We start from the raw sequence: 72089 nt of genomic DNA on the forward strand, positions 1-72089 counted from the left end.
CGAATCTATTTAATGTATTACGATTCCCCTCAAACTAAGTCTCATCTATATATATAAAAATCTCGTGTCACGATGTTTGTTCGGGGTAAACTCCGAAACTACTCCACCGATTTTTCTCAAATTTCATATCTACGTGTCATTTGGTCCAACTTAAAAGATAGGATAGTTTTTATAATTTTTTATTGCAAATTTCATATTAATTATGCAATAATAGTGTGAATTAATTGTTTAGTTCTAAAAATTCTTAATAGATGGCGGTGTAAGTTAATTAATCGATATAACTCTAACATCGTATGACTTACTGGTAAAAACACCATGATAAAAAAACTCAGAAATGTTGCTTAGAATTTCCATATAACGTTTCGGGATATTACAGGTTATTATTCACTTCCTGAGAAAATCAACTATATTTTTCAAAACGTTTCCTTGAATTGCTACAAATTGCAGATTTCACACCGTTGTGAAAAGTATTTTTCTCCACCAGTATCAAGATTAACTAAACGTATTTAATAGGTGTATCGGTTTCGGAGTGATTGCGTTTTGTCCAGATTGACTCAACACCCAATGCGTGCGAAAAGTTATCTGGATCACGAAGCTTTGCAAGAGTTGCAGAGGAACTACATTCGAGCTACTTGCTTGAGAGTCTGTCTTCGCGTTGGCAATGCGTGTATTAATGCTTTGAGAGCTTTCTTAGAAAAGCAGGAAGGTTCCAGGCTATTATATTAATCCTGCGTTAGGCTTCTCAGCAGGTGCCAGAATCATAACTGCCTTTTTAACCAAGAAGACTACTGAATTCTTCAAAAATATTCCAGGTTTATTTCTGGAAAGTTAATGAATTTAAGCGGAAAACAATTATTTTCTTTATTTTGTTCCCCAGGAAATTTTTAATATCATTAATTCTTGCAAAGATACATTCGCAACAGAAAATTGCAGTGACAATTCCATCGTCAGGCATTGCTGCTACTTTTTTTAGATGGTACACGAACAGCGCATTCAGCTTTAAAGTTGCCTATTAGATATTCATAACAAACAAAACGCAATGTGTAAAATAAAGAAAAAAAAGACGTGGTATGGCTGTAGTGTTCAAGAGAGTGAAATTATAATTTGGGATAAGTGTACTATGGCTCATGAGTAAAAGCATTCATTCGAAGCACATCATAGAATTATGCAAGATTTGAATGGCAACGATAAACTTTTTGGCGAAATTGTCTGAATACTGTCTGGGGACTTCCGGCAGACATTACCAGTTATTCCGTTGAAATCAACGCATGTTTAAAAAAAACGTTTTTTATAGCGTAATGACGAGATATTGCGATTGGCCATGAACATGCGAGTATAAACGCAAAATAATCTAATCGCATAAGTACTTTCTAAGCAATTGCTGAGTATTGGAAATGGTGAAATTGAACTGTATCAAAATATACAGTACAAAAAATAGCCAGACAATTTCTGCACTGCCGTTGAGACGAAAAGTGAACTAATTGAGAGTCTATTTCCAGATAAATTTAATTTTTTAAAAAATCATAATTGCCTCTGTAATCGCGCTGGTTTTGTAGCAGTTTTGTTTTTGGAAAACATTCCCGAACAGACAGGAATATTTGTGGATCGTCAATTGTCGACTGTCAAATACATATCCTGATGCATGTCGCAAATTGTATTTATTGGTAGCACAAAGTCATTGGGAGTTGACACTTTCTAATGCAGGTTTGACATAAGGAGAAATAGTATTCGTCAACTGTTTAAAACAATTTTGACGACATACTATCCAACACAATCATTATTTTTTAAGGAGAAACTATATTACTTTCACGTTTGAAGACGTATTTTATAAAGTTTAACAAACACACAAGAGTCCAAATCCAGATTTTACACCAGAGATGAATATGAAGCTTTAGTTTTAACTGAAGGTTTTTGCGTTTCAATTTCAAATTTGCCACTTAGTTATTATGATATGCCGTCACTTGATAGTTGGGCCACCGACTTAGTTAACACTGATTTGCAACGTATTACAACAGAGCAACGACTCTGTCTTAGCTACAATTATAGCGAATAATGAGCCATTACTGACGGCTTTAAAAAAAAGCTCCCCATTGATGCTGAACAAGCCTATACAGTTGTCGATGAAAACAAAGCAGTAAACACTCCAAATGAATTTTTAAATTCCTTGGATACACCAGGAATGCGTCTACACGATTTCCGGTTTAAACAACAATTTATTCTTTTTCGCGTTTTAAACCCACCTAAATTACGCAACGGTACACGTTTCTACATTAAAAGTCAACAATATTTGTCGGAAAAGTTTAAAGGAGAAATGTTTGTGTTGCCACGTAATCCATTATTAGCGTCATAATTTTCAAACACATTTGAAAGGCTTCAGTTTTTGATTCGTTTAGCTTTTGCAAAGACCATAAATAGATTTAAAGAACAAAAAATGTCTTCTTTCGGTTTGTACTTGAAACATAAATATTTCTCTTACGGGCAACGAAATATTGCCTACTCACACGTGGAAAGTTATCATACTTTTCGTATTAGCAAAAGACTGGTTGATCAAGAATCTGGTAGTTACATACAAGCTAATGTGGTAGTTACATACTCACCACTGCATTTTAAAACGTATGAGGCTTATATAAATGTCGAGTTTTAATCCGTTGCCGACTGTGTTAAAGCCGTTATTTGGGGTCCTGATTTGGTCGCATTTGAGGTACGAGATAGGGACAAAATTTATGGAAAAAACGCGGTGAGTAAATATTAGGACAATTACGCTCCGTCTACATTGACTAAGCTCGCAATGAGAGTGAATAAGCTTCTGGATTCCGTTGCTTTGCAGAAGTCGCAGGGGAGCTGGACTCACGGTACTTGCTTGCAAGTCTGTCTTACCCTCCGCAATCCTTGCAGTAATACTTTTGGAGCTTTCTTGGGAAAGTAGAAAGGTGTTAAGCTTTGTATTTAAATTACTTAAGTTTTCTCTGAAGGGGGGGGGGGGACCGGAGGACACAACTGGCTTTTAGCCAGGGATATTACTGAACTCTTCAAGTGGATTCCAGGACAATTTCAGGAAGGAGAATGAATTTCAGTAATGAATTGACTTAACTACCTTTGTCGTGGCCCGTCTAGACCTGACGTAACTCCGAATGGGAGCAAGTGAGTCTCTGGATGTCGTTATTTTCCAAGATTAACGAGCAAGTAGAATTCTTTGTGCATGCTTGAAAGTCTTTCTTAATAGTGGCTGCGGTTGCGATAATGTTTTTGGTACTTTCTTGGTAAGTCGAAAAATGTGCCAAGCTATTACTTTTAATCTTACTTCGGTTCTCTCTAAAGCTTTCAGAGAAATGATTGTTTCGAATCGGAAAGGTTTCGAAATTCTTCAGAAAGACTTCAGGATAATTTTAGGAAGGTTTCTGTTTTTAAGTGGGATACGTTCCTACTTTTTTGCAAGATATGTTACGGCAGATATTGGGCCTGTTAGCTATCCATTATTGTTCAGGACGTTTCTTAATTGTTTTTACAGTGTTGAATAAAATCAAAAATATTATGGAAGCCACGCAAACAAAGAACGCAACATTCATCAATCTCGGGCATAATTAAAAATTAAAGCCAAGACATTTGGACCAAAACTCCATCCAAAACAAAACTGTGCATCCAAAACAAAGTGAATGTTGTTTTTGCATTTGTTTTCGTTAAACATTCCCGAAAAGACGGGAATATTTGCGGACCGTTACTAATCGAGGATTTAATACATATCACGATGCATTTCGTTAACTGTAATTATTGGTAGCAGACAATCATTGGGAGTTACATTTTCTAATGCAGTATTCGTCAACTGTTTAGGTGTAATTTTGATGTCATAATATCCAACACAATCATCATTTCTGTGGGGAAACTATATAAATTTTATGCTTGAAGATGTAGTCCATAGAGTTAAACAAACACACCGATGTCCAAATCTAGATTTTACACCAAATATATATGATGAAGCTTTAGTGTTGATTTAAGATTTATGCATTCCAATTTCAGTTTTGTTGTTTAGTCATTATGGTATGATATTTCCTGATCGATTGGTCACCTGTTTGTTAACACTGATTTACAATGAGAAAAAACAGTGCAGTGATGTTGTCTTAGCTACAATTATTGTAAATAATGAGCCATTACTGACAGCTGAAAAAAATCAAAATTATACTGTGCTGAACATTGATCCTGAACAAGGCTATACAGTTGTCGATGAAAACAAAGCCCTTAACATTCCAATTGAATTTTTAAATTCTCTGGATACACAAGGAATGCCACTTGACGATTTCCGGTTGAAAATTGGTTCACCAATTATTCTTTTTGACAGTTTAAACCCACCCAGATTATGCAACGGCACACGTTTTTTCATCAAAATTTAAACGATTTTGACGGAAAGGTTTAAAGGAGAACTTTCGTGTTCCCACGCAATCTATTAATAGCGTCATAATTTTCATACACATTTGGATGGCTTCAATTCCGATTTGTTTAGATTTTGAAAAGACCATAAATAGATCTTAAAACCAAACAATGTCTACTTTCAGTTTCATCGTAAAAAAATTTCGAAACGTTACTGGTTAATTTCGTTTAACGTTTCGTGATTTCAGAGGTTTTCATACCTATTCGAGTTAGCAATAGAGAAGTTAAACAATAATATCGTGCACAAATAAGTACTGAGATAATTTTCAGTTTTCAAATAATAGAAACAATAGATCGGAGTCAATGTTACCTACTTCATTTATAAAATTAAATTTTTAAGTGTTTTTAATTATTTAATGTATTTTTTAAAGAAGTTATTGATTACAAACTATAGAGAAATCTGAGATGAATATGAATAAAGCGTAGTGTACATTCTAAAAGTTTATGTTGGTTTACGCTTAATTTCTACTTTCCGATATTTAACAATCAGTTTCGATATTTACTATCACTTTCAAGTTATTCTGCTTTTATTTTTGGCCGAATTTGCACTTGCAAAATTTACTAACTGTAAGTATAGTGCTTTTGGCATTGACAATTTAGTTAGTACTTACTAATATCAATAAGTACTTAATTCAGTCTAACACGCCCATTATCAATCTCATATATTTTAAAATTTGCTAGACTATTTTAAGCTTTACTAAAATATTAATTAGATTCTATCAAAATATAGAGCAAAAGAATATTTTAATCCATCTACTTCGCCACAGCAACGCGTGGCTGGGTCAGCTAGTATATAAGAAAAGCTGACTTACTTGCCAATGTGGTTCTAAAATTGTTGGGCGAAAAAAATAGTATTTGTACAAAAGTCTCATTGCAGAAAACTGGTGCCCAAGCTTCAGATGTGTTGCCTGATTGATGTTTGATTATATTTTATTCTGTAGATTCAGCCGACTTAATTAATACAAATTAAACACAAATAAGGTGTGACAATAAGGTTTATTACAGTAAACATTTCCTGATACATTTTTGTTAAATTGGTGAACTAAGTTATTTTTCTAGATTCACCTTAAAAGTGACATTTTACTCAACATTTCATCATTTTTTACGACATAGCAACCAACGAATATTATAAATTATTTATAAGTACTAGAAGCGAGGAATGGATCCAATTTTGTCTTGGAACTAAAATGTCGGATATGTAAGACTATCCTTTTCAAGGGACTCTATTTCAAACTACCGTGGGACATGCCAAGGTCGACGGCAGCACCCATCATATTATGATGCGTAAGTGTTAATCAGCTCATGGTGTATCCCGATCTATGTCCGTGGAGGTGATGATGATTTACCTTTTATGCTTTGGCCAGTCCCAAACCAAACCCCATGTGATTTTTTATGGATTTTTGTTAAATACAGTGCTTATGCTCCACCATTGCCTACAACAGTCTAAAAACTGAAAAATCGCATACGTGTAGCATTACAAAAAATTGACTGTGAAACACCCTAAAATGTATAGAACGAACTAGAATACAGGTTAGATGTGTTTCGCATTATATGAAAGTACACACATCGAATATTTGTAAGCTAAAAGAAACTTGGAATGTTTACCTTTATTTTTAAGTATCAGTTATAGTGCTAAGTGTAAAATAGTTTATGATATATAAGTTTTTGAAACCGGAATATTCTTGTATGCAAGCCCTGTATTTAAAATAAAAAAAATCAGACTAATACTTGTCTGTAACATTAAAAACATGAAAATACTGAACCCCTCCGAAAACCCGCTTTGCCCAACGGGGTAGAGACAAAGCGGGTAGGGGATCTGGTCAAAGCGGATTGTTAAATTAAATTAAATTAAATTGGTAAATTAATTAAATTAAAATTTCAAATTGAAGAAACTTAAACGGTAACGCAGCTGACAGCATCCAAGTCAGTGAAAACATGTTGAACTCTAGGAAGTTGAATATTTTCAAGTTGCTTCACATTCAGCTACCATCAACTCAAAGCTTAATAGGGTAGGTGAACCAGTTGTGACCAGTTTCACTTTCAAACCAGAAATACTAACAATATTGACCACTGTAACTAATCTTGAAGCTTGTTTTATAATCTGAGTAGCTATTCTCAAAACTTCCGCTGTGAGAGGTTCAGAACTTTTGATCTCTATAGGTACAGGATGCACTTGTGTGAGGATTAGTGTATTTGTTACTGCTCATTGTTAAGAAGGTGGTTTTTCTTAATCTACTTACAACAGCAATATTTTTGCATATTTTTAGCAATTGTAAAGTGTTTTCTATCAAGCTAAGATCAAGTTTTAATATGATTTCCTTACTTTTCTCTATTTTGTAAGTTACTTGCATGAAATAGTCTGTCACGAATTGGATCACGAATCCGTATATTTTGCTACTTGTAGAAATAGTTATAGCCCCAACTAGATTACATACTGTTCCAGTTGTGGCCATGCAGAATATTTTGAGTATACTGCGAAAATCTATTACAACGTTATTCATTAACTCACAACACTTAAATCACACACTATATTATAAAAGTTTACAATATAGCCAAGTGACATTATAAACGATCATTATTTCTGCTTATGGGTAAATGAAGGAACAGAAGTTTTTTGACGTTGTAGCACAGTGGTCACTTAAACCAAATTTACTGTAGTGATATAGGGAAATTCGTACTGCATCTACATCTATGCTTTTTTTTTTCTTTTTAGGTCAAATGTCTGAGCACTTTAAAATGGATATTTTTTACAAATTACACATTTTTGTTTTGATAAATTTATCAGATTAATCTTTTTTTTAGCTTTACCGAACCGATAATTATTTGTATACGTTCTTTTAGAAACATAGATATTGTCTTTTGTATAAGCATAATATGTTGTAATAATATGAAAGTTTACAAGCAAAATGAATTTTTTTGAAATGTTTTTTTATGCGAGCTTTCTACATAGAAAACTCAAAATACTATCATTCTTTTTGTATACCACCTTTGTATGTGCATACTATATCGTAAGAAATAGAAGGTTTAAACTAAAGATGTTTTTTTTCGAAATGAGTTTCTATGAGAACCGACGGCTTTAAAATCTCCTATTTATGTAAGAGTTCGCAGCCTTTGACTTTATACTGGTTGCTAAGAGATATACCAAAATTTTAATAATAATGGCAATGTTTCATTAGTTTATAGTGAACTCTTACAATATGTGTAGTAAATTGTCCAATAACATGGCAGAAGCTGCTTCTATGAGCTTTATAATTTTTTTTTTTTTCAACATAGTTTCAAAATGTTTAACACATTCATTAAGTGAAAATCAATAAGGTTATTTTATTGGGTCTCAATTATAATAAGATAAACTAATTATTTTACAGCAATTTCGTAGTTTTTGGAAATTTCAAGTTCCACAAATAATTGCATTTATTTATAAACGTTTCTGGAAGCGTTTTTAAAAAATGCCAATTAATTATTTTTCCACAAATTATATGAAAAAATGCAATAACAATGCTTATAAACATAGTTTTCTATAAAAGAGCATTGGACATATTCAGATTTCGTTATTGTTCAAACTTAAGAAAAAAATAAAGAAAAGAAAGAAAGAAAGAAACAACTCTAGAGAGATTGACCACCTTAAGAAACATTTTGTTTAATACTTGTTGCAAACAATGGTTTCCAGAAAAGTAAGAACATTTTTCTTTAACAGAAAAAATGTTTCACGCTTTATTTCCACTGAAGTTGAAAATGCCGTAGAGGCTGTAAGAAATAGTTCAATTTTTGCATTGCATGCTAGTATCACCTTTAAGATACCAAAGAGAAGTATAAGAAGGACACTATTAGATAATCTTAATTTTAAAGACTAGCCCTGTACCCGAACTGAAAAACTAAGAGTTAAAGAATGGAGAACTAGTTCATATTTTACGGAGGAAGTTTAATATTAGGCGAAAAATTTTAAATCAAAAGCAATTAAGAAATAAAGAATAATAAAATTAATTCTAGAATAGGACACAGAAGACTAGAAGCTGCTTAAACTCGTGATTTAATTTAATCAGCTGCGACAGTATCGCTAAACTCACTTCAATCGGTGAATATGTTATAGTTTATTATTAAAGTAGTTTTTTTTTGTGTAAAAGTTACTGAAAGAAACGTTTATAATCATGATGTGAGAGCTGTGATGAAAAAGGGCCCCTTAAGGTGAAAATGGTAAAGAAAAGGTGATTTATTGTGGGGAACTGCAGATGATATCATGCAGTTGCAGACCATCATACAACCTAAAGCTACAAAGACACGTTGCACAGGATTTTTTGTTTTCGTATTATTGCTAAATGTTTATTTAGCGTTTATTATTCTATTAATGTTACTGATTCATATCCATTAAAACTAATAAACATCCAAAAATATTGCTTTTCTTTATTACACATTTTCTCTTAATTGTAAGTTAAATAATGGACTTAGATTTTAATTCTTTGGTAAAAATTTTGCATTGGCCAACCCTGGAACATTAGGTGGCCACAATGAGCTCATAGGTGGTCACAACTGTTGAAAACTACCTTTTTTCAGTTGAATTGACTTACGCTCATTTTGTTTTTCAATTGTTTATGAATTTATATGTATGTTGAAGAGTCTTAAATTCTGGGAAAACTGACATAAATTTTATTGTTATAGTGCGTCAAAAAGCCCAACTTGGTCCCGTAGAACTTTCTCTTGGCCCTTAAAGTGGCCACAATTTATGCACCTACCCTACTACCAGTATAATTCATAATTGAAATTAAATATATAACTGAAACCTCCTTTGTCGGGTATATTTGTCTTGATAGAAATTTCCTCTAGGTCGCTCGCTTTAAACTTTCAGAGCGAGTGATGCATTCAAAAAGATCGTTGTATAGAAGCTACTTACGCAGCTGGTGCGCTAACCTTAATTGAAAAAGAAGTATATCTTTACTTTAAGTACTTTTTCGGCATTCATAATTTTCTGTAATTATCGTTGTTTACATCCAAAAGAACAAATTTAGGCTTAAACTTCTTTTTAATGTAAAAATCATAAAAACCTGAACCCTTCAGAAAACCAGCTTTGCCCGTGGGGGCAGGCCAAAATAGGTAGGGGATCTGGGCACAGCGGGTTGGGAATCTGGTCAAAGTAGGTTGTCAAAATATTTGAATTATTTAATCAAATTAATTAAATTTGGACGGTAACGTAGCTTAGAGCATTGATAGCCAATACTATCGAAATCCGCGAATCCATGGTCAATGGTAGGAAACTCGGTTTTTCTGTTACTGCTCAAGATCAGTTACCAACTGTTCAAAGCGGAAAGCTTATATTATTTGTGGCAGACTTAGCGACATGTAATAGGAATCTCACGACGCGAGATTTGTTATCTTTTGTAATTACTGATCACTTACAAAAGAAGCTGAACTAATAAACGTTTAGCTAGTTTGCACAAACAAAGACTAATAGAGGTCAATAGGCACAAACAAAAACTACTAACAGAGAGCAAATTCAAAGGCAATCACCCTCTAAGTTGTATTTCACAAACGTCTAAAATTTTTTTGACGCACTCTTGCAAGTTTCCTTTTTCTGGCTGACGCTGACAAAGGGGACGATTCCTCATAATCAGTTTGCCCCTCATTTTCATATTGACGTTGCACTTCTTTAAAATTTACTGACAACAGTTTTGCAGGAAACTTGGTTTTTTTCCCATTTTTGCAAAAATACAGGGGAAAAGCTAGAATGTAATTTAAAGTATGCATGAACTCGTGTAAAACTCAATGTACAAGTTTCTCGGTAACAGCTCCAAAGTGATTTTTTTTATTCCACATGATTGCTGTAAAAAGCAGACAAGAGTGAGAGTTAAGTAACATGAATATACATTTAAATGACCTGGATTAAGCTTGTAGGTTTCAAAGAGAAAATACATTTGTGTTTGTGTAATTTATTTGAATGCCAAATACTTAAAGTTATAAATAATCTTTGTCCACATGAGAATTTCATTGCTCTATAACAGGCAGATAGTCATCTAAAGAGGTGAGCTTTGAGACGTTAGTTGCCTTAAAATGATTCAGGTTTAACCTGCTCCTACACTATAAAAATGATTCAGAAACGTTCCTGGAAAACAATAGGCAGCTGGTGTGCCCAAGTTGTGCCAGATATTTTGCAAAAACCTGGAACATTTTCTGCCAGTCAGTAACTCTTCTTTTAAATTATCCCTGAAACTTCTTGAAGAGAATTGGGAAAACTCCTCTATTAAAGCCAGTCATGTCTCGGACACTTACTACAATAAGTCACAAGCTCAATGTATTCGTTTACAAATTTTCTGATTTTCCAAGAAAGCTCCGAAAGTGTTTTCGCAACCACAGTAAATCTGCGCGAGAATTGCAAGTAAGAACCAAACATTTTCCTTGCCTGCAATTGGTACTTTGCAAAGCTACGGCTATCGAGTGACTTATTTGGTCCAACCTAGAGCCCCTTGAATAGGCCAGGCTGACTTATCCGACATTTTGGTTCCAAGACAAAATTGGATCCAACCTCGTTTCTAGTGTTTCTAAATACGTTATAATATTCGCTGGTTGATATGTCGTAAAACAATTGAAATTGAGTTGAGTAAAACGTCACTTAAGGTGAATCTAGAAACATAACTTAGTTCAAAAATTCAACAAAAAAGGATCGGAAAATGTTTACTGTAATAAACTTTATTTTCACACCTTATTTGTTTTTAATTTGTATTAATTAAATAGCCTTCATCTACAGAATAAAATAATCAAGCATACATCAGGGAACACATCGAAAGCTAGGACACCAGTTTTCTGCAATGAGGCTTTTGTACAAATACTATTTTTTTCGCCCAACAATTTTGGAACCAAAATGTCGGATAAGTCAGCTCCCCTTATATAGGAGCCTTAGTCCAACCGAGGGCATAGTCAACCTAGACGGACCATTGTTCAGCTTCAGCCGTTGCACTTAATAAACACGCTTATACAATCTTTAAACTGGTAGCTAAAACTATTTTTCCCCAACAGAGTGAGAAGTCTGCATTCGTGTATTTTTTTAACAATTCAGGAACATTTTTTTGCGAATATACTTAATTTTACGGAGAAATAGATGAAAACATTTGAAATCCCGAAACGTTCCACGGAAATAACCAGTAGCGTTTCGGATTTTTTTACAGTGTAATTTCACTTGAACTGCAACTAGAGGGTTTATGTTTTTTACCGGAATGAAATTTTACATTGTTTTCTTAGGCCTGGCAGACGATTTAAGGAATGTCCCAGTGATTACTGCCCCTAAGCCAAGGCTAAGGCTTAGGCCAGGGCTAAGGCTAGTAAGTTGTCACTACATACACCTTACCAGACACCCCGGCTATCAGATCCGGAGAGTAGTTTCGATCTTATTAGAACTCATCAGTTTGGATAAGTGACGGTACATTGCATATAATTCTGTTTTAGGGGTTAAGGGGGATAGCTCACTTCTAAATACCCAAGCTTTTCCATCCAATTCACGAGTCGAACCGCACCATGCTGCTGAAACTCGCTGGTGAGGTAGATTTACTTTTTCCACTAGTTTGTTGGCACTTTCAGCTTCAACGAAATGACATTTGCCTCCACAGCTTTTTTATTCACTAATCCAGACTGATGAAATCAATTAAGAACGAAATTGGGTGAGCTAACCGGAATGTCTGGTATATTACATGGTTTGCGGGGGGAATGTCAGGAAATTTTTATTTGTAGTATTTAATAGCTTTGAAAAGATTTCTTTTCATCAATTTATAGAGTCACTAGCTGACCCAATCACGCGTTGTTGTGGCTCAGTAGTTGAATTAAAAGGATATTTTACTCATTATTTTGATACAATCACATTAATATTTTTAATAAAGTTTAAAACTGTTTATCAGATTTTTAAAACAGATGAGGTTGATAATGGGCATATAAAGCTGAAGTTAGTACTTACTATACTTACGCTGCGTAAATTTTGTAAGTACGACTTTGGCCAAACATACACAATAATTGGAAATTGATAGTAAATATCAAAACTGATTGGAAAATATCGGAACATAGAAATTAAGCATAAACCAACGTACAGTTTTAGAATGTATACTACTTTTCATCCATCTAAGCTTTCTCTATAGTTTGTAATCAATGATTTCTCTACAAAATACATTAAGTTAAAAACATATAAAAATTACAAATGAGGTACCTAGATAAAATTGATTTCGAACTATTGTTCCTATTATTTGAAAACTGAGAACTATCTAAGCACTAAGTTGTGCTCAATATTCTTGCTTAACCTGAATTTTGCTAACACGATTAGGTAGGATAAATTTCCCACTCGTGAATAGGAGATAGATTGTTTTCCCATGAGAGAAACATGTATATTTCAAGTCCAAACCGCTAATAGACATGGTTTTGTCTTAAGATCTATTTAGGGTCATTGAAAAAGCTGAACGAATTGGAAATTGAAGCCTTCTAAATGTGCTTGAAAATTATGACAATATTAATAAAAGTACGTGGCAATACGAAAAATTCTCTTTAAAACTTTCCTGTCAAAATTGTTGACTTTTAATGAATAAACGTGTACCGTTGCATACTCTAGGTGGGTTTAAATTGTGAAAAAAAATAATAGTTAGTGAACCAATTTTTAACCAGAATTCATATATTGGCATTCCTGGTATATACAGAGAATTTAAAAATTCAGTTGGAATGCATACCATTTCTTTTCAACTGTACAACTGTATTGCCTTGATCAGAATTAACGGTCAGTATAGTCTGATTATGAATATTTTTTATTCAGCTGTTAGTAATGACTCATTTTTTGCAATAATTGTAGCTAAGACAACGTTTTTGCACTTTTCTCGTTGTAAAGAAGTGTTAACTAAGTCGGTGGGCAATCGATCAGGTGATAGCACACCATAATGGCTAAATAACAAATTTGAAATTGAAAGGCATTAATCTTCAATCAGCATTAAAGTTTCACTATACAACTCTGATGTAAAATCTAGATTTGGACATCGTTGTGTTTGTTTAACTCTATGGAGTACGTCTTCCTACGTAAAATTTTTATAGTTTCCCCACAGAAATGATGCTTGTATTGGATATTATGTCGTCAAAATAACTTGAAACACTTGACGAATACTGTTTGCCGTCAAAACTACATCAGAAAGTGTCAACTACCAATAATTGTGTGCCACTAATAATTACAATTCGCGACATACATCGTGATTTGTATTAAACACTCGACAATTAACAGTCCAAAAATATTCCTGACTGCCTGGGAATGTTTACCAAAAATAAAGGAAAAAAAAAACATATTTTGTTTTGGATGCAGTTTTGTTTTGGATATGGTTTTGGTCCCATTATCTTGCCCCTAATTATGCCTGGTATAGTTGAATGTTGTGTTCTTTGTTTACGTGGCTTCCATGAATTCCTAATATTATTCAACACTGTAAAAACAATTAAGTAACACCCTAAAAAATAATGGAGAGATAATACGCCCAATGTCTGGCCCGTAACATGTCTTGCAAAAAATAGGAACGTTTTCCACTGAAAGTCAGTAACCTTCCTAAAATTATTCTTAAGTCTTTCTGAAAAATTTGGAAACCTCTCCAATTAGAAACAATTCTTTCACTGAAACCAACCAGGTTTTACCAACTGAGTTAATGGATAATATAGTAACAAAATAAACTGGAATCTATATCTCTATTTTATTAAAATAATTTTTAAATATTTTACTATAATTTTATCACGCATAAATTAATGTTTTGTATCCTGATTTTAACGACATAAGAACTGTTCTCTTCAAAACACTGCAATAAGTTTATATTATATACTAGCTGTAACCGACGCGCGTTGCTACGCCAACAAAAAAATACATCATTATGCTGATTTTCATGACAATCGGTTGAACGGGGCAGAAGTTGCTACTCTGCAGTGCCACCTGGTGGCGAGTGGCTTCAATGAGCATATTATGCATCTTCTCCGTGGAAAAATACATATATATAGCAACTTTCATAATAATCGGTCCAGTTATCAAGTGAAGCCGTGACTATAATCAAATTTTGTACTCACGCAGTTTGCAAGATCAATCAATCGCTAAAATATCAAACAGAAAAAGTTTTAAATCCCCCCGTTGCATGAAAAGCAATAAAACAATAAAGAAAGAATTTATTTGTTCAAACTCAAGAAAAATGGCTACAGCTAACTTCTTATCAATGATATCTTTCACGCGAATTAATTTCTGCAGCCGATAATTTTATTCGTATTTATCCAATGGATTGTGACTTAAATTGGAACAAAAAAGGAACTATCGATCGGATTTTTTTCGAACTGGTCTATAAACATTCCCAGTACCAGAAATAACAAACGGTGAAAGTTTCAGCCAAATCTGCCGGGTAGTTTTTGAGTTCATGGATGACATACAGACAAGCATTCATTTTTATATATATAGATTCAATAATTTAGGATTAGAAATTTGCTGAAGAAAATGAGGTATTAATAGATTTTTTTGGCCCATTTGGTTTTAACTCACGATCTTTGCATTATTTTCACGACGTTTCAAGCAACTATCCCAATAGAACTTAAGTTCAGAGTGCTATTCATTAAAGCGGTGCGTAAAAAAATCATAATAAAGTCAGCTCTCGACAACTCGAGGTCGTAAGGGACCCGCTAAAACGTTCGATAGTCTCAAGAGTCTGGCATCTGATGAAAACTTCGAGATAAAGGAATATTTGAATGATCGAGATTTGACTGTAAATTGTTTTTTAGTCAAAACAGCAAAATTGTGAACCATTTTTATTTTCTTCCGAAAGCGACCAAAAATGTTTTTAACATGATGTTTCACTTATGATTTTTTTTTTTTGAAACTGAGAAAGTTACGGCGCGGTAACACAAGAAAAAAATAATAATAATAATAAATAAATAAAAATAAATAAATAAAAAATAAAACATTTGAAAAATAATATACACTATTGATGAATGATTCACCGTTGTATTATTTTTACTTGTTATCTAAGCTTGTTTTCTTGAGTTTTCTAAAGGTCAAATGCGTATTTTCCAGCACATGAAAAGCTATTTATAGCTTATAAAGAAACATATCATTTTATTTCTTCTGTTGTGTTCGCAAATACCACACTACTACCAGAGACGCTAAACTTTTCATTAGGCATTAAAAGTAATTCAAAAAATATGTTTTTTAAAATCGTTAATGCAGTTAAACAGTAAAATTCATTTTGAGTTCCATAATAGAACTTTTCTACATTCAAAAAAAAAAAAAAAAAAAAAATGTGGATGCATTTCATTTACTCATTCAAAAGTTGTGTCTTCATGAACTTCCAAATAAAAGATTTTTAATTAAAGTAATTTATTTTCGTTTTGGCCACGCAGTAAATTTTCCTGGTACTCTTCTTATGAAAATAGCAGCTTAATTTTTCGTTTAGTTAAATTTTCCTGCTAAATAACTCTCTTATCAAGCTACAAAATATTAACAAACTGCAATATGAAACATTAATAACTTCAAAAATATTTAGCGTCGATAAACATTTACGAATCTACTTATACCAAAAGCTATTCATTACTATGTAAAGATTATTTAGCTGTCAAATGTGAAAAGTGTATTTTTACTTTAGAGAACGTGAAATGATGTTGGTTTAAAATTTAAACGATACTGATGGGAAAAACTGAGAAATGAAAATACTCGCCTGAAACTTCATAGTTCTAACTAATAGCCGGTGGACATGTTCAGTTAATAAAAGCCGTTTATATGATTTGTCTGCAGGTAATATGTATTACATTTTTGCTCGACAACATTTTGAAACTTTAATGAAATCATCAACTTCGTTATTACTCTTACTAATGAGAATATATGAGACCCAATAATTTACTCAAAAAGGAAATATTCTATGTTACGAGTAGTGCGTAACATAAACTAATTAATAAATCATGACTTATAGTGAAACTAATATACTTTCATGGTGTTTGATGAGTAAATAATGTACGTTTTCAAGTATTTTGAATTCATAACTCAACACTTAGATATTAGTAAAATGAAAAACAAGATACGAGTAATTATTATGACTCCAGTTTTCCTTATGTTTAAAAAAGTTTGTTCTGGTAAAATCTATATTAAACTTACTAAATATTGGGCTATAGGAGTTGAGGTTCGAAACACTGTAAAAAAGTCGAAACGTCACTGTATATTTCCGTGTAACGGTTCAAGATTTCATACTATTCTTCTTACTGTTGTGAAAAAAAGTTTTAACTACCAGTTTAAATATTAACTGAACAAATTTATTTAGTGTATAGGCTGTAGTTTACCTTTGGCTTGTCCCGATTGACTAAGCTCGAAGGGGGCGTTAATAAGTGTCTGGTTGTCGCAGTTTTGTGAGCAAGGGAGATACTCGGCTCGTAACTGCATTTATGTGGTAGCATTGACCATGGTTGCAGTAATGCATGTGAATCTTTCTTGGTTGATGCGGAAGACACCAAGCTATAGCTTAGTACCAATTTAAGTTTTCTCTGAAGGTTCGAGAAATCTAACTGTATTTAACTGGATAGATTTCAGTATTATTAAGACAGATTCAAGTATAATTTCAGAAAAGTTACTGAGTTTTAGAGGAAAACAATCCGGTTTTTGGCAAAATATGTTACTGACAGAAATTAGACACATTAACTGCTCATAATTTTCCAGTAACATTTCTGAATTGGTTTTGCAGTGAAAAAAATAAGTTCAAATATTTTTTTTTTTTTTTTTTTTTGTAAGGAGATATATTTTATTGACTCTGCAAAATATAGTTATATTTTGTACTTACATGAAATTCCACATTAGATAACCTAGTTTTCGATATTTCTTATTGATAAAATTTCTTACTCTGTGTCTCTCCAATTAAAAAAAATGGAATTAAAAAATTCTTTAATTAGATTCCGTAATTTCATCAGGAAAGTTTACAACAATAAATTCTTATTTAGATGTCTATGCTTTCTTTTCCATGCGTGAAATATCATTTCAAAATACTTCAGGGCATGAAGGAAAAAAAAACAGTGGCTGAAGCATAATGTTTCTTAGCTTTAATAGAAAAAACTACTTCAAATTTAATAATAAGTTGCTGTTCGTATCATATTAAATACATGTGTTGTTTTCTTTTTATTGGTTTTGCTTACTAAATTTTATTCGATTTTATCTGAAAAATACTTTAAAAAAGAAATAATTTTTCTTAAAAGGCGTTGTTGAAACTTGAGTAAGAAGCCGTAATTCACCTTTCATTCAATTGCAACGTAGCATGGTTTTATAATGTCATAATGGGGACAGAAAAGTTCGTTAAATTTCGAAAAATCACTCATATCGTTTTAAACTGTAAAAGTTAGGTATATCAGTCCTGAAACGTGCCCCACACTGTGAGTTCTAAGCTCACATTTGGGACAAGCACTTTCTAAAAAAAAGTGCTCAAGGACGACAAAAATGTGTTCCGAATAAGATTTGTTGTGACGAAATTATACTGAATTATTTTTCGAATCTGTTCTACTATTAGTGGAAGTATACCGATAGTTTTCTCCTTGAAGTATTCGTTTAAATTTTTTTGAACAATTTAAATTTGTGAACACGTTTGAGAAGAGATTCGAAACATATTTTCAAACATACGGATAAACATTTAAAAACAGATTGCACAACATCAAGGCATATCCTTGTGAAATCATTGCTTTCTTTGTCACAACTGGGTCGGTTTGAGGGTAGCCTCGAGATGGAAAAATGTTACGTATTTTATTAAATTTTCAAATACCGATATCAACATAAGTACAAATGCATTCATAATTTCCATAGTTAAAATAGACTGTACAATCAAGTATTCATATCTTTACAGTTCCCATTTTTTTAAATTGAAGTTACAGCAGGATTTATTATTTATTATTATTTTTACTGACTATCTGTTTCAAAAAAAAAGAAAGAATAAAAGCTCCTTATACTAAGCGCGCAAAATAAGAAAAACAAAATAAACGTTTTTTTTTTTTCTTTTTCAACTAGCAACTAATAGAATTATTTAATATGCAACTAATTGAAATCATTTACTCGCTGTGAATCTGCGTCACGTGTCCTCTTATGAAGGATGACTATCATTGGTCTATATACATCTGTGCTCTACTACTGAAAGTAGTCGCATCACTGTAAAAAATATCCGATACGTCACGGATTCCTTCCAGGTAACGTATCGGCATTTCAAGGGTTTTCACAAGTTTAGTGAGTAAACCAAGTTTTATTGCGATGAAATCTTCTGAATCGCAACAAGTTTAATGAATGTAAATTTCATACTGTGATGCAGAATATGTTTAGCAACCAGTATAAACATATGTTAGGCTCCTTTATTATTCCCTTCACTACATACGTCCTTACCGGATTGCTTGAGGTCTAATCAATGGCGTATTGAAGTTTCCGGATGCTGTAGCTCCGGCTTAGCAGCGGTCGTATCTGTCACAGTAGGTCATTTATTAAATTAGGAAGATGCCATAGTATTAAACATATAAGCAAGTTTTCACAGAAGATTCCTAAATTAGTCCAGAAACCTGACTGGGAATGTTTCTCAAATTTTCAGAACGATTCCAGGCTAATTTCCAGAAGGTTACTAACTTTTAACGTGAATCTGTTTTTTGCAAGAAATGTTACTAGCAAAAAATGGACACATTAGCTGCCCATTATTTTACAGTAACTTTTCTCAATTGTTTTTAATGCATTTGCAAAGTAAGGCTGTTTGAGCACAAAGAGTAAAAACTATTTTAAAAAACAAAGTGTTATTAAAATGTTAAGTATTCCATAAATTGTCTCCCCTCTCCCTGTCAAAAAAAAAATCTTTAACAAAGGGATATGATAAAAGTTGAAAAAACCAGTGCTAAAAAAAAATGCTTTCAAGCGTCAAAATTTGTGTCAAACTAATTATAATTATTTTGAAAACAAGTTTTCTTTAATAAGTAATTTGTGTACAGCCTCAAAATGCGTCTTAAAAGTTGCAGTGCGACTATAAAATTTATAAAATGTTTAAATTTTCCCCTGATGAAAAATCTGAGCAAAATGGTTAAGTTTGATCAAATTCTCTATTTTGACTGACATCTGTTTAAAAATAAAAGTTAAAAAAATAAATATTGCTTGATAACTCTGAAAAGGAATTTTTTTAAAAGGGCAATACAAATATTGATTTGAAAGCTTTTTAGTTTTTTACATTAATCTTCTTATACATTTACTAAAACATTATCAATCATCATATATACAAATCATAATGTTCAAAATATACTGTACAAGGTCGTTGTTAAAGTGAAATATCGTTTATAAAAGAAGAAACACTTGTTGGTGACATTTTTACCTAACTTAAATGCATGATGTCATTCTCTTTCCGTCCATTTGTATTTACTAAATGCAACCTTTAAATTATTTCCTTTTTTAAAATAGAAGCATTGAAAAATAAAAGTTTATAAAGTTTAGACATTCTGAACGAGTTGTTCCAGATTAGAGACCCAGATGTTAAGTGCGTCAAGAATTGGAAGAACCAAAAAATTCTCAGCTTCGGAATTATGAATAATTCATTTATCAATGCATCAGAACTGCTGGAGCGTAAAATTTATTTCCAAATCCCGGTTGAGGACCACAATCCACGAAAGTCGGGAAAAGGAAGAAAGTTTTCGGGTAATTTATTTCCTCTCGCTGCCGCAAATTTCAAATTTAAGTTTTCCTCTCATTTAAAATTCAGTAATTAATGCTTGAGAGAAGACTTTCAAATTTCGAGTATTACAAATGGAAACTATGATTAAAATTTTATTAAAAATGCTTTAAGTAGGTTGCAATATTCAGAAAACTAGATCATCGTAAGGTGCATTGTTAAAAATAAACTTCAAATGAATTTAACTAAAAGTAAATGCTATGTCCAATTAACATTAAATTTTACACTTCTTAGCTTTCTACTGTCTTGCAAAAACGCAAACTTGATTTACAGGAATGTACCTTAGTTGTTAAAGATTTTTTTTTTACATAAAGTCTCATAGTTTTTTTTTTTTTTTTTTTGCTGCTCTAGGCCTATGGTAAGAATTCTTTGAAAAAAGCAATTTTCTTTAAGGGGGTCCGGGACACAAAAATCCTCAAATTTTGCAATTTTTTTTTATAATTTGAAAAATTGCTCCGTTTTTTTCTGCTTAAGAGGACGTTCGAATCTTGTTTCTACCTTAAATAGAACGAAAGTTATAGTTATTTTTGTTGCATGCATCTAACGAATGTGTACATAACTTTAAAACATTAAACGCGTTTTTCTCCATGATGCAATTTTTCCCGATTTCTTGCATTCAAACTCTTATAAGTCAGGAACTGATAGAGATAAAGTAATGAAACTTAGAGCATATCTTTTTCAAGCAATTTACTTTAATTTTTATTCGGCGAATTTGAAAAAAACGTTTACTGCAAAAATTATGATTTTTTAAAACAAAAGTATCTTCGAATTTTTCGAAATTTTTCTTCAAATATTTTTTATTTTTTATTGAATCAATATTTTTAAAATCGCCGAATAAAAATTAAAGCTTAGATATTTGTGCAGACTTTTATGAAAAAAATTGAAAATTGACCAACAATATTTTGACTTATAGCAATTTAAAGCAACCCCATTTTTTTGAAAAAAACTAATTAAATTTAAATAAAAAAATAATTTGTTTTCATATTTATGTTATGATTTTGCTTATTAAATAAATGATGAATCAGTTCAAAAAATTTCAAAACTCTGAAGTACATAATAAAAAATTTTTCAAAATGTGTCCCGGACCCCCTTAAATTTATATACAGATATGTAGAGTTAATATATATTTTTACCTAGATTTATGTGCCGAGTTGCAGTTCGTTTCCTCTAAGTTAAGTTTCCTCTTCACAATTCTTGTATCACGCAGCAGAAAAGAAATGTTCAAAAGCATTTACCTCAAAAAATAATTCTTTAAGAGCCTTTTGTTAGCTTTAACTACTACGACAGCGATATAGTGAGTGAAGAAATTGTAGGGCCACCAACAAATTCCTGCATTTCTCAAGATGATACATGCAAATCAAGTGCAACTGAAAAAAAAAATGAATTCGATGAAATATTTTTAAAACAACAGTAGAAACAAATTGTTTGTACTGTAACTGTAAAAACGATTCAGAAACGTTCCTGGAAAATAATAGACAGCTGATGTGCCCAATTTCTGCCAGTAACATATCTCGTAAAAACCAGAAACGTTTTCCGATAAAATTCAGTTACCTTCTTGAAAATCCAGAAATCTTCTCATTTAAAGCAGTCCTGTCGCCGGAACTTTAGAGTAATCTTAGCTAGTGATAATATAACAGCTTGGCACCTTCTTGATTAATCAAACCAGTTGCAAAAGCAGTATTGCAAAAACGGCCAAAGCTAAGCCAGAATTGCAAGTATTAAGCATCTCGCTTGATTGCACTTCTTGCAAAGCTACGTAGTCCATACTTATTTGCTCCTTTTAGGAGTTTAATCAGCATGGACGAGCCATTATCGAAAGGAAGCCGATACACTTTATAAATACTCTTAGTTAATCTTTTAACTGGAAGCTAAAAATATTTTTTACAACACAGAGAAGTCTGCATTTGGACAACTTGCAGCAATTCAGGAAACTTTTTGACAATGATACTTGATATTTCTAGGAAGTGGATAAAAACCATTGAAATGCCGTAACGTTACACGGAAACACTCAAGAACGTTTCGGAATTTTTTTACGGTGCACTGTAAAAACGATTCAGAAACGTTCCTGGGAAATAATGGGCAGCTGATGTACCCAATATCTGCCAGTAACACATCTTGCAAATTCCAGGAACTTTTTCCGCTAAAATTCAGTAACCTTCTTGATATTATCCCGGAAGCCTCCTGAAAAATTCAGAAATCTTCCCGTTTAAAACCACTCGTGTCTGTGGAAATAATATCTTGACATCATTCTGATTTATCGAGGAAGTTAAAAGAGCATTATTTCAAACACGGCCAAAGCTATGCCAGAATTGCAGATAAGTAACGAGAATTGTACTTGCCTGCAAATCTTGCAAAGCAATGCAGTCCTCACTTTTTCACTCCTTTTGGGAGCTTAATTAGCATGGACGTGCCGTAGTTGACATAGAGTCGATACACTTTATAAATACGCTCAGTTAATCTTTAAACTGGGAGTTAAAAATATTTTTCACAACAGTAAAAATTCTGCATTCTTGCGACTTGTAGCAATTCAGGAAACTTTGTGCCAAGAATACTTAATTTTTCCAGGAAGTGGATAAAAACCATTAAAATCCCGAAACGTGACATGGAAATACCCAGTAACGTTTCGGAATTTTTTTACAGTGTGTACATTGTTTTCAAAACACTGTGAAAGCAATTCAGAAATGTTCCTGCAAAATAATGGGCAGCTGATGTGCCCGATTATTGCCAGTAATATATCTTTCAAAAAACGCGATTCCTACTTTGATGCCAGTAAAGTCTCTCAAATTATCCCTAAAATTTTATAAGTAATTTGGAAATATCCCAGGTTAAAGCCAGCCATGTCTAAATCCTTCATGAAGAATCTAGTAGGTTAATTGTAATTTTTTAGAACCTTCCTGATTTACCAAGAAAGTTTCCGAAACAGTAATGCGACCATGACAAACGTAAAGACAGAATTGCAAGTGTGAACCACACATCTTTCTTGCCTGCACATTCTTCCCATGAAAATTGCGGCCATCCAGCGACTTATTCGCTCCCTTTGGGAGTTATTTGCTTTCTTTGGGAGTTCAATCGATCTGAACCTTCCGTAGTCGACCTAAAGTCATATACACTTAACAAACACGTTCAGTCAATCTTTAAACGAGTGGCTAAAAATATTTTTTAGCCCAGTGAATAGTCTACATTAGTGCAACTTGTGGCAATCCAGGAAAATTTTTTGCAAAGATACTTGATTTTATTGGGAAATAGATACAAACCTGTGAAGTCCCGAAACGTTCCACGGAATGTTTCGGGATTTTTTTACAGTACGCTGGTAAAAAACGATTCCTGCTCTAGGACCAGCGTTAAATTTCACATAATAGTTCCGTTGTACGGTGTTGTTCAAGTGACACATGTTAGACAATTAGGCTTTAGTTTTTAGACCTCTGTTTTTTTTAATATCAAAATTTTAGTCATTGTTGTTTTCGGTGTAAACAATCCGTTTCAGGAACTTTCTGGCGGAAAGAAAAAGTTTAGTCCCCCATAAGAGGGGCGAAAAATTCCCTATGTGAATTCCTAAGCCTTCAAGGCAATATGAGGTTTTCAGATAAGTAAAAATTTGTCAAACAAACGGTTTTTCATTTATTATATTTTTAAAAAATCTAGACCTTTATCTGAATTGTTAAAAAAAATGAATCGGTGGAAAACTTGTGAAGTTATGGCAATTTTTGTGGCAGCCACGCTCCTTTGTTCACTGTAAAAACTATTCAGAAACGTTCCTGGAAAATAATGGGCAGCTGATGTGCCCAATTTCTGCCAGTAACATATCTTGCAAAACCCAAGAACGTTTTCTGCTAATATTCAGTAACCTTCCTGAAATTATCTCGGAAACCTCCTTAAAAATTCAGAAATCTTCCCGTTTGAAGCCAGTCGTGTCTTTAGAGCAAACTTTAGTAGGTATAATATAATAGCTTGGTACAGTCATAGAAAAAAAAACGAAACACTTTAAATTATTCGACCATTATACATGCTAGAAAGGAAATAAAGGTGTCATCCGACTTGGTTTAAAGTCTTCCTTAAAACTACGTAGGTAAAATTTTGATAAGGGACCATATACAAAGCAAAACGAGCAACAACTCTTGATGTTCAAATGGGAACCCCTATTTTTTGCTACATAATTATGTTTAGACCGCAAAATACAGCCAGGATACGAAATTTCACTGCATTCCGTGCAGTAGAACAGGAGTTATTAACAAAAAACGTTTTAGGGACCGTCACCACATTGAAAACGCTTCTTTCAAGGTCATGGCTTATCAAGTAACGGAATGTAAATAATGAAAAGATCGAGATTATCTAGTTCAATTCATGATTTTTTGAAATTCTCTCTTTTTTCCGTAATTCGATACTTTTTGGGCCGATAATGTTGCGCCAAAAAGCGTTTTACGGTCGAAAACTTTTTTTTTTTTGAAAAAAAAGTTAAAATATTTACAGATTTTTGTCTATCAGGATTAAGAATGACGGACCGGGTTTGATTGGTCCATCGTATAGATCGTTGTTCAGTAAATCGAATAAATACAAATTAAAATTAATGGAACTTTTTGCCTTTTCTAATATGAACCTATTGGATTGCTTATATAATCATTCAGCAAATTAGCCTGAAAGAAATGTAAATATCAAACCTTATACCCCTAGAATCATGATGTGAATATGTTTGATAAATGTATTGCAATTATGTTACAGGTTTATTTTGGAATGAATAGAAAGTCTTTTGATGTCAAATGGAATTGCGCGTTTTTAATTTCGCAGAACATCGGCAGAAGTTTGGGCCATTGCACGCAAAAATACAAAAAATATACCGCACAACGTGGGAAGACGCAGCATTAAATAGATTGGAGACACGAGCGAAGCAAGGTTTATTTATTCCATGAAAATTTGCTCTATATACATAAAATGAACGAAGTATCAATCTGAAAAATAAAACAGAAACAGGAGAATATAAATACCCATTAATGAGCAAACAGTTCATACTCGAACTTTATTTGGTAAAAATTTGGTTATATGAATTAACACAGTGGACAAACACGGTAATTGTTCTAGCGACTTTTTTGTAATCAAGAAAAAAAAAAGAGAATTTGTTTCAAATTCAAATTTGATGCGGAAGATCATAATGCGTGGTAATATTAAAAAAACATAACACAACTAGCGGTTTTAGTTAGACATGTGATGACTCTTAAAAGCAATTTTGGAAAGTAATTTCCCAATGCTATTTCTAGCAACGAGATTCGAGATGGTCCAACCCGTAATTTAAAAGGACAAAAGTTATTTTATCTTGAACCAAGGTGAACCGAAATCAGACTTCTTGTCATTTCTCCAATTTTGTAACTTAGCACATGCAAACAAAGCTTAGTATTATTTGATTTTGTTTCGCGTACAATATACATGCAAATGAACATTTCCTATAGCGTGAGGCTACAAGCTAGCGCACCTATAGCAATACTACACGAAGCATACCCGACAGATGAGTTTTATCTATTCAGAGTCTCCAATTTCGTCCTTGCTACGGATTTCGCAGACTGGAATCGAAACTAATCGTACAGGATGCAGAAGTCACCTCATTTAAGGTAAGAGTGCGAATAAACTGGTAGGTAAAGTAAATTTATTTGCTGTATGTTTACGGCATCTCACTAGTGAAATAAATTTTCTTCATCCACCAGTTTTTAGGCACTCTCGGTTTCAATGACATGACACCTGCTACATTGCTCGGTGAAACCAGTTGTTCGGTGCAGGGCTGCTGTGCTCATTATTAGGACCCACTGCAGCCATTGAATGGGTTAATCAAACAGCAATGGAGACGCGGGCCACATTCAGCCCTTCGCAGCTGGTCCATGTGGCCCATTGTTTGCTTAAAGAATGGGACCAGAAAGGTGAATTAGAGTGCCAGTGTCAAAAAGGTGGAGCCGAATATTCAGATATTGGATTCTGAAAAACATGCATGTAATAAGATAGGCATCTAGTAGTTGATAACAATAATTTTTTTACAACTCTTTTTTTTTTGTCGATATTTTTCCACGTTATTAAAAAAAAAATGGAATTTTATCTTTGTCTTGCGAGAATAGTTTTAATGTGCAATGCACGGACAATGACCGAGAAAATAAATAGAAAAAAAAATATTTAAATTATAATAAAGAATAGACAAAAACTCAACTTAATCTAACACGCAAATTAATGTTTTGTTAAATTTTTGACGAAGTCAAAAAAAAAAAAAAAATCTTCACAATTAGCTACAACTACCACTTTCGTGCAGAATGAGGCTCAAAGCACGCGGCCCTCTACTGCTACTAAAATGTCCTCTCCTACCACATTGAAAATTATTCAAACACTTTACAAAAAAAAAAAATAATAATAATTCCTAAAAACCTGTAAACTTATCTAAGAGCAAATATTACCTATTGACCCATCTGGATACTGTTAAAGGCGAAACTTCACACTGTCGGCTATTTTTCGAGTGCTTTTTCCCAAATTAAGACAAGGCAATAATTTTTCCTTTTAGCAAATTATTACCGGGAAGAGCCATTAATTCTACACTGTCTATTGCAAAAAAAAAAAAAAAAAAAAAAAAAAACAGAAGTATTTTCAGTGTAGCTTTTAATTAAACAAGTTCTATAAAATATTCTTTTATTAAACGATGAAGTAGTGTTTCGCATCATTTACACATTGACGTTTGAATGATATCCACAAAAAACTGACGGTTGCAATATGTGTTGTTTTTCTGCAGAGACAGCGAATAAATTTATGCATTTAAAAAATTCATAGACGTAACTCTTATGTAGAAAAACTACGTTATAATTGGTTTGCTTATTTTGTTGAACATTTTTTTTTTTTCTTTTTTTACGAAGAAACCAACTTTCATAATTTCTGTTTTAAAAAAGTATACGGTCCCCTAAAGTGAGAAAAAATGAAGTTTTAAGCATAGTGCAAAAACTACTGAATATTTTCAGCTCAAATTTTGGATTCCCGCATAAAAGCTCTTCTAGATTGTTTTTCTGTTAAAATTTAATATGGTTTCAGATCATATTTTTTTCAAAAAATATTAAAATAATTCATAAAAAAAAAATTAAAATTACATTTTAGGTGTTGTAAAGGGCGTTTTTATTATTGGGTCGATTCATATTTTGATATAAAAAAACAATCTTTGCCGTGCCTAATCTATTTTTTGTGTTATGATCAAAAATATCAAAATACGTTTTAACATTACGAGAGGAATTTTTCAAAACTCGATTCTGAAGTAACGGCTGGATCGAATTAAACAAAACTTTGCATACAAAGTTAAAAAAGGATGCTGATCACAAATATGTGATAAAAAAAGGGGGTTCTCATTGAAAAAGTTGAAGTTGATGCTCGTTTTAATATGAAGACGACCCCTTAACAACAATTTTTTAACATAATTATGTAGAACTTTTTATTCCTGAAACAATGACACCTCACACGTGTCTCTAGTGTCAATAGTCTTTGAATACGATCGAGTGTTTCGTTTTTTTTTTCTATGACTGTACCTTCCTGATTTAAGAAAGCTCAATTGCAAACATGGGCACAGCTAAGCCAGAGTAGCAAGCAGGTATCGAGAATTTTACTCGCTTGCAAAGCAGCGTAGTCCATACTCACTCGCTCCCTCTGGGAGCTCAATCAGCATATGGAGAATTTTACTCACTCACTCCCTCTGGGAGCTCAATCAGCATGGACGGGCCGTAAGTTGCCAGCAACCGATTCACTTTATAAATGCGCAAAGTTAATTTTTAAACTGGGAGCTAAAAATATTTTTTTACACCAGTGAGAAGTGTGCATTCGTGCAACTTGTAGCAATTCAGGAAACTTTTTGACAATGATACTTGATTTTTTCAGGAAGTGAATCAAAACCATTGAAATCCCGACACGTTACACGGAGATACTCAGTAACGTTTCGGAATTTTTTTACAGTGTTTTACTAAAAAATGCATATAAGAAATGCGTATAAAATGCATGAGTAAAAAATGCATATAATGTTTTAATTTTTAATACTAATACCATTTCAAATGAATCATAAGACCTTATTTGTGGTGAATGTGTATTAAACATTAAATTGTTTATTCAATAATGAAATTTACAACAGTAAAACAGAAAATGTTGATTTTCTAAAAACCTAATTTTTAACATAGTTACAAAATTCAAACCGTTCCAGGAAAAATAATTGATATTTAAATTTACTAAAAATTTTTTTACAAGTATTTAAGAGATTTGTTAACATTTTATTGGGAAACATTTTTCTGTTTATTTAGTTTTGGGGAACATGGTTGCTATTTTTTTTTTTTTTTTTTTGAAATATGGACATATTTTCCGAAAACGTTTGGTTTTCGGCTTTTTTTCCCATTATTTATCTTTACCAAACAAATTTGAAAAAGTAATTCCAACGTTCTATTTTCGGTTGTTTTACGTATTATATTTACTCAGTATTTTTAATTCTGATGAAATTTCACATGCTAGGAGCAATATGAAAAAAGCGTTAAAAATCAAAAGTAAAATTCAAGAAAAAAATAAGTTTTTATAATTAAATGAAACTTCATATTTGAGTTGTTATTAGCATCATGTAACTATGCTAAAAATTTCAAAGAAATTCATTGAAAATTATTTTTCAAAAAATTGAAACCCCCTTATCGCATTTAGGACCTTAGTGCGAAATTTTCCAAGATCCTACATGAACTTTGGTTTTGTATAATAAACATACGCACACACACATACAGCGACGGGCCGGTGCGACCTGCCGCCTTCGTGCCCTTACTCCCTCGAATATGTGCGACTTCAGTCCTTTTTCCTGCGCCCTCGATCCTCTTTTACGCCCTGGAACATGTGTGCTTTTTCTTTCTTTTTTTTGTGCCTTAGATCCAGCGCTTTTTTGTTTTATTTTTTTTTAATTTATTTTTATTTAAAAAAAATGCGCCCACGAAAATATGTGCCCTTTGGGAGTCAAAATTGGTGCCCTCTTGAGGGACCAAGTCGCCCCAGCACACACAGCCATTTTTGTTTTATATATATAGACTAGCTGACCCAGCCACGCGTTGCTGTGGCTGATAATGGAAAATCAATTTTTACTCATTATTTTTATACGATCAAATCAATATTTTTAACAACGCTGGAAAATGTTCAGTCGATTTTAAATCACAGGGAATTGAGAATGGTCGTGTTTGGCCGAAGTAGGACTACTAAATTACTAACAAACTAATTATTACTAAAGTACTAACTAAATTTTCTACTGTAAAAGCATTACTTTCTATACTTACGTTTATTAAATTCAGTAAGTGTCAGTGTTAAAACGATTCAGAATTGTTCCTGGAAAATAATGGGCAGCTGATGTGACAAATTTCTACCAGTAAGATACTTTACAAAAATCAGAAACGTTTTCCGATAAAAATCAGTAACATTTCTGAAATTCTCCTTGAAGCCTCCAGAAAAATTCAGAAATCTTCCCGCTAGTAGCCAGTCGTGTTTCCCGAACATTAGATAAAACTTAAGTAGGTACAACATAACAGCTTGGCACTTTTCTGATTTAATTAGAAAATTCCATAAGATGTATTGCAAACATGGCCTTAAGAGTAAACTTAGGTAGGTATCATATAATAGTTCCGCACCTTCATGATTTATTAAGAAAACTCCATAAGCAGCTTCGAACACATTGCCAAAGCAAACCTAGAATTGCAAATATGTATCACGAATTTTACGCGCTTGCAAAGCAAGTAGTTCATACTCATTCGCTCTCTATGGGAGCTGATTAGCATGGACAAATACACATTCCGTATTCGAACGGAAGTCGATACACTTTATTAATACGTTCAGTCAATCTTTGAACTGGTAGCTAAAAATATTTTTCACAACAGTGAGAAACTGCATTCGCGCAATGTGTAGCAATTCAGAGAACGTTTTGACGATGTTACTTGATTTTTCCGTTAAGTTGATAAAAACCACTGAAATCCTGAAAAGTTACACGGAAATACTCAGAAACGTTTCGGAAATCTTTCGCTGTGTACTTACTTCGTCCAATGGTGCAAAATAACTTGAAAGTGGTAGGTAAAGTATCATAATGTTGAAATTAAGCATTAACCAATATACAGTTTTTGTATGCACATTTTATTCATCTCAGCTTTACCTATAGTTTTTAATCAATGACTTCTCACAAAATATACTACATACATTGATAAGCTATTATAAAGTGGAATTTTATGAATAAGTTAGATAACATTGATTTCAAACTATTGTTTCGATTATTTTAAATTATTAATATTTAAAATTATCTTTGTACTAATTTGTTCACGTTACTTATGGTTAATCTGTCTTTTGCTAACACGAACAGATTTGATGGTTTTTCCACACCTGAAGAGGTTACATGTAATTACCCATAGGAGAAACACCTACTTTCCTTGTCCAAATCGACATTATTGTTTGACCTTGAGATCTAGTAATGGTTATCGCGAAGGCAAGGCGAAGCGGAATATGAAGCCTTCTAAGTTGTATTGGATTTCTGATGATATTAATGGAATGCATGGCAGCAGGATGATTCCTCCTTTAAACTTTCCCGTCAAAATTGCTGCTTCAAGAGCATTTCCGGTGACCCTTTTGGTAACTATACGTGTATATTTGTGAAAACCTGGGTGGGTTTAAATTGTGGAGAAGATTAATTGGTGAATAAATTTTCAACTTGAGATTGTGTAGTGTCATTCCTGGTATATACAGAGAATTTAAAATTTAGTTGGAAACTTCAATGATTTGTTCTAATCAGCAATTGTATCGATTTAATTAAAGTTTTTCAAATTACCGGGCAACAACTGTTGCATTTAAAAGTTTATTGCTTCTGCATCAACGTTTTTTGTTGCCAAAATAACGCGATTCCAGAGGCAATCACAATAAAACAAATTAAATTTATTCGGGAATACACTCTTAATTAATTAATTTTTTGTCTCAATTGCAGTCCAGAAATTGTCGGGTTAATTGATGTACTGTGTATTTTGATACATTTCAGTTTCACCGTTTGCAATACCCAGCAATTGCTTAGAAAATACTTGTGCGAATACATCATTTTGCGTTTGTACTCGCATGTTCGTGGTCAATCGCATCATCTCGACATTACGCTATCAAAACGATTGTTTTAAACATCCGTTGATTTCATCGGAATAACTGGTATTGTCTGCCGGAAGTCCCTAGACAGTATTCAGACAATACCACCTAAAAGTTGATCGTTGCCTTTCAAATCTTGCATAATCCTATGATGTGCTTCGAATGAATGCTTTTACTTATGAACCATATTACACTTATCCCAAATTATAATACAATCTCTTTTGCAACACTACAGCAATTCCGCGTTTTTTCTTTAATGTTACACATTGCGTTTGGTTTGTTATGAATATCTAATAGGCAACTTTTAAGCTGAATGTGCTGTTCGTCTACCATCTAAAAAAGGTAGCAGCAACTGCAATTTTCTGTTGCGAACGTATTTTTGCAAGAATTAATGATATTAAAATTCTCTTGGGGGGGGGGAGAAAGAAAATAAATGTTTTCCGCTTAAATTTGGTAACCTTCCAGAACTTATCCTGGAATATTTTCGAAGAAATCAGTAGTCTTCTTGGTTAAAGTCAGTTATAATTCTGGCACATTTAGATAAGCCAAACGTAGGTTTAATGTAAAAGTCTAGAACCTTCTTGGTTGTCCAAGACAGTTCCCAAAGCATTAATGCAATCATTGCCAACGCGCAGGCAGACTCTCCAGCAAGTAGCTCGAATGTAACTTCTCTGCAACTCTTGCAAAGCTTCGTGATCCAGATATCTTTTCGCAATTATTGGGGGTTGAGTCAATCTGGAGGAACCGCAATCGCTCCGAAACCAATACACCTATTAAATACGTTTAGTTAACCTTGATACTGGTGGAGAAAAATATTTTTCACAACGGTGTGAAATCTGCAATTTGTAACAATTTAAGGAAACGTTTTAAAAAATATAGTTGATTTTCTCAAGAAGTGAATAATAACCTGTAATATCCCGAAACGTTATATGGAAGTTCTAAGCAACATTTCCGAGTTTTTTTATTATGGTGTTTTTAGCAGTAAGTCATACGATGTTAGTTTTATCGATTAATTAACTTGCACCGCCATCTATTAAGAATTTTTAGAACTAAACAATTAATTCACACTATTATTGCATAATTAATATGAAATTCGCAATAAAAAAATTATAAAAACTATCCTATCTTTTAAGTTGGACCAAATGAAACATAGGTATGAAATTTGAGAAAAATCGGTTGGGTAGTTTCGGAGTTTACCCCGAACAAACATCGTGACACGAGATTTTTATATATATAGATGGGACATAATATTAGTTAATTTTTTTTTATCGTATCTGTTCTTTATCTTGCAAAACAATAAGCGTTACTTGCATTGATTCAAACAACTTTGTAGAAGGCACACTTTTATTTAAGCACCAAAATGTCATGTTCCCTTATCGAGGATCTACCGTATTAAAAAAAGTAACTTTTTATAAAAACACTTTGTAAATGCATTAATTTAAATGTGCATTTTGCGTACATTTGAAAAATCTGTGCAACAAGACTGCAATTCTTCAGTATCTTCCAAATATTTAAAGTATTAGTTAGAAAATTGTTACATTTCGTAATGTAAAAATTTTTTTAATGGGTCTTTTTTTGTTCATTACCACTTTACGGTTTAAAAAATAGAAAGAATACGCACAGCAAAAATAATGAAATAAATTAATACAATAGTTTTTTCTACTTTTCCCAAATGGTACTATAAGAATAACAAAAAAAAAATAGAAAATCAGAAATCACGGTTTCAAAAGGAGCATTAAAATTTCATTGCAGATGACATTTCTAAAAATACAATGCAAAAAATGTTTGAGACATTCCGTAGACTTAAAAAGCGACGCTTCGCGGATTCATTTAAATATTGAATTAATCACCAGGATTGCACAACTGAGGATCTGACGTGATACCGATTAATTTCCCTACCCTAACTCAATTGAAAACTGAGAGCGAGAGCTCTTCCAGTGAAGAAAGAAGGCAGGAAAAAAATTGTGACAAATCGCTTTCATCCCTCAAAATCTGTATCATGCCGTTATGAAATAATACATATTCTAATTAGACCTCGTGATTAGAAGAACCCAATAACGGACTTGTTCTCTCGTACTCTACTATTCGGCTGTTAGTGTTTAGGAGAGCGTTTACTTAGCACCTGTTGATAAACCTAACGGTTAAGTTCGTCAATTTTAGCCTTTGGAATAAAGATGTCTTCAATAAAATTGCTTGCAGCTTTCCAATTCTTCGGCATTGGATTTGCTGGCACTGCTTTGTGTGGCTTATTTTGGATGGTCCTGTACAGGTAAGTGTATGAGCAGTTTACGTTATAATGCTTTGTTTCTGAATTTATCACTCAAACACAGTAAAAAGACATTGTATAAAAAAGCAGAAGCAATTATTGGTAGAAATGTGTGCGTTTTTCATGAACGTAACTAAAATTTAACTTATTTCTTTTTATTCATACGTTTTTTTGGTTAATTTTTTGCATCTGTCCAAATATCTTCCAATATGGACGCCATAAAACCTTTTTATGCCGTCCATATTGGAAGCTTTATCGAAGTCATATATATCCCTGAAAGACGTCAGTTGTGCTTGATCTTTAATGCAAATTTAAAAAAAAACCCTTAAATTGGTTCAATATTCATAATTTGTTATTTTAATAACGAGTAGAAAATATATTAATTTAATTTTGAAAAAAAATTCAATATAAGCATTTTCGTAAGTGTTTAACAAAAATAGTATTTGTATTCCTTGTTGCCATATTTTGACGTCTTAGCAGACATTGAAACTTCATTTAAGAAATATATCAGTTTTCTCAGTTTTATCAGTAAAAACTACTACAAACTTCAAAATTTGAAGGTTTACGGATAAAATTTAAATTTTATGATTTGCTTGAGAGTGATGTACTTTTGGAAAAACAAATTAGCATATAAGCGTTTTCGTAAGTGTTGAGCATTGCATGTCATTTGCATTTCTCGTTGTCATATTTTTATGTCATAGCAGCAATTGAAACTTCATTTAAGAAATATAGATTTATAAAACTGCTACGAGTTTTAAAATTTGAATGCTTACAGCTAAAATTAAAATTTTATGATTTGCTTGAACGTGATGAACGTTTTCGTAAGTGTGGAGCATTGCAAGTCATTTGCGTTTCTCGTTGTCATATTTTTATGTCATAGCAGCAATTGAAACTTCGTTTAAGAAATATAGATTTATAAAACTGCTACGAGTTTTAAAATTCGAATGCTTACAGCTAAAATTAAAATTTTATGACTTGCTTGAACGTGATGAACGTTTTCGTAAGTGTTGAGCATTGCAAGTCATTTGCATTTCTCGTTGTCATATTTTTATGTCATAGCAGCAATTGAAACTTCATTTAAAAAATATAGATTTATAAAACTGCTACGAGTTTTAAAATTTGAATGTTTACAGTTAAAATTAAAATTTTATGACTTGCTTGAACGTGATGTACTTTTGAAAAATATATTAGCATATAAACGTTTTTGTAAGTGTTTAGCAATAGTTTTATTTGCATTTCTCGTTGTCATATTTTAATGTTTTAGCAGCAATTGAAACTTATTTTAAGAAATGTATAAAACTGCTATTAAAAATTTGTAAATTGAGTATTTGTTAAAATTTGTATTTTATGATTTGCTTGAACAAATGTATTTTTGAAAAATATATTAGCATATAAACAATTTCGTAAGTCTTTAGCAAGAATTTTATTTGCACTCCTGGTTGCCAAGTTTTTATATCTTACTAGTTAGCAGCAATTGAGGCTTCCTTTAAGAAATATGTATGTATAAAAGTGCTACGAAAAAAATTTAAATGCTTACGACTAAAATTTTTATTTTATGACTGTTTTGAGCTTGATATGTTTTATGAACCAAGATCAAAGTGTCATCAAAATTCTGTTTTATGTTGTATTCAACATTAACTATTATTTATGTTGATTTATAATTTAACTTTATGCTTTTTATTAGAACTAAATGTAGAGAGGTTACTTGAGGTTTTGACGTGGAGAGGTTGATATAGTTAACTTTTATACTTTTTGGTAAAAATGATATGTACTTTATAAACATAGAAGTGGTTTTAATGTTTGAAAATCGGACAATCCTATGTTAGAGCAACTCCGATTGCATATTACTATCTTTTACCGTAATTGAAATGACTTGATTTAATTTTTTCTGTGCTTACAATACAAACTCCTTTGATGCAAGGGCTTCAAAAAGCATGTACCTTCTCCTCGGTGGTGGTGTCCATGTCCTCTGGTCCATGGACCTCCACGAGCATGTCCTTTCCCCAGGGCAGTGGCGTCCAGATGCCTCGAAACGGACTTTATTTATACCCAGCATTTAGCTCCTCGCATTCATTTGAATTTTGACGTCTTGAAATTATGTTTTTCTCAATTATGAATGCTCTAAAAGCCATCAATGGAAACAAGAAACCCAACGAGTAGGGTCCTACTGCAATCCGTGATTTCGAATTTTTCTACAATTTTTGTTTTTCTACAATCAGTTTGTAAATTTATTGTTAACTGTTATTATTATTATTAAATATTTATTTTTTTTCTGTTATTATTTTACTTTTTTAAAATTTGTTTGTAACTTAATAGTTGGTAAAGAGTTTAGTATTTTCAACATTAGCATTGAATAAAAAGACAAAATAATTTCATTTATTTAAAAATTGAACTTTAAAATAATTTAAAAATTCATTACCATACTATCAATGGAGCTTAATATATAGCGGTAATATTTACACAATATGTTTTTTTTTTTTTTTTTTGTATTACATAGTCTTATATGTTTGTCTATTCAGTTATCACCACATGTTACCAAAACAGTCAGCAGAATTATATACTTTGAAAATATTTTCGTAATGATATTCTTTCTGTAGAGTAATCTGACGCAGTATACACTGGTACAGACATAGAAAAAAAAAACGAAACACTCGATCGTATTCAAAGACTATTGACACTAGAGACACGTGTGAGGTGTCATTGTTTCAGGAATAAAAAGTTCTACATTATTATGTTGAAAAATCATTGTTAAGGGGTCGTCTTCATATTAAAACGAGCATCAACTTCAATTTTTTCAATGAGAATCCCCTTTTTTTATCACATATCTGTGATCAGCATTCATTTTTAACTCTGTATACAAAATTTTGTTTAATTTGAACCAGCCGTTACTTCAGAATTGAGTTCTGAAAAATTCCTCTCGTAATGTTAAAACGTATTTTGATATTTTCACTCATAACACAAAAACTAGATTAGGCACGGCAAAGATTGTTTTTTTATATCAAAATATGAATCGACCCAATAATAAAAACGCCCTTTACAACACCTAAAATGTAATTTTAGTTTTTTTTATGAATTATTTAAATATTTTTTGAAAAAAATATGATCTGAAACCATATTAAATTCTACCAGAAAAACAATCTAGAAGAGCTTTTATGCGGGAATCCAAAATTTGAGCTCAAAATATTCAGTAGTTTTTGCACTATGCTTAAAACTTCATTTTTTCTCACTTTAGGGGACCGTATACTTTTTTAAAACAGAAAATATGAAAGTTGGTTTCTTCGTAAAAAAAGAAAAAAAAATGTTCTACAAAATAAGCAAACCAATTATAACGTGGTTTTTCCACATTACAGTTACGTCTATGAATTTTTTAAATGCATAAATTTATTCGCTGTATCTGCAGAAAAACAACACAATATTGCAACTGTCAGTTTTTTGTGGATATCATTCAAACGTCAATGTGTAAATAATGCGAAACACTACTTCATTGTTTAATAAAATAATAGTTTATAGAACTTTTTTAATTAAAAGCTACACTTAAAATACTTCTGTTTTTTTTTTTTTTTTTTTTTTGCAATAGACAGTAGGGTGGGCCGAAAAAACTTTTTTTGGAAATCTGGTTTTGGATAGTGCGGAAAAGTTGTTATATGGGCCCGTTATTACCCATAAAAAAATTTCGCTAAATTTGTTTAATATTTAGCCGGCGCTATTTGACCTTGAAAAACTGAAAAAAAGGGCAAAAATGCACTTTTTTCAAAAAAAAAAAAAGAAAATGGGGGGAGGGGGGTTAAAAATAAAAACTTGAAGCTAGTTTCAGCAAACATTAGAAGTATCTGTCCGTGAATTAGTTGAAATCCTCAAAGACTTTTATACATTTCGTAGAATATTTAGCTACGCTCCTTTAAGACTGACACATGGGAAAAATGAAATAAAAAAAAAAAAAATTAAAGTAGTTTCAAAATAAGTAAATACTGAAATGTTACGCAATACGTCACTTAGAAAAAACAGTGAAAATTCAATCAATTTTATGCGACATTTGTTCGCCAATTTTAAAAAATGCATACACTTAAATAAAAAATAGTTACATAAGATGCTAATTTTTTAATCTTCGGTTCCAATTGTTTCTCCTGGATAATAAACGGCGTTCAACTGCTTCTATTATTGCTAAGATTATGTTATAACTATTTTATATATGTTTGACAAATAGAGCCCTTGAGTATTAAAAAAATGTGAATCCTCGGAAGTCTTTTAAACGGGAGCCTGACATTTCGAATGTCATTGCATTATTATCTTTGTTTTGGTATACAACACGACTGTTATGTAGAAACGCGCGAAAAAGAAAGTATTGCGAGCAAGCACAAGTAGTCTTCTATTTGGACCTGGAAGAGATTTGTCTCCTCCCGATGCTTTATTTCTTCCAACATATGAGGACATTATCAGATGTTATCAAATCACTAAGATGCAAATAAAGGGAGAAGGAAGTAAGCAACCATCTTCAGCAAGTGTGGCCGCTGTAGTTGCAAAAAAAGTTATTGATATTTGCGGGCAAGCTTCCCTTCCCCTTGTTTCGATAAGAAGAGTGATTGCCATGATTTTATCTTATTATTCTAAATATAATAGCGCAACAAAAAATGCTAAAAGTATAAAGACGCAACTTTTACAATCAAAGCTAGGCAAATTTAAAGCAGAGGAAACGACTTTGTTTGACATTTGTGCCTGCAAATGCGCAGATTTGTATTCGTGTAATTGCAGAAAAAAAGCAAAAGTCCCTGATAGAGAAAAACAATTTCTAATTGATCAAAGGACAGTAAGAAAAATGGCTATTGTAAAAGTGGATAAGGTAACAAATAATGCATATTTCGCTCATCCTGAACAGCTACTGTTGACAATGTTGTTTGACTCAAGAAAATGCATTCGGGAATTAGCTGTTAGGTGCATTCTGAACTCTAGAAATAAGAAGAGGAAGAGCTCGGATGGTTACGATTTTTTAAGCGTCCTAAACTCAATTTTGAAGTCATTGATTATGCTGATTTAGTCCATTGGGCAAACTGTGTTGCAGCAGAGCCACCTCTTACAATGCATCTAAAAGACCAACAATTGAAAGAAATGTACAAAGAGCAGCCTACAGCTGTTTCGAGAAATTTCCCTGTCACACGGAAGCTGTGAAACGTTGTGTGAAACTAATAAACGAAGCTGCAATATAAGTTCGTGGTGAAACTGCACAAGATGGATACATTCCTGCCAAACTTCAAGCTAGGAAAGAGCTTCCATCATTTGATAACAAGAGACAATATTATTCCAAAAAATAATATTCATTATGCATGAGGTATTATAAATCAAATTTGGATATTTCTTTTTCAAAATTTTACTATCTTTATATGTAATTCTAGGAAATGTATGATATTATTGCGTGATAATAATTAGCATGATTAATAGTGCTATTTAATTAATTAGTCTATGATTTAATTTTGAAAAATAATTTTCACAATGGTTTTTAAAAAAATTCAATATTTTTTCATTTTTCTCATATTTTTTGATGTCCGAAAGGAGCGGTTAAATGCACATTAAAATTAATGAAACATTTTATGGGCTCGAACTGGCTCATTATATAACATTTTCGGTGCATTCCATCAAAATATTTGGAATTTAGTTTTTTAAAAAAAATTTCGACAAAAATGCATTTTTCTCATTTTTTTTCGGTTTTTTAGTGTCGAATAGCGCCGGCTAGATATTTTTTAACATCCAAGAAATTTTTTGTGAGTGCTAACTAGCTCATCACGCAACTTTTGCGCACTATCCAAAAATTGATTTCGAAAAAAAAAAAAATTTCGGCTTATTTCGGCCCACCCTAATAGATAGTGTAGAATTAACGGCTCTTTCCGGTAATAATTTGCTAAAAGGAAGAATTATTGCCTTGTCTAAATCGGGAAAAAGCACTCGAAAAATAGCCGACGGTGTGAAGTTTCGCCTTTAACAGTATCCAGATGGGTCAATAGGTAATATTTGCTCTTAGATAAGTTTACTGGTTTTTAGGAATTATTATTATTATTTTTTGTAAAGTGTTTGAATAATTTTCAATGTGGTAGGAGAGGACATTTTAGCAGCAGTAGAAGGCCGCGTGCTTTGAGCCTCATTCTGCACGAAAGTAGTAGTTGTAGCTAATTGTGAACTTTTTTTTTTTTTTTGACTTCGTCAAAAATTTAACAAAACATTAATTTGCGTGTTAGATTAAGTTGAGTTTTTGTCTATTCTTAATTATAATTTAAATACCTTTTTTTTTCTCTTTATTTTCTCGGTCATTGTCCGTGCATTTCACATTAAAACTATTCTCGCAAGACAAAGATAAAATTTCAATTTTTTTTTTTCATAACTTGGAAAAATATCGACCAAAAAAAAATAGAGTTGTAAAAAATTATTGTTTTCAACTTCTAGATGCCTATCTTATTAAATGCATGTTTTTCAGAATCCAATATCTGAATATTCGTCCCCACCTTTAGGACACAGACACTCTATTTCAACTTTCTGATCCTATTCCTTAAGCAAACAACGGGTCACACGGACCAACTGCGAGGGCTGAATGCGGCCCGCGCCTCCACTGTTGTTTGGTTGTCCCATTCGATGACTGCAGTGTGTCCTAATAATGAGCACAACAGCCCTGCACCGAACATCTGGTTTAACCGCACAATGAAGCAGGTGTCATGTCATTGAAGCCAAGAGTGCCTAAAAACTGGTGGATGAAGAAAATTTATTTCACCAGTGAGATGCCGTAAACATACAGCAGATAAATTTACTTTATCTACCAGTTTATTCGCACTCTCAGCTTCAATGAGGTGACTTCTGCATCCCTAACGCTTAGTTTCGATTCCAGTCTGCGAAATCCGTAGCAAGGACGAAAGTGTAGTCTCTGGATAGATTAAACTTATCTGTTCAGGTATGCTTTGTGTAACATTGCTCTAGGTGCGTCTGCCTATAGCCTCACACTATAGGAAATGTTCATTTGCAAGTATATATTCCGCGAAACAAAATTAAATAATACTAAGCTTTGTTTGCATGGTTCTAAGTTACAAAATCAGAGAAATGACAAGAAGTCTGATTTCGACTCACCTTGGTTTAAGCTAAAATAACTTTTGTCTTTTTAAATTACGAGTTGGACCACCTCGAATCTCGTTGCTAGAAATAGCATTGGGAAATTACTTTCCTAAATTGCTTTTAAGAGCCATTACATGTTTAGCTAAAACCGCCAATTGTGTTATGATTTTTTAATATTACCACGCATTATGATCTTCCGCATCAAATTTGGATTTGAAACAAATTCTCTTTTTTTTTTTTTAATTACAAAAAAGCCGCTATAACAATTACCGTGTTTGTCCACTGTGTTAATTCATATAACCAAATTTTTACCAAATAAAGTTCGAGTATGAACAGTTTGCTCAATAACGGGTATTTATGTTCTCCTGTTTCTGTTTTATTTTTCAGATTGATACTTCGTTCATTTTATGTATATGGAGCAAATTTTCACGGAATAAATAAACCTTGCTTCGCTCGTGTCTCCAATTTATTTAATGCTGCGTCTTCCCACGTTGTGCGGTATATTTTTTATATTTTTGTGTGCGATGGCCTAAATTTTTGCCGATGTTCTGCGAAATTAAAAACGCGCAATTTCATTTTACATCAAAAGACTTTCTATTCATTCTAAAATAAACCTGTAACATAGGTGCAATACATTTATCAAACATATTCACATCATGATTCTTGGTATAAGATTGGATATTTACATTTCTATGAGGCTTGAATGATTATATGAGCAATCCATTAGGTTTATATTAGAAAAAGTCAAAAAGTTCCATTACTTTTAATTTGTCATTATTCGGTTTACTAAAGAACGATCTATACGATGGACCAGCCAAACCTCATCCGTCTTTCTTAGGTTAATGCAGATAGACAAAAATCAGTAAATATTTTTACTTTTTTTTTTTTCGAAAAAAAAAAAAACGACCGTAAATCGCTTTTTGCCGCAACATAATCGGCTAATAAGTATCGGATTACGGAAGAAAAGAGAACTTCAAAAAATCATGAACTGAGCTGGATAATCTCGATCTTTTCTTTGTTTACATTCCGTTACATGATAAGCCGTGACCTTGAAAGAAGCGTTTTCAATGTGGTGACGGTCCCTAAAACGTTTTTCGTTAATAACTCCTGTTCTACTGCACGGAATGCAGTGAAATTTCGTACCCTGGCAGTATTTTGCGGACTAAACATAATTATGTAGCAAAAAATAGGGGTTCCCATTTGAAAATCAAGAGTTGGTGCTCGTTTTGCTTTGTATATGGTCCCTTATCAAAATTCTACCTATGTAGTTTTAAAGAAGACATTAAACCAAGTCGGATGACACCTTTCTTTCCTTTCTAGCATGAATAATGGCCGAATAATTAAAAGTGTTTCGTTTTTTTTTTCTATGACTGTACAAGAAATTAAGAGAATTTTCAGTTTTGGTCAATTATCTCCAAAACTACTGAACCTTGTTTAATGAAATTTCCTATGTACACTGTAAAAAAATTCCGAAACGTTACTGAGTATTTCCGGGTTACGTTTCGGGATTTTAATGGTTTTTACCCACTTCCTGGAAAAATCAAGTATCCGTGTCAAAAAGTTTCCTGAATTGCTATAAGTCGCACGAATGCAGACTTTTCACTGTTGTCAAAAATATTTTTAGCTCCCAGTTTAAAGATTAACTAAACGTATTTATAGAGTGCATCGGCTTCAGTTCAATTACGGTCCGTCCATGCTAATTAAGCTTCCATAGGGAGCGAATAAGTGTGAACAACTTTGCTTTGCAAGAATTGCAGGCGGGTAAAATTCTCGTCATTTACTTGCAATTCCGGCTTAGCTTTGGCCATGTTTCCGGTAATGCTCTTGGAACTACCTTGGTAAATCAGGAAGATGCCGAGCTGTAATATTATACATTCATAAGTTTAATCTAAGTTTCAGAGACACGACTGGCTTCTAACGGGAAGATTTCTGAATTTTTCAGAAAGCTTCCGAGATAATTTCAGGAAGGTTACTGAATTTTAGCAGAAAACGTTCCTGGTTTTTGCAAGTTCTGTTACTGGCAGAAATTAGGCACATCAGCTGCCCATTATTTTCCAGGAACGTTTCTGAATCGTTTTTACAGTGTACATGCCATTGAAACAAAACAAAACAAATAACAATCCAAAATTAAAAATGCACACGCATGGATCATAAATGACTCTCGTTAGAGTTGGGGGGTATGAAATAGTGGAGGGGGGTCAGTAGGGGGTATAGTCCCCTCTAACATACATATAGGACTTGCAGTGTGACTCCATACTTGAAATCAAGCAGTTTTTGGGATTCTGGGGCAATTGTTTCCACTCGTTCAGCAACACGTTTCTAAGGCCATGGATGGTCAACGGAGGGATGTTGCGAGTGGCTATTGCCCTCCCGAAAGCGTCGCAGACATACTCCATGGCACTGGAGTCAAGAGATATGCTTGGCCAATCCATACAGTGAATATTCTCTTTCCAGAAATTCGTCGATCAGAAGGATTCCCTCCCCCCCCTCTCAAGAGGTGAGCATAGGGCTCCAAAACCACATCTCTATACCTCGTAAAATGTTCCAAATCCTCTCTCAAGACTTAGAGGGGTGGGCAGCCATTCCACATGATGCCTGCTCAGACCGTCAAACCACCACCGCCCTAATGGTCGATTTCGCGAATACTGGAGGGCAGATAGCGGGTTTCTGCTTCTACCTACATGAACGTAGGACAAGAATAGTATGTTAAGCTGAACCGGGAATCTCTACCTGCCTTCTAATATCCACGAAATTGACCGTTATATGGAGGAGGAGGTTCGACGGTCCGAACAGGCACCATGTTGGATGGTTGCACACCCATCCATGTCTTTGAGAGAGGCTCTCTGACAGTTGCGAGGGGCCGTGGTAGCCTGATCGGTAGGGCATTGGACTCGGGGCCGGAGGGGCTCGGGTTCGATCCCCGCTGGTCGAAGACCCACCGTCGTCATTAAAGGGGACTGGGCGACGTTAAATATGCTCGTGGTCTCAATGTCCTCCAAGTGAAACGATACCTCTGGGGGTGCTAGTACCAGGTAGCTATTAGCTCTTGGACTAGTTCTAAATTCTCATTAACTGTTCGATCCGGTGATGGTGCTGCCATCTATCGGTATATAAAATAATGGAGGCAAGGCACTTTGTATGCAGTCCTCGACATAAATACAGTTGTAGTCAGTTGTGACTCTTGAATAGAATAGAATAGAATAGACAGTTGCGAGGTATAGCGATGTGGTCTTGGGTCCCGATGCTCACCTCTTCAGGGGCTCTGTTAGCCCTGAGTTAATTTTAATGGATGTGAGCACAAGGGCACACAGAGCTCTTCTGGTCGACAAATTTCCTGAAAGGAAGGATATTGAGTGGATGGATTGGCTAAGCAGATCTCTAGACTCCAATCCTATAGACCATATCTGGGACTCTCTTGAGAACGCAATAGCAACTCGCAACAGCCCTCGGGGATTCTCCATAGCCTGAGTACAGCGTTGTTGACCAAATGGAAACAATTGCCCCAGGATCCCATAAACTGCTTCATTATGGGATCCTTTATGGAGTCACACTGCGAGGCATATATGTCTGTTAGAGGGTACCAAACCCTATATTAACCCATTTTTTTTGTTCAATTTTGCAACCTCTATTGCATACCCTCTGAGTCTAACGAGTGTTATTTATGATAATGTGTGTGTATTTTAAATTTTGGATGGTTATTTGTTTTGTATTGTTTCAATGTATGTACATACCAAATTTCATTAAAATCGGTGAAGTAGTTTTGGAGTTAATTGACCAAAGTTGACAATTCTCTTAATTTCTTGCACCAGTGTAGGTTACAAAGCTTTCAATTTAATTGGTATATACACTACTGGCCATTAAAATTGCTACACCAAGAAGGCGACATAGTACAGACATGAAATTTAAACGACAGGAAGAAGATGATGTGATATGCAAATGATTAGCTTTTCAGCGCATTTAGACAGCGCACGCGCCCGCAGCGACACCTACAATGTGTTTAAATAAGGAAATTGTACAGACATTTTCCCACGTGCTAATTCAGTTTGAACGTTGCTGCGTGTTGGAAAATTGTTGTGATGCCTCGTGTAAGAAGGAGAAATGCGTACCAGCACGTTTCTGACTTTGATAAAGGTCGAATTGTAGCCTACCGGGATTGCGGTTTATCTTATCGCAGTATTGCTGCTCGCGTCGGTCGAGATCCAATGACTGTTAGCAGAATATGGAATCGATGGGTTCAGGACGGTAATACGGAACGCCGTGCGGGATCTCAAAGGCCACCTATCACTAGCAGCCGAGAAGACAGGCATATTATCCGCATGGCTTTAATGGATCGTGCAACCACGTCACGAGCCGTGAGTCAAGAAACGGGCTCGTTTGGAAGACAACAAGTGTCTGCACGAACAGTTCGAAGACGTTTGCAGCAGCATGGACTCTCAGCTCGGAGACCATGGCTGCGGCTTCCCTTGACGCTGCGTCATAGACAGGAGCGCCTTCAATGGTGTGATCAACGACGAGCCTGGGCGCACGAATGGCGAGACGTCATCTTTTCAGATGAATCAGGTTCTGTGTACAGCATCATGATGGTCGCATACGTGTTTGGCGGCATCGTGGTGAACGCACACTGGCAGCGTGCATTCGTCATCGTCATACTGGCCCATCACCAGGCGTGATGGTATGGGGCGCCATTGGATACACGTCTCGGTCACCTCTTGTTCGCATTGACGGCACTTTGAACAGTGCACGTTACATTTTTGATGTTTTACGACCCGTGGCTCTACCCTTTATTAGAGCCCTGCGAAACCCTACGTTTCAGCAGGATAATGCCCGACCGCATGTTGCCCGTATTGTACGGACCTTCCTTGATACGGAACATGTTCGGCTGTTGCCCTGGCCAGCACGTTCTCCAGATCTTTCACCAATCGAAAACGTCTGGTCAATGGTTGCCGAGCGACTGGCTCGTCACCAAACGCCAGTCACTACGGTTGATGAACTGTGGCATCGTGTTGAAGCTGCATGGGCATCTGTACCTGTACATGCAATCCAATCTCTGTTTGACTCAATGCCCAGGCGTATAACTGCTGTTATTACTGCCAGAGGTGGTTGTTCTGGGTACTGATTTCTCAGGATCTATCCACCCAAATTTCTTGAAAATTTAATCATTTTTTATTTCTAACATAATATATGTGTCCAATAAATATCATTTTGTTATCTGCATTTCCTCCTGGTGTAGCAATTTTAATGGCCAGTAGTGTACATATAGGTTTTATATTAAAGAGGTATTAGCTGAAATTTGATGCTTGTCCTGCGTTTTTCAATCGTATTCTCATGTGCCCCTACCTTGTTTACATGTGCACTGTAAGAACAATTCAGAAAAGTTCCTGAAAAAAAAATGGGCAGCTGATACGCCCAATTTCTACCAGTAACATATCTTTCCAAACACAGAAACGTATTCTGCTAAATGCCAGTAACCTTTCTGAAATTAACCCTGAAACTTTCTGAAGAAGTTGGAAAACACCCGATTAAAAAAGCAGGCATGTCTAAAATCCCCAAGAAGAATCAGGCAGGTTAATTGTAATTCATTAAGACCTTCCTGATTTCGCAAGAAAGCTCTAGAATGCAACCATGGCAAAAGCAGAATTGCCCGCAAAGTCTTTCCTTACCTTGTAGAGCTGCCACTCATCCAGTGATTTATTCGCACTCATTGGGAGCTTCGTTAACCTTAAATGTCCGTAGTCGACCTAAAACCGATACACTTAATAAACACGTTCAGTCCATTTTTAAACTGGTGGCTAAAAATACTTTTTACACCAATGCAAAGTCTACGTTCGGGCAACTTGTAGCAATTCAGGAAAATATTTTGGAAATATACTTGACTTTTCCTGGAAGTAGATGCAAACCTGTGAATTCCAGAAACGTTCCAAGCAAAATATTAGGAACGTTTTGGAATTTTTTACAGTGTAGCCCCCCTATTTGGGGCACATTGAAACAACTGAAGACTTTTTTCTTTTAAAACCATAAAGCAAAGTTTTTTTTTTTTTTTTTTTAATCTGAAAAAAAATGGCACTGAAAAAAAGACTTTTCAATCATGGGGGCATCTTGCCTCTGAGAAATGGATACTATTTTTTTTTTTTAAATAAACCCCTTTCCTCTATATACTAAAGCTTACCATTCGTCGTTATTGAGTGCAAAATTAATTTTTAAATTTTTTAAAACTTTCTGGCAGCACGGTTAAATATAAGAAATCAAATGCAAGGGATGTGAGATGACTATTTTTAAAGGGAATTTTACAAAGAATAATGCCACAATGATGGAACACTCGAGCACTAATTTGTACAAGAAAAGAATGAATAAGAAGATACTCTTAATCTGATTGCTAGAACTAATTTCTATCGTCCCATAAAATGTTCTGCTACAATATATAGTTGTAACTCAGGTCTCTATTGCACACTTATAAAGACGTCTAGAAAATTTCTAGAAAGGCACTTTTCTAATTAGTGAGAATTGTCATTAGCTGAAATGTTCAGTCGTATTTCTAGAGATTAAATTTTAATCTACTAGTTAATCACTGTAAAAACGATTTAGAAACATTCCTGGAAAATAGTGGGCAGCTAACGTGCCCAATTTCTGCCAGTAACATATGTTGCAAAAGCCAGGAACGTTTTCCGCTAAGAGTCCTTCTAGAAATTATCCTTGAATCTTTTTGAAAAATACAGAGATATCACCGCTAAAAGACAGACTAGAGACTTCGATGGAAATTTAGTAGCTTTAACGCAATTGATTGAAACCTTCCAAAGATACTAAGAAAGCTCCAGAACAATCAAGGCCGAAGCTAAGGCAGAACAGCACGTAAGAACCTAGCATTCCCCCTACCTACAATTCTCGTCTTACAAAGCTGCAGCTATGCAGACACATATTCACTATTATTAGGGGCTTAGTCAATCAGAATGAAAGGCAAGGAACGAAAGACGCTACACTTAAAATATGAACTTAGTTAATCTTTAAACTGCAAGCAAAAATGTTTTTCACACCAGTGAGGAGTCTGCATTCGTTTTTTTTTTTTTTTTTTTATAAATATGCTTTATTTTACGAAGAAATAGATGAAAACCCGTGGAATCTCACAACTTTCTAGGGTCATTCCATGTCAAGTGATCCAAAGTTTTTCCCTCACTTTTATGTATTTCTTTGAAATTTGTCTCATCAATTGTACCCTTCAAGGTAATCAAAAGTCCAAATTTTTAGGTATTCAACTCTTTTATTTTTTTTATGAGACTTTGATTTTTAGAAAAACTCTTTTTTTCATGCATGATTGAACATAAAATGGACGATAATTCAGCACCAAATATAGATAGAAAGATTCGATAGAAAGTATTTTAAAGTATATTAGTTGCTGTTTAATGTGATATACTGTTTGATATGATATTTAAAAAAAAAATTAAACTAAAATTTAAATTTAAAATTAAATTTTTCAAAAAACGTATAATGATTTATTATTATTATTTTTTAATTCTCAAAATTTTTTTGCGTAGTTTATCTTCGTTTGCACAAACTTTTAAGTTGGGGTCTCAATGGGATCATATTTTAATGAGTTTTTGAATAAAAGTTGATTTAAGAATTTTTTCAGACAGTATTTAGTTAGATACGGGTTACCTTATTGGTGATTCTCTAGTAAGTAGTAATTAATCATGACTACGCTTGAAACTTTCTGACAGGAACTTGTTGATTAGTATCCCCCCCCCCTTCCCCCGACACACCACCATCATACATCTTTTTTTTTTCAGAGTTGTATTCAAAATTTAAATTAAAAAAAATGTAACTGCCAAACATCAGTAGTGGCTGAGACTTATAAATGGCGAGTGGGGGGGGGGGGATCATACAGCTAAAAGTCGGCAAAACTTTTACAGACAAGTAAAACCGCACTCATTTGCAGCTTTTTATTTCTCGGTCAGTGGGACGGTAGGGTGAGGGGTGGCAATCTTAAATAAAGCTTAACAATATGGAAGGTCATGCTCAAAAGAGCAAAATTTGTTTGATCTATTACTGTTTTTAATATATGTATAGTAAGATCTCGTTGCATTACTCTTCTTAACAACAGAAATTAAAAATAAAACAAGCAATAAATAAAAGAGAAAAACAGCTGCACTTCATATGTTGTAGAAAGACACTTATGTAGACATATGATCTGATATTTTGATTTATTTTTGGTTTTGTGTAAAGTGAATGAAAAAACATTGAAACATCACGCGGGAAACACACTGTGGCCATAGTTATAGCCACAACTAGGCTATATACTGGTACTACAGTTGGGACCATACAGAATATATTAAGTATAGTGTGGAAATCATTTACAACGGTCTCCAAGGACCCATAAAAGCTATGACAAATGTAAATTGTTTAAAATGCAGCTAAGTGACATTATATACGATCATTATTAATTTCTGCTTATGGTTGAGTGAAGAGACGGACATTTTCTGACGTAAAAGCACAATTGTCACTTAAACCATTTTCAACAATATTGAAATGCACTGGTGTGCAAAAATTAAGGACGAAGTAGAAAAATTAGCATATCAGCTGAACGAAGAGGCAGAGCGGACAGAAAGACCAATCAGGAGATTAAGTAAGATGATGTACGGTAGCACATGCGCAGATATGCAGGCAGACGTAATGGGGGAGTGTCTGAGTAGTATAAAGCATGTTGTCGGTGTAAGATCAGAACTTCTGGCAAAGAGATTGCACGCCGTATAGCAGTTAAAATCACACCGAGTTGCTTCCTCAGCGAGAAATGGCGAATAATCAATCTGTTAGACGACATCTGGATGCTTTTACCCGAGGTCGAATCATTGGGAAGTTGAAGGAAGGCCGCAGTGTGACAAGTGTGGCTGCAAAGTTCGGAATTGCTCACAGCATCGTTTCATGACTTTGGAGACAATTTCAAACTACAGGAACAGCTATCTGGGGGTTCAGTAGTGGTCGTCCACGAGGAACCACACCTGCAGATAACCGGTATATTGTCTTACAGGCCACAAGAAACAGGCGGCAGACAGCGGGAGAAATCGCTAGACACACGACATAGGCGACTGAACGACTGATATCGCGTTTTACCGTGACCAGAAGACTGCACGGTGCACGGTGGTGGTTTGTTTGCACGACGCCCTATTCGGTGTGTACCTCTAACGCCTGCCCATCGGAGAAGGCGTTCTCTGTGGTGCCGGGAACACCGGAATTGGAGAGACAATGAATGGGGACGAGTACTCTTTACAGATGAGAACAGATTCAGTCTGAGTAGCGATTCTCATCGCATACTCATCTGGAGAGAGCGGGGAAGCCGCAATCATCCCTCGAACATCATTGAAAGGGACAGGTATGGAGGTCGCGGTGTTCTCGTTTGGGGAGGCATCATGCTTGGTAGTCGTACAGATCTTCACATCTTCGACGCAGGTTCAGTCAACGGGACACGTTATTGTAACGAGATTCCTTTTCCGTATGTGCGTCTTTTTAGAGGCGCTATGGGTCCGTAGTTCCTTTTCATGGACGACAATGCACCATGTCATCGCACAGTAGCTGCCGAACAGCTGTTAGAGAGTGAGGATATTGAACGTATGGACTGGCCGGCACGATCTCCGGATCTCTATCCCATCGAGCATGTATTTGATTTTCTAGGCAGACGCTTGGCAGCTCGTACCTTACCACCAGTAACGATTCGAGAGCTTCGATTGGCGCTGCAAGACGAATGTGCAGCAATGCCTCAACAACTCATTGACACCCTCATTCTCAGCATGGGCAGACGCTGTGAAACCTGCCTAGCAGTCGGGGGAGATCATATCCCCTACTAAAGACCGGATGTTTCTTGCTGGACACCCATCACAGGGATGTTTCGGCCTTCAGTCGCATTGCACTCCATGCTACTTTTTCAATAAAGCTTCTTTTTATCCCTCTGATTTCTCTTTTAGTAAGTGTTGCTTACATTACACATGTCCTTACGTATTGGGGATCTTACGGTATTAAATGTGTTGATTTGGAAAGTTTTTGTACAAAGTTATATTGAAAAAACCGTCTCGTCCTTAATTTTTGCACACCAGTGTACAGTAAAATTCATACTTCATCCACATCAATGATTTTTTTTTCTCTTTAGTTTAAATGTCCAAACACTTTAAAATTTACTTCTGACCAATTTCAGATTTCTGTTTTGATAAGTTTATTAGATTAATCCTTCATTTTTAGCTTTGCTGATTTGATCAATTTTTGTCCACGTTCAATTAGAAACATAAATATTGTGCTTTGTATAAGCATAATGTGTGGTAATAATATGAAAGTTTAAAATCAAAATGCATGCTTTCGAAATTATTTTTTACGTACGCTAGCGCTCTTCAAAAGTGATAATTTAAAATATTCTCGTTCTATTTATATAACACCTTTGCGTACGCATAATATGTCGTAAAAAGTTACAGGTTTGATTAATTTTCTCAAAAGGAGATTTAATGTAAAACAATGTGCTTCAAATTCTCCTATTTATGTAACACTTTGAAGACTTTGTCTTTATACTGGTTGCTAAGAGATATAACAAAATGTTAATTACAATGGCAATGGTTTATTAGTTTGTGGTCTAATCTTACAATAATTTTAGTAAATCTCCAATAACGTTACAAAAGCTGCATCCATGAGCTTTGGAATGTTTTATGTTTAACATATTTTCAAAATGTTTAATGCATTCACTAAGTCAAAATCATTGATATTATTTAAGACCTAGATTCTAATTAGGTAAACAAATTATTGTACAGCATTTTGGAAATTTTTGAAAATTTTCTTAACACTTCTACAAATAATTTAATGACATTAATTTAAAAACATTTTCGAGTGCATTTTAAAAAATGCCAGTTAATTATTTATTTTTACTTAATCTGTATAAAATGCAATTACAGTGTTTATAAACATAGTTTTTCTAAAAAAGAGCTTCAAACGTGTTCAGATTTCTTAATTGTTTCAATTAAAAAAAAGAAAGAAAGAAAGGGAAAGAAAATATTTTTAGAGAAATCGACCAACTTACAAATCATATTGTACAGTATTTGTTACAAATTATGGCTCTCAAAAATGTAAGAAAAAATATTTCTTAACAGAAATTACTGTTTCATTCCTGCATTTGAGTTTTGTCTGCAGTTGAAAAAGGGAGGGTAACAGCAGTATCTGCTTTTTCCATCTTTACGCAACTGCAAAATCAAAATGAAAGCTGCAACTCAAAAAGTATTTCGATATAGACATATAGAATCACCTAAATTTAAATGTCAATAGTTTATTGATTCTTTAAGGGAGTTCCAAAACGCATTTCTTCAAACATCTCAAAAACGCATTTTTGTAGACACTGCCGTTTACCTGCCTGCGGCAGTATTGATTAACACGCGTCACTTGACCCACATTTTTTCGATTCAAACCATCCAACGCCACCTGACGCAACGAGCACAATACAATAATTTTCTATTATCCATCCTCTTTCGAAGGCGTACAAGATACGTTTCAAGAAGTCACCAAAAGAAGCGGATTGATACAACCAATGCTTTTTTTGAGTTTATGCATGGCACACATTTATTTAACTGGTAGCTTGTATCTTATTTTTGATACACTTGCACATAATACCTAAATTACGTTGTGTAAGGCACAGTTTTTTGTGTCAAAGTAGGGTAACGGCACCAGTAACAGACATGCCTAAGACGTCGCTTTCAGGTGAAAAATCTTTTCTGAACCTTTAAATGTACAGGATGACCAGTAATTATCGCGGTGATGTTAAAAATTAATTTCTCGAAAACTGCTGATTCGATGAATTTTATTTTAATTTGAAAACAAAGTAGAATACATGGAAAATTGTGTGATGCATGTTCGGTGTGTCTTTCATCTCTATCTATAGTATGGCGCAAACGAATAGTGAAATTCTGCAGCACTCACTGAAAGGTCAAAGTTTCAATGCTTTCAATAACAGTTTTAACTGCAGTTTTCAGGTCTTCGATGGTCTTTTGGTTTCCAGCATAAACTTTGTTTTTGATATGATCCCAACAATAATTAATCGCAGGGGTTCAAGTGAATAGGGTGCCCAATTAATCCCCATATTTTTTTGATTATGGGTACCCTAAAGTCAAAATACGTTCACAAAAGTTCTCTTGAAGCAGATCAAGCACTTCATTGGTACGATAAGGTGGTGCGCCGTCTTGCATTAACCACGTGCTTTCAAAATTCAGCTCACTTTAAATTGCTGCAATGAACTGATTTCCCAAAAATTTCCACATATCGCTCAGGAGTGAGTCTGTTCGTCACCTTAAGCTTCAACTCGGTTGCAAACTTTCTTTGAGTCGCAATTTTGGCTGTTGTTAGAATACTACTTTCGAATCATGCAAAAGCGCTCAGAAACGATGCTTCTCGACAGTTTAGTGTAAAAAAAGCCAACAAAAGCCAACTCAATCAGTCTCTGCGCAAAAAAAAAAAATGTCCGCCAACGCACTAATTCTTGCCGCCATTTAGAACTTGATACGCCAAACAGTTTTCGAGAGATTTAAATTTCTTTTAAACGCGTTAAATTACTGGTCACCCTGCATTTAAACTTTTAAAACTATTTTTCTCTCATCTCATCTAACGTTTGGCTGCTTCTGGTTCCTCTGAGTTAGTTAATTCTGTTTTTATTTGCTCAATTTCGAAAAAAAGATCTGATCCCCCAGTAACAGACACCGAAAATTCTGTTGATACCAAGTAACAGATATGATGAAATAGGATGAGTATAATGTACAGAATGCCTTTTTTCTCTTCAAAATGTACAAAAATTCTTTATTATTAGAACTAAAGCCTTATTTAATTCAAACGAACATGAAACACCAGCTGACCTCACGGTAGGTGTTCATTATCTTCCACAACTGCCTTGTAAATACCAGCTAGCTCAAAAAATTCACTCTGATAACACTAGATGGGTGCACCATATTCATGGGCCACAGCTGTATGAGTTATACCATGCCTAAAATTATTATTATTTAAATCAAAACTTACGACTGTCTGTTACTGGACCCTTGTGTGTAACTGGTGCCTTTACCCTATACGTTATTTATTGTATCAAAAATGAAATCTTGATTTTTTTAATGAATTATTAAAGAACTCTTTCAAAAACATGTTGTCTAGGGACCATATTATATTTTGATAGAAAAATAACTTAGAAGATATTTCTTTCGGATACATAATATTTGAGGACAAAATAGTGAGTATAGTTTTACTGAGAAATCAATTTTTCATTCACTTGATAGTTCGTAGAATTTTCCAGATGAAACAATGGACGTTTTTTTTTTCAACGTAAAGAAAGACACATATTGGTCAACAGATGAATTTAAACACTTATAATATATGCATTTTTTCACAAGAGTTTTTTTTTTCCACACGTTCCTGGTGGGGGGTGGAGGGCCGTTTTTCTTGAACTAGAAGAATTCTTGAACTAGAAGAAAGTGGGGCACATGCAGTTCATGGGCTCAGCAACACATCAGGCTCAAATCATGAGTAAAATTTGTTGGCATTATAAAAGAGGCAAAATACACACTTCCAGCAATTTATACTTCAGATAAACTAAGCGCATCTGCTTTTATTTCTGTAAAAACTAAACAAATGATCACGATACAACAGTAAATACATAGCCATCTAGATTTCATCCCGAGAAAGTTACAATATCTCGTAGATCGTAGAGGTAGTGACACATATTTGAGGGTTGAAACCTATTCCGCAGACTTTAGTTTTAACATTATTGCCAATCCAATTACATTAATTTATGCACATGTTAGGATTATTTTAACTCCTTTGATAAGGTAATTAAAATTCCAACTATGTTCTAAGGAAAGTGCTAAAATATTTACTTTTTTTTAAAATTCCTTCAACCATAATGCTATTTTCCCTCCAAAATGAGTAAAAATAAATAAGTTTAACATCTTCCAAAAATTACCGTTTATTGTTTTACTTTATGTATTATAGCTAGTCTCGCGCCAGTTATTATTATTTTTTTTTAATAAATTGAAATTTAGTAAACTCGTATGGAATGATCTCTAAACTATTGACCTTGAAAGTACAATTTTAATTACTGTGGCGGTCTCTAAATCGTTTTTCACCAATAGCTGTTGTTCTACTGAGCAAAATGTAATGAATTCTGTAAGCCTAGTTGCTTTTAGCCTTAGAAACTCTTTTTCGTGTAAAAAATACAGGTTCTGCTTCAAAAATTCTGAGTTTGTGTTCTTTTCAGTTTGTATATGGGCCTTTATCAAAATTTTATTTACGTAGTTTTAAAGAAGACTTTATCCATGTCATTTTTTTTCTAGCACGTAAAACAGCCGAATAGTTAAGAGTCGACGCATTTTTGTGAGTAGAAAAATATGCTTATGGTTGCTAAGACAATATAATTCTAGGACCTGAACTTGGCAAGACAACCGCTTGTCTTTCGGTGTGTCATTGTAAATACCATCTGTCAAACGACTCTGCGTCCATAATTTTACACCTTTCTTCATTGAACGTTGAACTCCATTGAGCTCTCAACGTTCTTTTCCTTTTGCTGTTAAGTTATAGCCTTAAGATACGGGTATTTACGATTATTTACCGTTCGTCCAAAAAAGTTAAATTGTTATTTTCGACTCACTGTAGCGTGGCATCGTTGCAATTACTGGGGACATAAAATTAAAGCACACACACACACACAGAGAGAGAGAGAGAGAAAAGCATATTTGAAAAATTGAGTATTTCAGTTTCTTTGAGATTCAATTTTCTTTCTTCGATTTTTTTAAAAGGTAAATGTTACAGGACAAAAGGTTTCAAAACGTTTACAGGAGTTTACATTTCTCTGCTTACTTAACACCTTTCGAGTCTCTAAATCCATAAAAACGAAGAAAGAAATGCAATATTTTCACATCTCTTCTGAATTTAAAACACATTTTTGTTAATTATCAAGGATCCTCAATGACTATGCGTCTAGAGAAAAACTTGAAAAGAAAAGAAAAGAAATCACGATTCACAAATTGTTTGACCCTCATTGAATCCATAATGCATTTAAAATATATATATTTTTTCTTATTTTATTATTCACAACAATTACCTAATAAATAATCTTGTTTGTAACAAAAGAAAGTTTTACGTGATTACAAGACACTCTCTCAGTACTGCCATTTAATTAAACTGCCAAAATAATTATTTTCTTGAATGGTAGATTCGTTTGAGACGCTTTTAGCGTGCAGCACTAAATGTTGGTCCTCATTTATTAATTTATTCAGTCGTTATTTATTCATTCCTTTGCAACAAGATATTTTGCCATGCAAAAGTATTTCATTAGAAAAAATATTCTATTTTTCGCTTTGCAACATGAAAAAAAAGGAAAAATTATCCACTACAAAAATAACACATCCATGCTAGTTTAAATACACAATACATCATTCTTTCTTTATGTGCTTCAATTTTTTAAAATAAACTTTTTCTTAGTTCAAATTTGAATAGGAAAGTTATCTTAAATATTTCAGTGAACCCAAAATTTCTCTTTATTATTTTTATGAATTGTATTTTGTATTATTTTTATGAATTGCATTTTCTATTATTTTTATAGGTATTGCATTAAGCCTCTTTGGACAGCTTGCCGTTACAGTTGCAACAGAGCATCATCAACCTCCCCTTCAGAAAATGCAGAAGGAATGAACGAATTTGAAATGAGTCATCTCTGAGCGAATATGTATGCTTACCAAAATCGGGCCTTAACTTTAAAACGTTACGAATGCAAAATGTTAAGAGTCAATCCTTTTTTAACACCAGGAAACATATTTTGAAATAAATTTCTTTTTATTTCACTTGTTTGATTATTGTGCTTTTATTACACTGTTCAACGAAAACTACTTCAAACTGTCTGCGACATTTAATCACTTGCGATCAAACTGCAGTTGAGCTATTATCTTCAAAATGTTACACCAGGTGACAGAGGTGTTACAACTCTAAAAATCAGCATGCAAAAAAAAAAAAAAAAAAAAAAAAGCAAGTTTTTCGTAATACATGAGAAATACAACAATCTGTGTAGCAAATTAAATATGCAATGTTTGCTAATTAGTTTTGCAATGTAAACTTTTCTACATCTATAACTATACTAAACTTATAAACATAGAGAACGGATTTTTGTGTGTTTATATGTTTCCGGTAATCTCCGGAACCATTGCAATTATTTAAAAAATTATTTCACTGTATGAAAGGTGCATTCTCTTACAGAGTGACATAGGCTTTACATTATGCACATTAGAGTGGTTAAAAAATACATGTAAAAAATATTTCTTCTAGATACCAGGACACCCCTCAATATTTTTAGATTTGTGGATAGCAATGTACTGGAAGAATTTTAACTTCCTATTTCAACTGAAAGGGGGAGCTCAACTCCCTCCCCCAAACTTTATCAGTATGGGGAGGAGTGTTAAAAAATACATTGAAATGAAAAAACAATGCTACATATCATATTATACACGAGTAGTATGCATATAAATTATTTGCAAAAAAAAAAAAGCTGGAGAAATTAAAAGTTTCAAAATTTGTGACATTTTCTATGCTACGGTTAACGTTAAATTGAGGGGTCATTGAGCATCGTCTTAAAATTTGAGTAAGAAGCTAAATGTTTTGCAGCATAATACTATTGGTAAGTCTAAAAAAATTAGGGGAATCCTGGACGCTGAAAAAAGGTTTTTTGGACCATCCTAATGCGCATATATGTATTTTTACTATTTTTTTTAAACCAATTGTTTGTCTTCGGTACCAGCTCATGTTTTGTACTGTTTTATTATTAAACTAGCGGTACCCACGTTGCTAGAATTTAAAAGGTCTTTTGGTTTGCCTGTATATTTGCAAATAATGGATGATGAATTTCTCGCCAATTTGCTATGTTAATTTACTTTTACGAGTTATGGTAATTTACTCGTTCATGTCATTATAATTTGCTGAGTAAAATGTTCTTAAAATTGGAACAAAAAAAAAAAAAAAAAAAGAAGAAGAACGAAATCGAATTTTTGAAAAATCGCTTCGGAGTGCTCACTCCTATGCTACGAACTAATTCTGGGCTAACTTTCATGAAAATCGTTCGAACGGTCTAGGCGCTATGCTCGTAATAGACATCCAAGCATCCAGAGACACAGACTTTCAGCTTTATTATTAGTAAAGATACGTAAAAACAAACATCAATTACCCCGCTTTCCCTTAGGCAGACTGGTTAAAGGATCTCTGGCTGATTGCTGAGGGATGGAATATGAAAAAAAAAAAAAAAAAAAAACACAATCCCAGCTTAACAACCGCCAAAATCTTTACTATGTCTGAAGCTGCAGAGAACTCATTTGTACAAATTATAACTTAGCTTCACTTTGAGCAAATTAGTTTTTAAATACAGCTACTGCTATTAAGTAGTTTACGGAAATAAAGTAGGCTAACTTAGCTCAAAAAGGGAATGAAAACTTTCTTTGTGATGACGCTACTTAAAAAAGAAAATTGCATAACCAATACATTAAAAAATAATGACCATTGCCATAAATGGAACAATACATAAATTACAACCGTTAGGTGTTGTTGGTGTACAGAACTGCAGCTTTATGAAATGCATCTTACAGCCGTTTCGCCAAAAACCGCTGAAAATCCTCCGAGTTTTTAAATTTATACTAAACAAAGAAACATTTTTGGAATGCTGAAAAGGCCATCATGTGTTCATTTTCTATCATCTACTTTAACTTATAAAAAATCAAGAAATGATGATATCGTTGCCAATCTTTTTTATTTTTGGCTGAATTCGGAAAATAAGCCTTGTGGACTTATTATTTTTTAACAAGGCAAACATTTTGTTTTCGCTGCATCAACTGTAAATAAAAACCCGAAACATTATTGATTAGTTCCGTGGTTTTCATCCGTGTTAGTAAGTCATTAGTTCCGTGGTTCACAGGTTTTCATCTGTTTCCCTGTGAAATCAAGTATGTTTGCAAAAATGCTTTCTAAATTGCTACAAGTGGCACGAACGCAAACTTTTCACTGTTGAGAAAAATATTTTTAACAACCAGTTTAAATATTGACTGCGGATGTTTATTTAGAGTATCTTTTTAGGGCAAATATAGATTAGGCTCCCAATGTGAGCGAATAAGCCACTTGTAGCTGCTGCTCCGCAGGGCAAGAATCTCAGGTGAGGTGGCATGTTCGTTCTTACTTGCAATTCTGCCGTAGCTTTGAGAATGTGCGTTATGCTTCTGGAGCTATCTTGGCTATTCAACGCAGTTCTAATCATATTTATGGAACTTACGTTGTTTCTAGAGACATACTTCGTCTTAATAGGGGAAATTTCAGAAAGGGGTTTGACATTTAGCGGAAAACGTTCCTGTTTTGGCAAGATATGTTATTGGCAGAAACTGGGCACATCAGCTGCCCATTATTTCCCAAGAATATTTCTGAATTGTTTTACAGTGCATTGAAACGTAAGGTTGTCTTAACTAGCTTATAGGTGACTGATGAAAAGTGCAATTAATTAGTTGAACGTTCTACTCAATAAATAATTTTATGGTTTTACTTATGTTAAAGAAGGTGATCCTTTTTACAGTTTGACATATATTTCATTGCTTCTGTGAGTAGAATACAGTCCTTTTAGTCTTTGCTTCCCTGCTTCAGAACATCTGAGAGAGGTAGGATGCATCCTGATTTTTTGAAATCAAACAGCAATGCGGGGTCGGAAATGCTTTCACGACCCGAGGCATTTTAGATATGCCCGGAGTATTGGAGTTTAGATATGCCTTGAAAAACCTTCGAACCCTTCTTTCGAAATATGTACCTTTTGCTTTTGTCACTTTCAGTCTATTTTCTTTACTGTGAGTTAATGTACATCACCACTTTCGGAAAACATTTCTGACCCCGCTTTGATGCATGATTTTAAGTCGTCAAGATGCATCGTTCCCTTCTTAGAAGCTCTGCAACTATTAACTAAGTCACTCTGCGCAACAAAACTCTTACTATTGAAAATGTTTCATTCAAAGAATTTGTCATTTTAATCCACCATTTACCCAAATAAAGATAAAATTTGTCATCTTAACTAGAGTGTATAACTACTTAAAATGGATCAAGTTCTTTTTCTCGAACTAAAAAGAAAAAAAAAGCAAATAAATTTCGCAGACGAGGAGATAAAATTTAAGCTCGATAAAATACAACAAAAACACATTTTAAATCAGCTTCTATTTGTTGTTTTTCATTGTAGATATTTTTTATTACGTATTTGCTGCAGCTTTATTTCATTTAAAGCTTCAAGTGACAAGAAGGAAATTAAAGTGTTGATATACTCTGAACAAGAGTTGTAAAACTGAAGAAAGAAATTTAATCCGTTAACAAATTAGGAAAACAAAAAACAGACATTATAGAAGAGACAGTATAGTATTCAGCAGTAACATTAACAAATAAGTTGTTTCCAAGCATAGCAAATAATTACTTTTATAAGTTTAATTCTAGACTTTTGGAAAACTTAAAAAAATGAAATTAGAAATTAGAAAATCGAAGTGTTCCGTGTTACAATAATATCTACATATATATATACGCTGTAATCATTTCCGAAACGTTACTGATCATGTCCGTGGAGCGTTTCACAGGCTTTCATCCACTTCCTGTGAAAATCAAGTATATTTTTCAAACAATTTCCTGAATTGCTACAAGTTGCACGAATGCAGATTTCTCAGTGTTGTAAAAAATGGTTTTTGCTCCCAGTTTAAAAATTAACTGAGGGTGTTTGTTAAGTGTATCGACTCGAGAACAACAATAGCCCAACCAGATTGGTAAAATCCCCAATAGGAGGGAATAACTAGCCGGAGTATGAAGATTTGGAAGTGTTGCAAGTGAGTTAAATTCTGAATACCTTCTTTGCTATATTAATCATAACTGTATCTATACAATTTTTTAAAACCACTAGTTCATCTTCGCTACCAGTTAATGTTACGCTGTTTTATTCTTATAAACGTAAATACAAACACCATATGTATCGTATTTATAATAACAGATTAGCTGAATGTTCTCTTCGAGCTTAAATGTCGACAGATGGAAACGGGTGAGAGAAAAAAAAAATCTTTATGTGTGTTTGAGGTTGCTGAGGATAAAGTGCATAGCATCATATTTCCTTGGGCATTACAAATCATTAAGAGTCACCGAATGTTAATGCTTCAAAATTTATTTAAACTAAGTATAAATGAGATTCGCTTCGGGAAAATTTGTATTCGAATTCAAGTAGTGCAGATAGACGATATTAATCCGTGTTTCTAAAAGTTGTAATTTTGCATGCATTTCGGGCTATACTTTAAGTTTTTTTATTCATACTAAAACCGAAATGAAAAACATCTGCTAAGGAATTTTCTTACTTACATTTAGTTTAGAAAATTCTCAACTCAAAGAGTAATTGTACGTAGCTTCCGAATATTCAAAGTTATGAGTTAAAACAATGACGAACAAAGAACATTCGATAGAAAAGAAATTGACAAAGAGGAAAAAATAAATAAAAAATATGTGGAGAAATATTCTTCATGATGACTGTATTTAATCATTTAAAACGATATTATTAAATAAGATAGCTCACAAATCTGAAATCAAAAAATATCAGAAATAAATTACCACCCCCCCCCCTCCCAAAGAAAAAAGTAAACGCATGTGAGAAAAGCAATTTTTCCGAAGAAAACGAGTAAAAGAGGTTGAAATTCATCTCGGGATTGAAAAAGACTCACCTCTTAGTATAATATACACTATTCATCTTACTAGCTAATCGGAATTTTGTCACTTAAGAATTCATTTTGAACGTTTTTGTGGTCCAACATATTTCCAAAGTCTTATGACAGTTAAAGGACCTGTCAACCAATTAATTAGGATGTATAAAGCTTTGTCTGATAGAGCAAAACAAACCTTGGAAGCTAACTATATTTGCTAAATGCAACTTTTTGACTCGGCTCTTAAGCTCAGAGAATTATTTATAACTATTTAAACTTTTATAACAACTTTTATATACTATTGTTTAACGGCAAATATTTAAAAAAGAAATCTCTGTGACGACATATCGCAAGGAGAGTATCAGCAGAAATACTGAAATTGTCGTTCAATATCAAATAATATAAATTAAATTAAATCTAATTTAAAAAACAAAAAGGTAAAACAAAAGGGCCGACTTTTAGTTTGCCACTGCCGCAGAGAATCAACGAAAACAATTCAATGAAAACAAGATTAGTCCTAGAAAACCAGGACGCAAATTGATGTTTCTTGGCATACCCAGTGGAATAGAACCAATTCAACAGTAGCTGAAAATCGCTTAACAGGCAGACAGGCCTTTGCGATGTTTATTAACGGAATTGCGGAGACTTCACTTAGTGGTTCAAAATCTGACTATACCTCATTTAAACGACACTGAATATCTTCGCCAGAAAGACTCCTTACGTTCCAAGAGAAAAAAACTGTCAACTGGGAGAACTTCAAGATGGCTACAGAAGGCGTAGACAGAACCGTAAAAGGATAAAAAGGTTCAGACAAAATTATGAGAGGCATCACCTTCGTATGTACGGTGACGTTCATCAAACTCTTAATGTGGTGCTGCCTTAAAGGAATGCGCACAGATATACTTCAATCTTGGTTAAGTTTGTCTCCTTTTACGAGACCTTTACAATTTCTGTATCTAAAAAACAATTATAAAAGTAAGTTTAGGAGATGTAGGTAAGCATTACTAGAGTCTTTTGTTACAAGTAAGTAACGGGAAAATATCTCGAAAAAGATATCTTATCAAAATAGATGAGTTAGGAAAGTCTCTCTAAATGATTTGATCCTCAATGTTTATCCTGAAACCAAGACTCTTTGTCAAAAAAAATTACACGTGGATGTGCGAGAAGGCGATAGTTTTTGCCAAAAACATTGTGCATTTTCAATTAAATCCCTTAACTCATCCGGACTTCTCTTCATGCTTTAAAAATTAAAGGCGATATCCTAGTAATGTCATTGAATAAGTTTAATTTGCCTAATCTATGCAAATCTATGCAATGACAAAAACTTTAGAGACATCATGTTTAATATATTAGACACCAAAAAAAAAAAAAAATCAACTAAATTCAATAAGAAAACATCCATTTGCTATTTGACTTGATATAAAGGTGGATGCATTGAGTCCCCCTGCCATTGAGTTGGACTCAATGCATAATATAGCAGTGAAGTAAAAATACTATAATTTGGAGTTGAAATTATTTCGAGTTCGTAAGACACCCCATTTAGGGTTGTGCTAAGTTGTATTTCAATATAGATACATGTTTGAGACCAAAACATATTAGTATACGAGCTAACTCTAAGTAATGTGTAATAGTGTAACTCTATTGTAATGTATTTTTTTTTAAAAAAAAGGCTCGAATATGAAACAACTCAGTTTGAAAATAGCTAGATCATATTTCTTTTCTTTTTTTAAACAGCGAAAAACAAGAAGGTTGTGCTTCCTTAAAATTTTTCTTTGAAATAATGGGCAACTAAGCTGCCTAATTTCTAATAATAACATATCTGTCAAAAACCGAGAGAGTTATTTTCTTTATAGTTAGTAGGGGATACTGGGGTAATGGCAGTCACCCATGGAAAAATTAAAATATAACTTTATTTTTTGTTAAATTTAAAACGCAATCAAGCAAAATTGCTTACCTATAGTATATTTGACCTATTGCAGACTCAAACTGAGCCTTAATTAATCTTACCTTTTGAAAAACAATAAATTATTGCTAAATCAGCTTTGACCGGTATTACCCCTACCCTGAGTAAGTAATGGTTGGTAACTACTAATGGTTGTAAAATAAGAAATGTGAGGATTTTCAATGACATAAGCACGTTGAACAGAAATCTTTATGTTTATTTTACTACATAATTTCTTTTTTCAGATAGTAAAAAAGGAATTGAAATTATAGACACAATATTAAGTCAAGGATTAAAAAAAAAAAAAAACCCTTCCCATAGTAAAAAATGGATTACAATACAAGGACAATGAAACTAAGTTTACGCAAGTTTATAAAGCTCAAGTTAATTTTACTTTCCAGAGGACATCTCACCTCTCAGGGAACGCCGCCTGAACCCCGAGTGTGGTGTATTCCGTAAATTACCGGCCCACTAGCCAGGGCTTAAGCAGAAATACACCGCCAGCTCAGTCATTTCCCGCCGAGGACTGCAGTTTCGTGCTCATTAGCACTCATCAGCCCGGCATAGGAAAATGACTGAGCTGGAGATGGAAAACCTCTTAAGGAAGCCAAGAGTGCGAAACAAACTAATAGCTAATATAGAATTAGCAGACCAGACGAGTGACCGAAGCAATGGTTCGGTTCAACTCGAAGATTGAACGCGAGGCAAGGTATATTCAGTAAATTACCGGTCCATTAGCCAGGGCTAAAGCAGAAATACGTGAAATACCACCATTACCCCAACCGCATGTTTTCATTCAACGGCTAAAAAAACAAATACCGATACAACATTATGGCGTAACTTGTTCTTGTGAGGTCAGTCACATTCCAAAAAAGGTAAACAGTGAGGAATAATAAGGGATTCAACTATTATCTTTCTTATAAGGCGAAACGTCAAAATAGTATTTCTTACACAACAGACAAACGACATCTGGCAAGATAGCGCTTCAGTAGTACATCTACACTGTAAAAAATTCAGGAAGATTTTCAGGTAATTGTTACTGTAAAATGGCGGACATAACGTATCGCTGATTTCTACGGTAATTTATACCGGAGAAATAAGCGATCCCTGCGCCAATTGGTTGCTGTGGCCTACCGAGGAAACCGTAAAATTTTACAGTAACATTTGATTTTTACGGTAATAGTTACTGGCAACATGGATGCCAGTAACAATTACCGTAAATTTTCCGGAAAATTTTTAACAGTGTATAAACTTACGTGAAATGGTAGAACCAATCAGTTTAAATCTGAGTTATTCTTTTTACGAGAAATTATAGCCACCGCCATTACCTGCTGACCGCCATTACCCCAGTCTCCCCTAATATTTCTGAAAAATTCAAAAACCTAACCAACCAAAGTCCGTCATGTTTCTGAAAAAGATCTGGAACCTTTAGTGAAATTTTACATACGTATATTTCACGCTTCCTTAGGGATTGGCACATTCCAGGTTTATCAGGAAAGCTCCTACAGCAAATTCTGCCGAAGCCTGGACATAATTTTCAGATTATTTCAAAGCTCCGGAGACTACATGAAAAGTAATCTCCGGAGACTATATGACTGGAGTCATGAAGTCTATCTGGAGACCACATTACTGGAGTCGTGTAGTCTATCTGGAGACTGCATTTCACACTTGATTGGAGCCTAGAATACATTCACCACAGTGTAAAGTCAGCATTCATGGAACTTGCTACGATTCAGGAAACTTTTTTGTGAAAAAACTTGATATTCAAAGGAAACTAGTGCAAACTCTTGAAATCCCGGAACGTTACCCGGAAGTTGAACGATAGTTAACTGCGACTCAAATTTCTGTGACTAACAACTGTCAATAAAAACTATTTTCTTCTTTTCCATTCTTTTAACTTAGTAGAACCTAAAATGCTTTAAAATAAAGCATATAACCAGAGCATTTAAATTTGAAAAAAAAAAAATCTTTTTTTATTGATGCATTGACATGAAATATTTATGCTTTAGAGAAAAGCTTTTACTTTCCCGAAAATTGCGGCTCTTTAACTTGCGGACATCAAGCATGCTTATCGGAAGTTTGTACTCTTTAACTTATGTTATTTATTCTCACAACGTTAGGCAGAGAGATAATACAGCAGAACGTGCAAAGACTTCAAATCTTCTTGGGCTTCATCGATCGCTTTATCCCAATTCCATTTAAAGATGTCATTGATAATCATCATGCTCAAAATAAGATGTAATTTGGAGTTTAAGTGAAACATAAGAAATAATGTTAAGTGTTTTAGGTTACTAGTGCTATGGTTTTGTGCTTTTGGAAATAAACGTTCCATGCATATTTTATATTACGAAAAAAGCAAGCCCACTAATTCAACAAGAACTTTGCAGGCACGTTATATATTATCTCGTTGCACCATCCTTATATATTATCTCTGTAGCCTGTTTTTGGTTTCTACGCGAGATCTTCCACAATTCTTGACCGATTTCTTTGTTTTACACCTTATTTTAAAGCTTATCGTACAGGCTACTGGCGAAAAATAGACCCACGGTCTAAAAACTGTCTTTTTCTGTCAAAAAACCTGTTTTAAAGAAACAGAATGAGGTTTTCGGTTAAATTTATAACTTTAACTTGCACCGTGACCGACAGGGCTGGATCAGCAGAGCGTTTGATTGGTAACCAGGGAAATGAGTGTTCGGGCCCATGTCCGGACAATCTGCATCTGCAAAATTAGAGAAATATCGCACATTACATAAACACTTAATAACAACGAATATGAGGGAATAGAATAAATGAGATGGAAACGCTCCTTGCTGTTATGAAAACTTGATGTAACATGGAGCTAAAGTGATTTTTAAATGTAAGCTTTATTATTATTTTTTATTTTTAAATTTTCTGCTCCGGTAAGAAATTTAAAGCATAATGTAAGCGAAAATTTAAGTATCAGGTTTAAGAGTTCAGACTACAATGGAATTGTTTTTTGTTCAGAAAAAAATAATAAATCGTATATTGAAATACAGATTCTTCAAATGAGTTTTTGACTCTTTGTACAACTAAAAAAAATACTACCTCAATTTGAAGAGTAAACTACATTTTTTTTTCCTTCTTTTTGTAAAAAATAAATAGCCTATCACATTTTTACTACATTCGAAAAGCTACGCTTATAAAAGAACTTTGTTCAAATTATTTTGCATTTTAAAAGTGCTGTTAAATGATGAACACGTGCTGCCATGTAAGTTATAACGTTTCAAGCAGCCTGCGATAACAAATTGTAAAAACTTTCAAAAATAAAAACACTTCTCTTTAATATCTTACATATCATTTCTGTGGATTATTTTTCTGTCAGTATGCGAGATCTTTCTTATCTTTTGAAGAAATTCCCCCTCATTTTAAATTTTATAAGGCCGGCTAATGTAGAAAAATAGACTTACGGTCTAAAAATCAAATTTTCGGAAACGCCCCTTGCTGTTGCAAACCTTGATGCAGCCTGTAGTTTTATGCAAATGTTTTTTAAAGCAAAGTTCTAATACAATTTTTCAATTTTTTGCGTCGCTTTCGGCAAGAAAAAAAAATTAAAATTAACCTGTGTGTGTGTGTGTGTGTTTATGTGTGTGTGTGTTTTAATAAAACTTAAAAGCACTAGACTTAGTTGTTCGGTTAAATTGATAAAAAAAATTTTCGGTAGAGCGTTCAGCTATAAACTATCTGAACTTCGGGCAAGCTCGGGCTGTCCAACATAATAGCAAATTTACATTAATATTACGCATTACATGTATTCATAACATACAACAGATAACACACGTAATAATGTAAATGCAGTGGGAATGCTACTTGGTGTTTCGATTCCTTCATGCAGGCTACAGTTATCATTCAGATAAGTTGTCTGTTAATCGAAGGGTGTTCTTCCTTTTTTTTTAAAGCTTTGACTCCGCCCAGACCACTAACCATAATATAAGCATAAAAAAAGTATTAGATTTACCTCAAGGGAATCCTTTTTGCGCAGAAAAACTTTTTCATTGTATGCTGAAATGTAGATTTTCCTAATAGCAGTGTTCGACCTTTTGTACAAATGAAAAAATACTTCGTCAAATTGAAACTACGAGTTTCACCCAGTATAATTTTAATTATATATTCGAATTCGATATAAAACATTAAAATTATTATCAACTTCATTAGTATGAAATCATTTCCTACTTCTCTGCTTTCGGCTTAAAAAAAAATACATTTTGTCTACGCTCGAAAAATTATTTAAAAAACGGACTCGGTTCAACTGGTTTGGTTTTGAATTTTAAGTGTTCGATTAAAAGAAAAACATGTGCGGGCATTTAAGCCGTAACGGTTAAAGCAGCCTGCTATGGGGAATTGTTCAATACTCAAAAATAAAAACACTTATTTTCATTTGAATTTATTACTTCTCTAGAATGATTGTTTCACTCGCTCGTGCTGGCTAATGACAAAACACAGACGCATAATCTTATTTTTATTTCGGCAAAAAGCTTTTTTGCTGTTTCTTATTACGCTTTCCTTCAATGGATAGCATTCGAAAAGAAAGGCGCAATCGTTAGATTTGTTGGAGTGTCGTGCTGTTAATCAGAATGACGCCAGTTCGAATCCGTTCCAATGTTAAAGTTAATGTTTCTTTATTTTTCCGTCAGATGCTCACATGGGCAGGACTGTATTTGCCACAACCTGTTTTTTCACATGCAAACTTACTGCTTTTTCACGAGTCACTCAGCCACACTTTTAATGATATTTGACATTGTTACTGATGTCTTCAAATTACATGCCTTCTCTTGTGCGCTTACTTTTTTCCGTTTACTTTTTTCTGTTCTTCTTCATAATGTTCTTTCTTTGAAATTTTTAAAGAGCGAAATGCCTTATGAAACGATTCGAAGCACAGTGCGGAGTTCTGCACGGGTCGACTAGTTTTATTCTTAATACAGTATTAGTGACGTTTTATATAGCCGTTTCTGCTCATTTGCCGTGCAGCTAGTCAATTTCAGTAATGCTTTGCTTTCAGATCAGTACCTTTTAACATCTCTTGATGTTGTGCGCTGAAATTCAATATTTGAACAAATGAATCTTGTGTGTGTGTAAACTTCAGGATCATGTACTTTAATTGATCATAGAAATAGTGAAATTTTTACGAATACTACCTCATTTAATAATACCTACTTTCTGCCAATAACATATCTTGGAAAAACCAAGAAAGTTTCTCGCTAAAAGCTAGGAAATTTCCTAAAATTAACCTGAAATGTTTCTAAAAAATTCAGAAAACTTCCTAATCAAAACCTATTTGGACATTTTGCTGAACTAGTTATGATCCTTCTATACAAACGTATATATGTGTACAGTATTAGTTTTCAAGCACTTATCGCCGAAACAAACACGCAAATTCAAGTTGATTCTTTAATAGTTACAACAGCCAGAGACTGCAATTCTTCCTCGACTGGAGCATAGTCAGTATAAGAATATCATATAATAACCGAAGGAAAAACATAAATTAAAGAAGCTTAATATATTTTTACACTGGTAGCTAAAAATACCATTTCACCGCAGTATAAATCGGCATTCATGGAACTTGTTTGTTGCGATACAGGAACCTTTTACGCGAATTAACTTGTTTTTCACGGAAAACTTATGCAAACCCTGGAAATCCTGAAACATTACCCGGGAGCAATCATTGATGTGTGTTTCGCATTCTTTTTATTAACCTTTAGTGTTCAAATAAGAAAATTTTGTAAATGAAGTTGACAATTCGATAAGAAATCCACTTAATGAGTGAATGAGTGTTAATATAACCTAAAGGGTCATTAAAATAAAGGCATAAGTTCCAAAATGGCAGCAACAGACCTCTTAAACCCTCATTAGTGCAATGAGAAATAAGCAAGGTTTTAGAAAATCCTTATGGCTCAAAAAGGCTAAAAAAAATGCGTCACAGAAATTTGTTATTTTTTCATTTTTTTTTTTTTAATTAAATAAAAATATGTCAATCACAAGTATGTCTCTTTATTTTTGAACCAACTACCAAACATCAAAATTCGTCTTCACACGATTGAGGCAGTGATAAGCAAAAGGATGTAAAAGTCAAAATTGAAACTTTGGAGAGAACTGCAGTCGAGCCCGCTTAATGGAATAGGCAATTAAAATATTATTCTAATTCTAATAAATGGGATATTTCATTATCCGGGATAAAAGTAACACCTATCAAGGGTGTTAAACACTCAAATTTTATTATATTAAGCGGGATATATTTTTTATCCGATACTCCAATAAGCGCTCTCTACTGTAGTAGAAATTATAGGAGAACGTCTCCTCTCTTTTGAGGTATTAGCTGTACATATATTGATTTAAATATAATTTTAATGACAGCCTACCAAGAACTAGAACTTAAAAGGCTGTTTAATCAAAACTTTTCAAAGTTCACGTACATTATTTTTCTTCTTAAAGCCGTAAATTAAAAATATAAAAAATTATTGTTAAGATTTTTGAAGTTTTATTCTACTATCATTAGGTGAAAGGATTTATAATGTAAACACTTCTTTTTTACATTGTGAGTTTTTTTACAGCCCTGTGTTTCACACACAAACAGTTAAAAAAAAATTAAAAATGTTCATTACAACTCATCTTGTTATATGTTCCCATAATTATAAATTTTGTTAAAATCGGAAATGATGAGATCAGAAACTTAATTTTTTTTGACTTATGTAACGTGTGTTCAGCAAATGCTATACGAATAATGTTATTGCAATAAGAAGTTTATTAACTACTACCTAAACTCAGAACAAATACATACATGTATATATAGTTTTTTACATTTACTATGCGATTCAAAAATTCACGAAATATTTTAGTCCTAGTTTCAATTTTTGAAATACTTTCAGTGCCTAAAAACATAAAAAGTATACTATATTAAATATTTAATTATATATTCTTCGAAAAACATATGAAAATATTAAGAATTATGCCAGACGAACTGTAAGCGAAGGAAAATTAGATAAAGAAAATTAAAAGTATAACAGGTTTTTAGATTACTTTCTGGGAATAAGATTAGTTTCTTAATCAATTTATAGAAGCTACGACGTCTATGTAATGTTGTCTTTTAATTTCAAAGAAACATGATATTAGAACATGTGAAACAAAATCGGTCAGAAACTGTGAAATTTTATTGAACATAATAGAATTTAGTTTTGATTAAAAGGCTTCAACTTTTGCATTACCAATGTCATTTTATGCAAGAAAACTAGACACTTAATTAACTAATAAATTAATTAATTATGTAAATTAGTTAATAATTCATAGAACTAAAATTGTTTGTAGTATCTAGAAAGATATACGTTGTAAATGATGCGTACGATTGGGGATAATTCAGGAGTTTTACTGTTTAATATTGTGAAATTCATTAGTGTTATATCAAAATATCGACATAGGTCGAAACAAGAAAAATAAAACCTGATCTCTAGTTTTACAAATTTACTAAGACTTCTTAAAGCTTGACTGGGTATTTACAGGCAACTCATGAAACACACACACACACATAACCTAGTAGCTAATATACCTGCTAGAAAGGAAAGAAAGGCGTCAATAGGCAAAGAAGTCTTCTTTAAATCTGCGTAAATGAAATTCTAATAAGGGACCATACACACTGCAAAAATATCTAAATTTTTGTAAATTATTTTTCGTGTAACGTTTCGAGATTTCATGGGTTTTTCTGTTTCCCCGTAAAATCAAGTGTTTTCGCTGAAAAGTTTCTTAAATTGCTACAAGTTGCACGAATGCAGAATTTTTGCATTTGTGAAACATACTTTTAACTGCCGGTTTAAAGATTGACTGAGCATGTTTAATAAGTACAATAGGCTTGTCCCGATCGGCTAAGCTCCCAATGAGAGCGAGTAATTCCCTACATAGCTCTGATAAGGCAAGAATTACAGGCCAAGAGAGTTGCTTCGATCTTACTTGCAAATCTTCTTTGGCCATGAATTTTTCTGCTCCTTGTCTAGTAAATGCCAAAAGTTGTAATAAATTACGTTAAACGTGCCTAATTTCCTTTCAAGGTTCCAGATTGACTTTAACACGAGAAATTTCTCAATTCTTCAGAAATATGCGAGGCTTATTTCAAGAAGATTACTGTCTTTAGCAAAAAAACGTTCCTGGTTTTTGCAAGATATGTTACTGGCAGAAATTGGGCACATTATCTATTTACACATATTCACGCACATATTCACATTTGCCCATTATTTTGCAGGAAGGTTTCTGAATCGTTTTCAAAGTGTACAAAGTAAAATGGAAACAAAGTGAGTTATCGAATGGAAACCTCCGTTTTTTGATTCATAAATGAGTTTTTACGTCACAAAGCACCAAAGGAAACAAATTTCATTGGACTCCTACCAGTACAACAATAGATACTAACGAGCAACAATTCAGAGATTGCCATCACTTATGAAATGCAACTTTTAAATTCAAAGTTCATCAATCAACGCAGCAGAATCAAACAAAACATTAATTATTTTTTTCAAAGAAAGCTACTGGATGTTACACATTTCTATACTTTTAAGTATTAAATTTACGATTTTAAAGCGTTGTTAAAGTTCTGTATTTCTTACAACTTGGAAAATAAAAACCTCCAGTTACACTTTAAAAAGAAAATTACAAAAGTTTATTATTTTGGTTTACAATTTCGTAGGAGCTATAATTAACCCTACGAAGTGCTATTTCTTGTAAACTTCTCTGCACAGTACCTAGAGCACTATTTACTCTATATGGGTCATTTTTATTTTTTATCAAAAAAATAAAAGCAGCTGCCCAAAATTTATATTCGTCTGGAATTTCTTGAATCTGAAATTTGCCGCTTGTGTAATGGGACAATTTTTTTACAC

This window comes from Uloborus diversus, chromosome 10, assembly GCF_026930045.1.
Source record: "Uloborus diversus isolate 005 chromosome 10, Udiv.v.3.1, whole genome shotgun sequence".
In the NCBI taxonomy this organism is placed as follows: domain Eukaryota; kingdom Metazoa; phylum Arthropoda; class Arachnida; order Araneae; family Uloboridae; genus Uloborus; species Uloborus diversus.